General features: G+C 38.7%; 1 protein-coding gene across 1 annotated transcript; it reads left to right on the forward strand.

The window, feature by feature from the left end:
• The first annotated feature begins 2,320 nt into the window (after positions 1-2,320).
• On the forward strand, positions 2,321-49,797 carry LOC121327998 (amine oxidase [flavin-containing]-like). Its single transcript, XM_041272414.1, has 15 exons — positions 2,321-2,444; positions 19,242-19,336; positions 20,583-20,720; positions 34,793-34,897; positions 35,863-35,954; positions 39,065-39,206; positions 44,011-44,160; positions 44,287-44,446; positions 45,192-45,288; positions 45,762-45,815; positions 46,174-46,231; positions 46,607-46,704; positions 46,836-46,947; positions 47,338-47,400; positions 47,848-49,797. The coding sequence occupies exons 1-15, from the start codon at positions 2,396-2,398 to the stop codon at positions 48,001-48,003; spliced, it is 1,569 nt and encodes a 522-aa protein (XP_041128348.1). The 5' UTR covers positions 2,321-2,395; the 3' UTR covers positions 48,004-49,797.
• The last annotated feature ends 22,292 nt before the right edge of the window (positions 49,798-72,089 follow it).

Raw genomic sequence — 72,089 nt, forward strand, 5'->3', positions numbered from 1 at the left:
GTTATCAGGTACAAAAGTTAGCATGAAAACATTTCTAAAAAAAAAAAAAAAAAAACATTCCAACACCTCAAAACTGAGGCCACCGTACAAATTCATTCAAACTCCTGCGCTGCCTTTTTTGTTCTTTATACTTTGCAAAACGTATTAGCGATTTCGGTCCCGCAGACAGGCGCCTCACACAGGGCGAGGAAATCCACACACAAGCGGAGGGCGGACGCAAATCCGGGCCTCTCACATTAAAACATAGCGCCGATACCGCTGAGCAAAACAGCCGGGCTTATTACGTCACCTACCAGCCCTGCTGCTGCCCTCCCCAGTGCACTCTACACACTTCCCCTGCCAGCCTCCAATCCGCCCGTAATTACAATTATTACAAATATGTCCGAAAAGAAAAAAAAGATGTGTCTTTCATTTAAAATAAACCATCTTCTTTAAAATAAACCTCAAAATTTATGGTCAGCTTTCTATAACGAAATAGCCTGCGTGCAATAAGAGAATATTAAAACTAAATGATATGTACATAATATAATTATTACCCAAATGTCACGACAATATGGAAAATGAGTTATTAATGGCCCCACGCCAAATTTTCTGAATTCCTGGAAAATGAAGAACTTTTCAAAATAATCTGGCTTCTCATGCTGTCAACTAAGCTTTCTTTGAGTCTCTGAGTTTGAAAGAGAGTCTTTAATAGTATTTGTTGTATTTATTTCCAGGAGTTTACCTGATGAAAGAGACCTTGTAGTACTGGGATATGGAAATGAGAAGACTAGCAATGACAATGAACCAAATAATCAAATGTACAGTATGATGGCTGCCAGGTGCCTATAAAAAGAGAAGGGATCTCAGTGAATAAGCATGACCCCTCCAAGGATCAGTAGCTTGGCAACATTCACAGCTTAGGTTCACTGGATAAAAACAGGCAGCAAGCTTCTTGGCAGGCATTAAAAAACTCGGTTAAAATAATAATAAAAACATTGTATTTGCAATTTGAAAGATGTGTTTCCAATAAACACTAAGACATGACTTAATTAACTACATAAAAACAGGCTTTCTCGCAGTACTTCTTTGTCTTCACAGAGATATAGCGCTCTTCTTCAACAGCCTGGTTTCCTTGCCTGGATCCTGCTGTACTGAACTCGCTTCAGTTTGTAATCTAGATCCACACTGGTCTGCAGTCCCAATAGACTTGACTTTATTGTCAGTTGAAGCATTGAATTAATTTTCAAATGTGAGCCTGTGAATCCTGGATTAACTACTGGGCCTCTATCCATGTGATCCTTTCTGCAAAGTGGTAGTAAAAGCTAATTCCACCGACACCTGTGCCTGCTAGACCGACTTGCATTGTTTTTTTTTCTGAATTGCACTAAACTGAACGTCCACTGCACTTTGTTCTCCACTAGCCTCAGTAGACTCAACGTCTCAAGAGAATCCACAACAAACTCACAGAACAATCAGATTCATGTACTGCCATCTGTTGAAAGAGTACAGTACGTAACAATGAGACCAAATAAGGGAATTGTAGCCCGAAGGTAAACTGTCAATTGATATGCTGTGCACATAGAGAACAAGCTTAAAAGACTCTTAACAGAAAATGCTTTAACATGTTTTTATCCATTTATGAGAGCATGTGAATTATCAGCATGTCAGTGTATGAAGAAGAGAAATTTGAGGTCTTGAAAGCTTGTGATGAATTACTGTTTAGATAGTCTGATAAAAGGTATCAGACCTCCTTCTCTTTGTGTGTGTGTGTGTGTGTGTGTGTGTGTGTGTGTGTATCCTAAAATTCATGAAAAACCTTTGGCCATAGCTGTATATGATGTAGCAGTCTATCCCAAATCAGCAAAAGTCAGTAACTTTTACGTTAAAATTTAAATAGCAGTACAGCTTGCTCGAGTAAATGCAGTAATATGTGTTACATTTATATGATGGTGTTAATGAGAAATGCTGACTTTGTGTTTACCTTGTCCATTCACTACATAGGCAGACTTCAATAATTAAAATAAATAAACAAACAAATACATAGATATGGATCCGTAGAAGAGATTCTGAAGCGCCATGCTATTATTGTAGTAGCTAAACACATTAGACTCGCTTTTTATATTCGACCTATTGTTCAGGTGCGGTACTAATGAAGTCTTCCACAAGTTTGCACTAGTGTTCGTAGCATCACACCAGGAACCTACAAAGTACAAAGGTTACTTGCAATTGCGCTAGATACTAGAACAGTTAGCAACGCTGGAAGGGAGGCGCTGACAAGTAGCTAGCCACTGTTTAGAGGCGGAGCTCGGTGCTGAGGTAGTCTCCGCTTAAATACAGAAACTTACGGCGTTTCCTCCTGAAACCACTCGACTAAGCGAGCTGTCTCTGAACGAGAGATTGAAGGAAAAACATCATGACAAGCAACAAATTCGACGTAATTGTCATTGGAGGAGGCATCTCAGGTTAGTATAAACCAGTATGAACTGAAGTTTAATATCGACAGCTAACAATAATTGAAATATCTCCATATTCGCCAAGTAACCAAACGCGAGGATATGTTTAAAAAATAACCATGTTAGGTAATTTGTATTTTTAGCATTTAAATTAGCTTTATCTTTATAATGATGGACGTGGTCACAGTGCTTTAAAAAAAAAAGCGGCGTGTTTTCAAATATTTCGACACGGGTACTTATTTGTATTTTATAAGATTTATGAAGTTTACTAATGTTTTTGCAAATCTACCAACTGCTTCTCTGAAGAAGCTGCATAACGTTTCTGTGTTATTCACCGACATATTTGATATAGTACTTTTTTTTTTTTTTTTTTTTTTTTTTAACGATACAGGCTATTAAAAAAAAAAAAGTAAATAAAAAAACACCACTTACATTGAAATAAGCCCTGGGAAATTGCGGTGTTTGTAGAGAGTGTTTACCTTTTTATTTTGTCATGGAGAAGCGTTCGTGCAAGTCTCTGTTCTGTCTGTGTTACACGAGTGTTACAGTTTTGGTATCCGAAAGCTGCGTGTGCTATTTACAGTGCAGAGTAAAGCGATCAACCTGTTGTATAGTTACTGTACTTTATTTTAATTTAAATAAATAAACAAACAGCCCAAAAAAGGAGAAAACTTGTGCTTGAGTGCCATTTTGACAGATGAGGGTAGGTAGGGGTTCGGTGGGCGAGCTTGGGAAATTTCTGTAAGTGTGTACTGTGACTGGTTTTATATCATGAAGACTTCAATCCTGATGTTTGTAGTGACAAGGAATGTATTGCTAGAATTAAAACTAATGCAAGCGCCTAACATTGCCTGCTTTAAACGCATATCATTATGAACCATAATCAAACCCCCAAATCAATATACAGTATATCCTATGTAGTGACTGAAGTTATCCGGTTTTATTTTTGGTAACATGGGGTCGATTGCAGCGTACCAAGGTTAGTCCATTTGATGCGTCTAACTAGAGGATTAAGCAGGTTTAGTCCATTTGATGCGTCTAACTAGAGGATTAAGCAGGTTTAGTCCACTTGCTTAGACTAAAGTTAGTACCCTTGTTAATCGATTGCAGTGTACCAGAAGATAATCACCACAGGTGGATCATCCGCTAAATCGGACTAAACAAGATCCTATTGTAGCCGCACATCAAATCGGATGCGAGATGATACTGTTCAGGAGGCCTAATTTATTACTATAAGGAGGCCTAATATTACTATTAGCACCCTTTTCCCTTTTATCTAATTTATTATGGTTGAGGAACAGTGTTCTGAAGAGATTGGTTCCGTTTTTTTCATTAACATATTGTATAAACTTTAGTAAAGCGCTGTACACTAGGATACTGTGTATTTAAATAATAATAAAGCATGCACGCTTGATGTATTCAATTTAAACTGAAATGTCGGTGTAATGTGTATTAAATATAAACAACACATTTGGAACTTAACGTGCAGTGTCAAGCAGCAATAGGCTACCGGCAAGTTAAAAAGCAAGTATGATCCGTGTGCGGAATGTGCATAAAAAGACAATTATGTTATGATTTTTTTTAAAAAATCGAATGCTAGTAATGACAATGACCACGCAATTTGTAATGGCTTATTATGGGTTAGTCCTCATTATCGATCTAACTTGTTCCGCTTGTTCAGGATTAGCTGTTTGGTACACTACAATCAGGACTAACGTCGTATAGAGCTGCAGGATTTGCTAGTCAGCATTTTTGTCCACACTACGTAGCCGATCTCGAGAATCCGTCCTCGAAACCGTTCTAATTAATCCAGCTCAAAGCGTCCACAATGAAGTACCGTTTCATGTTTAGTCGGGTTTAATGCGCCCACATACTATATTAGAAAAGATCGGTTACTGTTCCTAGCAGCGCAACGAACAGTGGAAATGAATACAATGGTATCCAACCATGCACTGTATTCTATATTAACAGAGGTGCATATTGTAAAAAGAAATAAAACAACTATTTTTGAAAAAGTAAATGCGAAGGCTTGAAGTTTTCGGGTTTTATTTTTAATCAGGTGACATCCCTTTAAACAAGCTGAGCTGATTCTGTATTCATAATTAAACTTAAAAAGCTGTTCATTACAAAATACGCTTTGTTTTTACCTTCATATTTTGCTCATCCCCGATCCTACTTCGAACTCATTTCATTTTTGCAGTCTCCTAATTTAACGTTGTGTTTTTGTTATTTTCCCAACTAGTCTAACAGAGATGTCTAGACATTTTAAGCATAAAAATCAATAGTCTTTCTGTAGTGTACACTGACAGCAAGTCCTTCAGGCGCCTGTATTTCGCCAAGCATACAACAAAGCATTCTGGGATATTGGAGGATACACAAAAATGTAGTTCGGTATTACAGCATCCAAACTTATTTTGAGCCGATTCAGTTTCCTAATTAAACGCTGAAAAAGCTGTTAATTACAAAACAATGTCACTTGTTTTTATTTTCATATCTTGACTGAGCCTGATTTCTGTTTCGCTTATTTTTTTTATTTCAAACAGACATGACAAGTTACCTTAATTGCTTATCGCTGGTCCTAATTGCATTTTATTCTTGCAGTCGCCTAGTTTATCGCTGTGCTTTTGTTATTTTCACTCGTTTAACAGAGCTGTCCTGACAGATTTTCTTTTCTGCATAAAATACCCAGTACAGAGTACAGATAGCAAGCCCATCATTAAAAAATAAATAAAAATAATAATTATAGTTTTTCTCTTTATTAGGATGCAGAGACACCTTAACAACTACTAATTAACATTTAAAGGGATTTGGAAACAAAAAAAACAAAAAACAAAAAAACAAGAAGTTTAAGCCCTAGTTATGTTAATAATTCATGTTGCATTAGGACCGGATAGAGGTCAGGTTAATAGACTATCCTGTACGATAGGACCACGCATTATTTGGCACCCAAAGTGACATAAAAGGTAAAGAATAATGTAATTGTGTAAAATGTTTAGGTTTTACTTTTGAAATGGCCACATTTAGCAGAGTTCACCCCATTCCACTTTGCATTGCATTTACAGGGGCTGCCAAGCAGTCATCAATTAGGGTTCTGTGTTAAATAAAACGTGACTTCAAGTTTCATTAAGTGTCCATTATTTTACCCATGTACCCCACCCTGTAATTTAACAGAGCTAGCTTATAAAGATCATGACAAGAGCTCCCTTTTCTTGCAGGCTGATTGGCTTGATGCAGCCCTGAAGCGCATGGATCAATACATTGTGCCTACAGTCTCTTTCAGTACCGCCACCTATCAAATTCAGTTGTTAAAATGAACAAGGTTGCTGTGTCTGGTGTGTCTGATAGGGCACTGCAGCAATGCGCACCAAGTTTCCAAGGAAACTAGACAATGCGTTTTGAAGGTTTGCAATAAAAGCATTGCATACAGTGATCCATTGTTTCCATCCCTGCTACCATACAGGACTCCGTAACTTTGAATGAGAATCAGGATCCTCAGTAATAATAATTATAATAATAATAATAATACAGCAATAATATAGCACCCTTCACTAGATCATATCATCTCTGCTGCCAAAGATGGCTAAGACACCTGACATTTAGAGCAAGCGAAAACAATAAATACACCATGGGTAATACTACAGGCATTGCTGGACAGCAGGCATGACAGCAAATACAGGCTATACAAAAAAACAACCTACTTTTTGGGATTGATACCAGTATTTCTTTGTCTGTGTCCAAAGTGCGCTCAGTTATTAGGGAAATCCAGACATGTCAGCTGAAAATCGCTTGGAGCGGGATCACTAGTATGGTTGGAACGATATACTGAAGTGACAATAAGATGCATATCCCAATATGCAGGTCACGATACAGTATATATTGCGATACACTTGATGGCCCAGAATGGCTACTTGTGTGATGCATAATAAGATCAAATGATCATTGAACAATGGACTATTTAAAAAAAAAACTAATTAAATGTGATGATGGATTGTATTTATACTGAGTGTAAATCACATGGTGAACTCCAATGAGCTGTGCTGTGTTTTTGTTGTATCACTTGAACAAAGAAGACTACGTGGCGACCTAATTCAAGCATTCAAAATTCTAAAAGGTATTGACAGTGTCGACCCAAGGGACTTTTTCAGCCTGAAAAAAGAAACAAGGACCAGGGGTCACAAATGGAGTTTAGAAAAAGGGGCATTCAGAACAGAAAATAGGAGACACTTTTTTACACAGAGAATTGTGAGGGTCTGGAATCAACTCCCCAATAATGTTGTTGAAGCTGACACCCTGGGATCCTTCAAGAAGCTGCTTGATGAGATTTTGGGATCAACAAGCTACTAACAACCAAACGAGCAAGATGGGCCGAGTGGCCTCCTCTCGTTTGTAAACTTTCTTATGTTCTTATGTTCTTATGATACAAACGATACATACTTCTATTATGATAAGATAGGCGATGTAAAGAAAGTATCACAATTCATAGATACGCAATGAGTTGTTATAACCCTAGTCACCAGCAGTTGTTATGCTTTCAGTTTCACAGCTGCATGCCTGCAGTGTAAAGCATGCCGGTTTCATTGCTATCGATTGGAAAGAATACCTAACTGCTGCATAGCCTACTACATAGCGTGTGGCTGCAATCCGATAAACTCTTGTGTTTAGGTATAGTTGCGATTATGATGACGCTCTGTAGGTGGCTTTGATTCAAAAGGGTGTTTTATGTTTTACATGAAATGCTTAATGAGTTGTACCTACAGTGACTTTTCAGCGACCAACAACCTAACAATAATCATAATGAGGTTCTACACCTTTCTGTATCTTGAACCCATAGACAGTATTGTGGGCTGGTAGTGACTGGTGGGCTCGGATGATAAAAATAACTTTCTAACTGAAAGCGACAACTGTGCAGATAACTGTTCTTGGCCCTCTCATCCAATTGCCTTGCTTTTGTTTCGGCACCCTCCTGGTGCAATTCCAAAGTGATTATAACAATTGTTTAATATACAGTTCCCCTTTGTAAAGAAAATCATTAAAAGTCTGCTGCGGTTGACAGAGTAAAATGTCACCTTGGTTGGAGAAATATCTGTCAGTTTCCTAAAGTATCCCAGAATTAATTATCTGAAAAGCCCTGTAGGGTCCTTTCTTTCTAAACACAGTAATTGGTAAACAGGGCTGACATTGTTTTTTGATTCAGTGATGAGAGCAAATAATGACCATGGCTGCTGAACAGCTCAGTAATCCCTGTGCTGCTTTGTTGCCATCGGTTACTTCTTGGGGAAACCACTGTATTGACTGCAGGTTCATCGGAGAAAGAGACAGAAATATATTTATGAAATGCTTCCAGGCATACTGGACTGTATGTATAACGGTTTTTCATACCGTGGGGTTTGGGGACAAAATTATAACACTGTTATTTGGTTTTTAACTTACCTGTGCATGTATAAACTGGTCTTGTTCCGGTAGTAGCCTCAGTAAGAAGTTGCGAGGGAATAATATACAGCAACATGGAGGTTCATTATACACCAGCTTGCTTTATTAGCATGTATTACGTGAGGTCAAATGGCTTCCAAGTTCCTATTGTATTTCCACAAGTTGTCAAATGCCAAAGCCTCCCCAAATGAAACATCCTTTGCAAATACAACAAATAATACATATTTTGGAGCAGATAACAAAAATAAAACATAACTAGTACTGTAAGTACTGTTCTCCTTTTGAATTTCTCTGAAAATGTTAGAAATTCCCCCTAGTGCCCCAGCTGGTATGCTGCTCAATCTGAATCATTCTACCCTGTGAACTCCAGCTACACAGTACCAGCTGATCAAACAAGCAAATATTAAAATCATCAGCACTATGTGATTCTCTTTACAGACCTGTATAATTGTTATATGTCCTCGTTGGGCCATTTAAAAAACTAAGCGACGCAATCTGCATATTTCCCATATGTTTGTTTTTTTTTTTTTTTCGGGGGGGGGGGGGGTGCTTTTGTTATAATAAGCTACAATTGTGTTTTAATTACCCCATCATTATAAATACCTGATCCAACATGGCATCCATAATTTATAGGAGTAATATACATCCAAATCCACAAACATAAATATATTAAAATATATAAAAATAGTATGTCCTCTTCAAGCTTTCATTGTGATACCATTGTAGAGTTCAGGCATCTGGAATTTGTTTTGAAGGAAATGATGGTGTATGTCTTTGTTGTTCAGAAAAGATAAGACTGTTTTTTACTGCCTTCCTTCCTGGGTTTCAATACGATACACTGAAATAATGGGGAAAATTTAAGTTCTCTCACTGTTCATGTGCATGGCGTTTCTCAAACGGATGCGGAGAGATTCATTTTACATATAATTAAAAACAAAATGTAGTACACAGTACGATATAAATTATGGAAACAACAAATGATTTATAGAACAACTGGGCTAAATATCTTGGTATCCGTGAATAGATCATTGTCTCCTCTTTAAAAAATATATTTAAGATTTTAATCAGCAGTCCGTCTCACAAGTTTGGTTTTACCCTATATATGATCCTTTTACTACCAATGCTGAATAGCTGGGTGGAGCAGTGGTGTTCCCAGTCAATCCTCATTGCTAGTAAGTGGATCGTGTTTGTAGTACCACTGCTCATTCAGATCTTTTTCATATTTTTAAAGAGGATGTGTCATATGGTGACCATCCTTAAACATATGACACACGATCGTATATATTGTAAAACAACTAGTCTGCCAGGATTATTAAACATGACAGGGACATTCATTAATTTGGTTAATTGATTTAGGAAACATATTATATTATAGTATAAAGACTACCTGTGATTGGTATGTATGGCAGTGCTTATTTATTGTACCATGGAATTGCCGCTATTCAGTAAAACTATAATTTTGTTCCAGTGCTGTAAATTCCTATTTGCCTGTCAGCAACAGCTTGATTGTATTCAGGGTATCCATCTCCTCCTCCTCCTGTAACTTGACTCGATATGTAGAGGCCAGAGGGCTGTGGTGATGAGCTCTAGTGTAGTTAGACCTGACACATTGGCATTTAATAAGTTTGAAATTTCTGCTGAGCGACAAATAAAGATGCAAAATTAGCTAGTTTCAGCCTCAATTTCTCAACTCAGGGGTGATAATGTAATTTTCAATTTATTTGAGAAGGAAAAGTAATAACAATTCCCTTATAAGGGTGATAGCTATGGCTTTTAATATTAAACACGCTTAACTCTCATCAGAGATTCCCAAGAAAGAATCAGAGCCCATGTTTAATTTATATTATTAAGAGTCATCCTGAAGTACACTGTTTGGGATTTCCTTGATGTAGAAGCAGAATATATTTCTCTGTGTGTGTGTGTGTGTGTTTGTGTACATTTATAAAAAAAAACATCCCCACCAAGCTGTGTAATCCTGACATGGACAACAGCCTCTGCTGAATTGTGGTGTGGTTGTGACCTCAGCTGGAGGTTGTGATCTCACCTTGCTCTCCAGATTTAAAAAGGCCAAGTGCATTGCCCAACAGGGCCACCTAACGCCCAAACCCTTCTTCTCTTTAACAACTTTGGCTGTCAGCCAGCGAACCTCAGACCTTCCAAATCAACCTTTTTGGTTGAAACACTTTTTCATTCTTCTCTTTTAATGCAGCCTTAGCACATATAATTCATTTGTATAATGGTAATACAACGGATTCACTCTCATCTCACCATCTGTAACCAAAACAAAGTGACAAACAAAGCTCCATAATTCATGCTGGTTAATGTAAACAACTCTAAACTCTGCAGTTTGGACTTCCAAGAATGTTCTGGCATCATACTGTTTATTAATTTGTCAGCAGATCCTATCAGTAATGTGAGCTGCTGCATACCTCTGTGCACAAAACCCAGTGAGTGTGCCCTAGACAGAAAAACTAAAACTAAAACAAAGTTTAAAAAAAAAATAACTTTCTGGGTTTTTTTGGGTTTTTTTTTGCTTTGGGCAATTTGGAAGTCTGGTACTGGAGGTTATAATAATGGAATATTTACTTGATGAAAACCAACAAAAATAGAAGCTGTGACCAGAATAGACCAGTAAAGCTCATTCTTGGATTCTGTATCTAACTGTAACTAACCAGTCCCTCAACCCAAAAGCAGCTAGCTTTGAAGGGTGGAAAATAACATGCATGCTGCTCAGAATTCCCTTTCAGCATGTAGATTGATAAATCAAGCACATTCTGTTTTGAAATGTTAGTCTGTATAAAGTTCTAGTTGGAAGTTAAATGAATTAAAGCCCCATGTTCAAAGTATTGAGCATTTCGGGATGAATAGTGTTCCTTGTCATGAGTAGGCAAAACAAAAGCAATTTAAAAGCAATCTTCTTGCCCAGTTACGTCAAGTGGCTGCATTTTCACAATTGAGGTTGTCATGGAAACTGCCACAAGCCTAAGAGCCTTCTTTTTCGAAGCCCGGTTTGTACTAATAACTTATTCATGTACAGATTTACAGAGGGAGAGAGTAGGAAATATTTGATTACCTATCAGGATAAAACCTTTTTGATGGCATTCAGTGATTTATTTGTGTTTATTTTTTTCTGTACTGACTATAGTATTTGTTAAAACCTTTTATGAACACAGCTCTCACCTTTATTATGCAGCCTTAATGGGGGCAAAGCCTTGTAGACAAAATTAAATAAGTGAAACATTTTACTTTTTGTGGTTCCCAAAATGTACCTATTTGTGGTGCTATTTTTTATAAATTGTCTGCATTACTAGAAAGAAACCCCCGAGTGATCTAGTTGAGAAGTGTTGCCGGTGACTAGCGTTCTAGCTGTTGTCTGGATTTTTTAGCAGCGTTGTAGAATTCAGAGAAAATAAGTTGGGGTAAAAGCAAAACCCACAGCTGTCTGGAGGCTTTTAATGTTAGAACATGAAAGAAAGCTACAGAATCAGGTCAACACAACCCTTCAGGTAATGAGCATAGATATCACAGAAGCAAAAAAGATTCTTGACATAATAGGCATAGTATAGGACGAAGGGTACAATTGATGAGAACAGTACACTGATCCACCGGGTTATGCTTTTTATTTTTTTGAAGATTTGCCTGCTGAGTAGTTATTTGATCCTGCATTGTGGAGTTCAAAGACATCTTGTGCTGGAGTGAGCAGCAGAAGAGCAGGGGACGAGGGATGAGATCAAACACATGTACAATGCCTCTACACTCATCAGTGTGCTCCAATTTACTGCAGTTATTTTGTTCTACATAGAAATGCTAAAATAAACTTTAGCATTAGAAAAGTCAGCCTTAGTGAGTGTTTAAAAGTTGTGGATGATCTTTATTTTTTAAATATGGGTATTATGGGGTTAGAAATTCGGATTCAATAAAAAAAAAAAAAAATTGCCTTGACCCATATGGGTAACGAGCTATATTCAACTAAGTGGATATAGTATCAGAGTAACTATTGGACACACATTTGTTGCCATGGGAACCATGAACTTCAGAACCATAATTGATTTTATTTATTCATACATATTTTTACAAACACAGATTAAAAAAAAAAAAGGTTTTAATAAATGCTAATAATCATTATACATGTATGTGTATATAGTGTGTATAGTAGAAATATTTACAGTCAATCATATGTTAGATTTTTATGTACAACACACAATTCTGAGGTGTGATAATAAATAACTGTAGCAGGCTGGTGTAATCCAATAAAAATGGTGAAGAATGGATGTAATTCTCTTGGAAACTGCCTCCTATGCCAAGTTCATTCTATTAACATGTATAGTTTCTTATGAAGGATGGTAACTGTTAAAAATGATGCAAGAACAAACATGTATAGGGAGAATATAACTGTGTGTGCGTGCGAATCTCCAAATTAACTCTTAATTAATCCATTTCGGAGATGGTCACATTCTGCACGAGTTTTGTGGGATGGGGCTTCAACCTCATCGATGGTGCCAAACAATAAACAAAACATTGTATTTTTAAATAACATAACATATATTCAAATCATACAATAACATCCCCTGTTTAACTAAGCTTAAACAATACATTTTAAATCATACAGTACATTAAATCACCCGCTTTAAATAATCAGAACAATACAGTATTTACAATTATCTGCCTGGCTTTTCCTCTGCTCTGCCACACACACAAAAATGGCCCTAACAGAAAACGTATTACCAATCAGCTGATTTAAACGATGGTGGATATAAATACTAACATGAATTTAAAGACAGGAATATATTAAGGTATTTTAAACAGTGGCATTATATTTGATATATCAGAAATTTATTTTTGAAATAAATACATGTTCCTAGTATTCTTCAGGGTCATTTTGCACACGTTCCATACAAAGACATATCTCTGGGAATGCCCCATATATAGTGATAGCCTGTGTATCATTGGTTGAAAGATGTTTAAAGCTTTAGAAGCTTAAATACATATCATCACTAGACAAGGCCTTGAATCATTCGAACCCTGCATATTGATCTATAACATACTGTACATGACACACAGAATGCAATGATTTTTAAGGAGGGCTTGCTGCTGGGAAAAGGAGATGAAAAAGAGATGTCTTAGCATTTCTAGGAGCGTACCTGCACTTTTTAAAATAAAGGTAAATCAGGCTGGAGAAACAGAAGAGTGGACAGCCCTGTTATTAATAGATTTGCTGTACAGAAGTCTATTTTGCTGTTGTGTTTTACTGCACATTTTTATTCATGTAATTTCTAGTGGACTCAGACATGAATTTCTGCCTTCGAATACATGTCAAGAAATGTTCGATCGAATACTCAGATATTTGTCCCAGAAGCACTATGTTCAAGACCTCTGCAGCATGATTTCATTAAGTGGGTACAGCACAAATACTGTGGTATTTCCCTTTAGTGGTAGAAGAGAAATCGGAAGTCTGGTAAGGCTTAAAGGTGGATAAAAAAAAAAAAAAAGGCCAGATTTATTTTACAATGTATAGGCTACATCCTTTAAAAAGGTTTGGCTGTAGGTCAAATGCATGCATCTGAAAACATTATGTAAGACTAACCACATGATAGATTACATGGCTTGAGGTCATTTTAGCCTGCCAATTATATCTTCCTGCAAGTCTTATGCCAAGTAACAGTTGCACATCCTGACCAAAGATGAGCGAGCGTTTTTGCTGCAGAAGGAACTGCAGAATGCTGGCAAATTTGAGCTGTCGGACTGTCAGCAAACTTACTGATAAGTGCAGACTGATTGTCAGTCTCTGCAATCCTTATCCAGTGCTGAACTGTGCATCCCATTGCTGTGAGCGAGATTACTGCTGTCATTGCCTGGGAGGGATAAACGGCGAGTCTCCTAATCACAAGCTCTGACCATGTGGACTGCTAACCCCTTATCTGGATTTGTAACTGAAACCTGCTAACGGGGATCAGACAGGCAATCCAAGTTTTGTACCACAGCCTGCGCGGACTAAAAGGACGAATCTTCACTTAATCTGCTCAAAAACATGAAATGAACAGTTTGGGGGCACGTACTGTTGGTAATGTTTTGGTTTTTTATAAACTGCTTGGTAATCTGTATCTACCTGGTCATTAGATCGTCGATGGTCAGAATATTTACAAGATACAGCTTAAACAGTACCAATGAGTCTTGACACTAATACTCCTGTATCCCAACCCTGCACCTTTCTGCAACCATTTGCTATAAATAGAAGTGTACACTGTGTAGAAATAACACCAGTTTAACAGAAGGCATGCTATGAAGTTAATATCTGAATCTGAATTGTTTGTCTAACAGGAAAATGTAGTTTTCTTTTTGCTGAACAAAACCTGTATTTCTCCCTAATCTGTGAGTATTTGAATGGTTGATGCAGGTCCTAGATTATTTTATTTTCATGGGCTGGACTTAAGAACATAAGAACATAAGAAAGTTTACAAACGAGAGGAGGCCATTCGGCCCATCTTGCTCGTTTGGTTGTTAGTAGCTTGTTGATCCCAAAATCTCATCAAGCAGCTTCTTGAAGGATCCCAGGGTGTCAGCTTCAACAACATTATTGGGGAGTTGATTCCAGACCCTCACAATTCTCTGTGTAAAAAAGTGTCTCCTATTTTCTGTTCTGAATGCCCCTTTTTCTAAACTCCATTTGTGACCCCTGGACCTTGTTTCTTTTTTCAGGCTGAAAAAGTCCCTTGGGTCGACACTGTCAATACCTTTTAGAATTTTGAATGCTTGAATTAGGTCGCCACGTAGTCTTCTTTGTTCAAGACTGAACAGATTCAATTCTTTTAGCCTGTCTGCATATGACATGCCTTTTAAGCCCGGAATAATTCTGGTCGCTCTTCTTTGCACTCTTTCTAGAGCAGCAATATCTTTTTTATAGCGAGGTGACCAGAACTGAACACAATATTCAAGATGAGGTCTTACTAATGAATTGTACAGTTTTAACATTACTTCCCTTGATTTAAATTCAACACTTTTCACAATGTATCCGAGCATCTTGTTAGCCTTTTTTATAGCTTCCCCACATTGTCTAGATGAAGACATTTCTGAGTCAACAAAAACTCCTAGGTCTTTTTCATAGATTCCTTCTCCAATTTCAATATCTCCCATATGATATTTATAATGTACATTTTTATTTCCTGCGTGCAGTACCTTACACTTTTCTCTATTAAATGTCATTTGCCATGTGTCTGCCCAGTTCTGAATCTTGTCTAGATCATTTTGAATGACCTTTGCTGCTGCAACAGTGTTTGCCACTCCTCCTACTTTTGTGTCGTCTGCAAATTTAACAAGTTTGCTTACTATACCAGAATCTAAATCATTAATGTAGATTAGGAATAGCAGAGGACCTAATACTGATCCCTGTGGTACACCGCTGGTTACCACACTCCATTCTGAGGTTTTTCCTCTAATCAGTACTTTCTGTTTTCTACATGTTAACCACTCCCTAATCCATGTACATGTGTTTCCTTGAATCCCAACTGCGTTCAGTTTGAGAATTAATCTTTTGTGCGGGACTTTGTCAAAAGCTTTCTGGAAATCTAAATAAACCATGTCATATGCTTTGCAATTATCCATTATCGATGTTGCATCCTCAAAAAAATCAAGCAAGTTAGTTAGGCACGATCTCCCTTTCCTAAAACCATGTTGACTGTCTCCCAGTACCCTGTTACCATATAGGTAATTTTCCATTTTGGATCTTATTATAGTTTCCATAAGTTTGCATATAATAGAAGTCAGGCTTACTGGTCTGTAGTTACCTGGTTCAGTTTTGTTTCCCTTTTTGTGGATCGGTATTACGTTTGCAATTTTCCAGTCTGTCGGTACCACCCCTGTGTCAAGAGACTGCTGCATGATCTTGGTTAGCGGTTTGTAAATTACTTCTTTCATTTCTTTGAGTACTACTGGGAGGATCTCATCCGGCCCAGGGGATTTGTTTATTTTAAGAGCTCCTAGTCCCTTTAACACTTCTGCCTCAGTTATGCTAAAGTTAAACTGCCAGGTTGTTAACTGTAGTTGTACTACCCAATCTTCTTGTAGCATGCTTAAATATCTGATAAATTGTATGTATTAGTAATATGGAACTGTGAAGTTATGTTGTTGGACCAACCTTAAAAGCTGGCATACAGGAAAAAGAAGTTGCTGGAAAAGTCCTAATCCCAATACTGTAGAAGGCTTAATTTGATGGAAACTTTTTAGATAAAGTAATATAAAAACTTATCTTTTTAGATAAGTAAATAGAAACGTAAGATGTTAGAAATAACCCATCGTACATCAGTTTGCATTGCTCATTCAATATGTGTGTAAACATTCATTTATTAAATTTGACACTAGCATCTCTGGAATTTCCCCAGGCAAACTGACCTTTTTATTTCAGAGACTGGCTGAGAGCGCAGCGGGGGCAGCAGAATAAATCCCTGCTCGTGCGCTTTCAAACACATTGTGTACAGCTCCATCGCAGGGCTCATCACCATGGTCTCTTTCCTCCCCAGTTCCAAGATGGATAGGTATTTGTGGGCAGCTAATCTGAAAATGATTTTATCTTAATCATGGTGATGGTCTTTGCTAATGCTAAGTGACAGGTGGAATAGTGTGACAGTGTTTGAGACTTAATCCATGATTGGATTATAGTTGGGACAGTTCATGCCTACAGCTAACACTGTCCTTATTGCAACCTCTCTCAAGCTGATCTCTAGCTGATTTACAAATATGCAATCTATTCCAAGGTGTTGTGAGCCACCATGGAAGTGCTGCATGATATTTCAGTGATGGAAGCCTTGTCCAAATAAAATGATGTTCATGCAGTATAGTTACAGTACTTTTTTTGCACTTGAAACCAAAGTCCTACGTGGGTCCAATGTTTACAGCCTGCTTCCAACCCAGACCCGCTACTACAGGACCCGACCCCAACCTGCAACTGCAACACCGTCTTCTTACCCGCGACCCGACCCGCTTTAATAAGACCTGCAACCTGACCCAAACCCGCAAGTGTTTGTCCTTTTACCTACTGCCTGCGTCGACTCTCACATTCACACATAGATATCTCCACAGATTGAGTTTAAACAATAGGCTATACAGCATGGTAGCTTACTTTAATATTACATATTAACTATCTCTACTATAAAATACCTGAGTATTCCTTTCTTGCCACCTATTGAAAGGGAGCTACATCTGTGCTTTCGCTGAGATTACCGGTTTTGTGGCTGTCAACAAGCAATGAATCTAGTCACGTTCATTATTTTCATTCACTATAATCCCTCACTTCTGATTTACCTCTCTATTATCCACTATGATACAAACCCTGCACTAGCTTTTGTTTCACCTAATTTAAATGTGTGGTCCAGTGGTTAAAGAAGTGGGCTTGTAACCAGGAGGTCCCGGGTTCAAGTCCCAGCTTAGCCACTGACTCATTGTGTGACCCTGAGCAAGTCACTTAACCTCCTTGTGCTCCATCTTTCGAGTGAGATGTTCTTGTAGTGACTCTGCAGCTGATGCATAGTTCACACACCCTAGTCTCATATCTTGTAACGCGCGCTGTGATGGTGGTCCACTATGAAAGACGCTATATAAAAATAAACATTAAAAGGATCTTGTGACGTATCAAACAAATGAGAACACTGCCTAGTCAGCTGACTCCTCCCTAATTTCCTCCTGCTTTAGTGCAGGAAATACATGCACCTTCTAACACGTTATTTTGGAAAGGGACAGAAAACGTTTATGGTGATTCAAATTCAGAACCGAGTCTACCTGAAAATTACATTTTTGTTTGACCCACACCCGAACCTTGAAAAAGTTCACATTACAACCTGAACCCCACCCGCTTTTGTGGGTCACCCAACCCGATGCAGAACTCTACTTCAAACATTTCTGTGATGTCACCCTTTGATTTTTTGATTGGTTAATTCTACAAATCTTCTAACTAAAAGTGGATGTGTGGCTTTGAAGAGAAGGGCAGTGGGGGAGAGATATATTGTTGATTAACGAATCCATAGAAAAACTGTTTATTCGTTAGCGAAACCACAGTTGGAACAATTCAGCAGAAAAGTGAATACGATTTTATTACACAACAGTTAGTTAATTTATAGTATTACACATTACACAACACTTGGAAAAGGGCTTGCAATTTCAGTTAAACATTTCATATTGTTTGCTTAAAGTAATGCAATTATACATTAAACAGTGTAAAAAAAAGTTTTCATAATTACAAATGAATTTCCACATAACCCCCCCCCCTTCTAATTATTATGTATCTACTGGACAGATTCGGCAGCAACAGCAATTTCAGCAATTACATGGATGTTAGATTTTGCTTGTGTGTCACTGAACCATTGTTCACACAAGCTTACACTGCCTGCAGGCCTCCTACATATTGCCTGATTTACTTCTTGATAAACGATCGATGGCAATGATATTTAGGTCTTCGTCCGTTTTAGTTTCGGCAAAACCATAATTAACTTTACTCTCCGTTCCCGGTTCACTTTCCTTTTGTTTTTGACATTTTTATTTTACTAATGCTACTTTCAACATCTAAAACACAGTCCTCGCTACTCTCTTCACTTACAGCATGTGTGTCTGTGTAAAGTGGGATTTCAAACTCAAAGGAACTTATCACAACATTCCTACAATATGAGAGACAAACATTATACTAAGTGTAAAATCAAAAACCAAATCCAATTAACTGAATCTCATTATCGAATATGTATGAATTAGGAAGAAAAGTGGCAAAAACAACTCAAGGTTTTGAATTGGTAAGGAAATAATCCAGTGAATTATTTGTACATATTGTACATATCTTTAATTATCCTGTACTTAAACTTTGTTTTATGTGACATTTCCTGACCAGACCACAGAAACTAAACTCTTGCTGACCTCTGTAGTTTTAACTTTTCACGAGCTAATGACTTTCAGATCCTGGTTTTACTCTGAACATGTTATTTTGTGGTTGAAGTTTGTAACCAGACTTAATACTTGAAAATATGAAGAATAAACAATGTAAACCAAGTCTTTGACATCCACAGTCAGCCTACAGAGCTGAACATGTTGAGGTAGTTTGATGTAACGGCTAAATGCAATTAGTTTGCTTTGCATTTTTTAATCCAGGACAGTGCAATTATTTTTTGGTAAGTGGAATGATTTGGTTCTACTGCATAGAGACAAGAGAACACAAAAGGATGCACACCCAGCTGATGTGAATGTAGAAATATGTCTATCGGATAAAGCTCTAAAGTTGGAGCTGTGGCGATGTTTTATTCATTCAAATGTTTAAACTAAGTTAAGGAATCATGTGTACGTTCTTAGCCTCCTATCCATGATGGAATCTGAGAGTTCAAGCAGCTGTTTCTGTCTTCCTGGCAGGTCTGACGGGGGCCAAGCTGCTGGTTGAATCTGGCCTGAATGTACTGGTGCTGGAGGCGCGAGACCGGGTAGGAGGAAGGACCTTCACTGTCAGGGTAAGGCCATCACTAATGCCTGATTTTTGGTCAGGGCGGGAATAATATAAAAAAAACTAAGATGAACTAACACAGATGAAATATACATCACTGCTTTATCAAGTGCATTAATAATTGGTGCTGTTGAATATAACTTGAACACCGGAGGTCTCAAACATAACGCGGTATTTTGAAAATACACAAAAGAAAAAAAGAGTGCTAAGCATTTCATTTAAAAAACATGTTTAACACATTTTAGTTTACAAAAGGAATAATCAATGTGTGATTTATAGGTGATCAGGTTTCTTGAGCTGAACATGGTTTTTATAAGCTTCTCCTAGAAAAAACATCCATACATGGAAATGATAAAACCTGCACACAATATTTAACAAAAACTGTTTCTTCATAATGTGGAGGTATAGGGTTTGACCAAAGTTGAATTTTAAATATACATTGAGCACTGGATAGTAACACCCCACTTTAAAGATTTTCTCTCACATAATGTTGAATACAAGTGAAAACGTCATCAATAAAAAGACATTTCCAATGTGGAAGAAAGCCTAAGCGATCCGTGTTATTTTTGTTCAGTGAGAAGCTTAGCAGCCTCTGAAGGGTTTTGAAGATGGTGGCCTCAGCTGCTGCTTTTTGTTTTTCTCCTGTAAGTTTATCTGCTTCAGTTAGCTGCATAAATCAGCTGTTTTGATTCAAGATTCTGTGAGTGATCGTCCTCTGTGGTGCTGTATATGGAACAGGACAGAAGAAAGTGGTTTCATTCTCGGTATGCAAGTGTCACGTTGTGCAAATGCAGCTTTATTTTCTCTCTTTTGGTCTTCGGCTTTGAATCTTATTAGGATCGGCTTGTGTTTTTCTCTCTTGCCCTCTCTTTTGTACACCATAAAATGAGCACACACTGAATGCATTTAAAAATGAAGGCGGTCCTCAGGGAGGAAGTGCTTTTCATTCAAGCACAAAGTAGTTAACCCTTCAAATGCTTGTGTCATTGTAGATCAGGATATTCTGCATCATTGTTTAATTGATAAGATAAGAGATGTGGGACAAATGGGTTCGGTATGGAATTGGTTACCAAGCCACGTTGTTGATGCTGAATCACTGAGATAGTTTAAGACCCCGCTTGAGGTTTTGGGATCAATCTGCTAAAACAACACATCAGAAAAAAAATGAGTGGTAGTGATTGTGGGTGATGTGTTGGTATCTTGCGAGGTGGATGGCTTCCCTAACCAGCTCTCTCTTACTTTTCTGACACCAGAATAAACACTGCAAGTATGTCGACCTCGGAGGAGCATACGTGGGCCCCACTCAGAACCGCATCCTGCGTATTGCCAAGGAATTGGGCATTGAGACATACAAGATCAACGAGGTGGAGAACCTGGTCCATTACGTGAAGGTGAGAAATAAAAGCTATAACTCCTTGGAATAAAAGACAAAGCAGGCAATGAAATTTAAAGCACAAGTCAGTTATGCTCAAAACCGAAATATTTCTGTATTTACTGCGCACAGACTTCCTAGCCCATCTGGAAGTAATTGAATCTTCAACTGCTCTATGTGTAAATGCTGACTCACGACACCCTTTTTTATTATTTAGTCGTTGCCAATGATTTTTACCCCAGTTTTTCTCCCCAGTTTGGAATCGCCAGTTGTGTTATTATTAATCCCGTTTCATCTCTGCAACCTGGGAAACAGAGGCTGTAACAAGTGTTCCTGCCAAGCCATCATTTTTTGCACTGCAGATCCACAGTGAAGCCACCAGACCCATAGTGCCGGAGGATAACACAGATCTGAATGGCTTCACTGCAGACCCGCAGGTGCCCTATCAGCCACAGGGGGCGCTGGTGCGCAGTGAACCATGGATTGCTCTGCTGACCTAGTCCCTCCCTCGGCCAATTGTGCGCTGCCCCCTGGGAACCCCCAGTCACGGTCGCAATGACATAGAACCTGCGATCTCCAGGCTTTAGGGTGCATCCTGCACTCCGCGCGGAGCACCTTTACTGGATGCGCCACTCGGGAGCCCCCATGACACCTCTAAAAGTATTAAGTGCAGTGTCATGCCACATGACACATGCACATGTCTAAAAATAATGCAAAACGGATGGCCAGTGGTGGTTATGCAGCATGCAAACAGTGTTTGGTACCTAAAAGCCAGTCAATGGAATACATTACTAGCACATCATACTTCTGCATTTAGCTATACCGGTACAGCAATTTCCAATAAGTTCTGGGTTTGTTGTTACTACCGTTGGTATTTCAGTCTTATTTTTTTTGCTTGCGAGTTGTTCAGTTTTATCCAGAAATATTACAATGTCCTATTTTACACAAGGTGCCTTCAAGACCTACTGCCATTAACAATTAATGACTATACAGGATGGCAAAGTCATCGTGTCTTGCCAGCAAGCAAGTTGGAAAAGGGGTTTAAGTTTTACGCCTCTAGCTACCTCTGACTAGGAAGGGGAGTTATGTTTTATGTCAACCAAAATTGAATTAAATGCAACTTAAATAAGCAATAATAAGACAGATAAAGAAATAGTATATATATATATATATATATATATATATATATATATATATATATATATATATATATATATATATAAATGTATTACAACAGCCATGCCTGGATACTACACAGCAGTCCAGCTAAGGTGGGGGTTGCGATTTTAGATTTTTGAATGACAGCCACGAACAGTACACTTGATTTTTTCCAGTTTTAAATGTTGCATCACATCTCTGATCCAGTGAGCATGGCTGGGTGGGGCAGACGGCTTCCAGTTCAACAGAATAAGCTTCCTGACTAACAAGGTGCTAAAAGCAAGGGTATCAGATTGAAGTTTGGACATGGTCACATTTTCTGGCAAAATACCAGAGAGAGATCTCAGGAGAGGGTTTTAAGGGTTTTCATGGGACATCAGTAAAGGTTTGAAAAATAGGACTTGTCACGTCTGCTGCGTTCACAGATTTTTACATACTCTTTTTTTATTTACTCTGCACACACTCTTAACTCAAGGGAGATGTTAGGAGGACAGAGATGTTATAAACTCCTAGTGGTTTATGTTCGAACACTGGGCGAGCTTGTATGTATGTCCATGTAACCCATATTTTAATCAAGAAAAGCACTCAAGACTCATTCATCTGAAGTTTTACGAATCAGAGCAATGCTCCTTCGCTTTATTAAAATGCTTTTAATATTGGAAAGGCAGTTTGCGCACACCACCAAAATCCATAAACATGCAATAACAATTAGCATTTCGTTAGTTGCAAGTTCAGCATTAATACTTCAATTGGCATGATACATCTCCATGTATCAGTGTAGCCACCGGGCCAGCTATACACACGCCAATGACCTAATACACTTATATGTATTTGTGTAGCCACCAGGCCAGCTATACACGCGGTCTAAAAAAGCACCCACTTCTATATTTCAGTTCATTCAATATAACACTCTCTCAAAAACTAAAACATAGTTTCAATACCTTATAGCAATACAACCAATACATGTGAGATATAATAATGTCGATAATATGCTTACCTCCTATTATAAGGAAAAGTAGCGTGAACAAAGGAATCAGAATTGTCTTGTGGAGATCTGCAAATGATGGACCACGTCACTCTGCCAAGCTGAGTCATGATTGTGGTACCTCGTTGTAAAAGACATGAGGTTTTATAGGTTTTTGTCTTCATTGAAATACATGGAGAGACTTAGACACTTCTTATCTTTCTTTGGCACGCATCAGCCTTCGCATTATGTTTTAATTTATGTGTCAGGGTTACTTCTGCACCATGTACAATAGTTCTGGATCTGTACACATTGTTACTATACATTTCTTTCTGTTCACACAGAGACACTTTAGAAGGGATGCCATTCATCCAAAATACAGTAGGGGGCTAAAACTCACTGTTTTTCATATTAGCAGGCACCCAATTACTGTTCTGCCTCACATCATCAGTTGGTAAACACAGTACAACTGAATCTGAATCAGTTGATGAACCATGAGCCTTAGCTACTGAAATTCTCCATACAAAAGTATTCAGTGTTTTACTGACCAGCCTAGCTGATTCAGCGTTATTTGCGACAAACTCCAGAAAAGTTGTAATCTTGGACATGTCCAAAACATGTGGACCAGGGAGGCCGGAGCCTGGTGGCATCAATCATAAGTTTGATCTATCTTAGGGTGGATTTTAGCCAATTTGGTTTTAGACATATCAATAATCTTAAACTGTATTAGGCCATGTCTTGCACAGATAGATGTACTGGAGCAAGAACAGAGTCCAACTCATCATCTGAGAAGCCCAGTCCAAGGTCCTCCTCTCACAGCGTTTTAAATTTAGATAGAGGTAGAGTTCAATGTGAAAATATTACCATAAATCTGAGACATACTTCCTTTAGAATTAGGGCTTGACACTATAATAGAAGCTAGAGGGGATTTAGGATGGATTGTCTGGAAATTAACCATCGTTTTACAAACAAAGTCTCTCACTTGAAAATATCAAAAAAGTATTTTCTCGGCAGACCAAATTATTAGGAGAGCTGTTCAAAGGAAGCAAAGATTCCCTGAATATATAAATCACTCAGATTTTTTATACCATTAGGATCCCAGGTCCAACATGCCGTGTCCGATACTGAAGGAGGGAATCAATGGTTAGCATCAACAGGAGCTAGGTTTGAAGACAACTGCAGGTCAAAATTATTTCTAAACTGAGACCAAATCAGCAGGGAATGGTGAATTACAGGGTTAGTATAGCGTGGGGAGGAGTAAAGAAGTACAGGAAGCGAGTACGGTGCACAGGAAGATTTTTCTGTGGTTACTGTGTGGAGAGGGGTTCAACAGCAGTAGCAAAGAGAAGGGGGGAGAGGGGGCAGCCCTGTCTTGTGCCACGGTTAAGTGAGAAATATTCAGAACGTGTGTCGTTAGTAATGACATGGGGCAAAACATAATATTTTATCCAGGAAATGAAATTGGGGCCAAAGCCAAATCTCTGAAGAGTTTTAAAATCCATTCCACAAGGTCTAAGGCCATCTCAGCATCTAGAGAAACCAGAACCTCTGGCACAGGGCATGCATGAGGAATGTATATGATATTGAAAAGTCCTGCAAATTGGAAAACAAGTGCCTACCTTGAATGAAACCTGTTTTGATCCAGAGATATTATAGAAGTAAGGACCGATTCTAAGCAAGATGCTAGGGCTTTAGCTCATATCTTCAGATCCACATTTAATAGAGAGATAGGGCGATGTGAGGAACAAGAAAGGGGGTCTTTAACTTTTCTTAATTGTAAAGAAATCGCTTCCTGGTATAGCGTTGTGGGGAGAGACTGAGAATTAAATGATAACGTTCTTGTGTCTTCAGTCCTCACCCCTCTCACTAGTCGAGATTTATATACACACACACACACACACACACACACACACACACACACACACACACATACACATACAGACTACTAGCAACAGAATCATGAATTCTTATTCTCAGCCTAACACATCCTTAAAAAATACCCAAGTGAATCTACATTCAACCCATTGTTGGAACCCAGTGCGAAGTATAGACTAACCTACAAAAAAAAAAAAAAATGAGCAGTGTGGTGTGGATCCATAAGTAAATCACAGTAAATGCTTAGATGCAAAGAAAGCTTGACTCACTATACCTTCACCTTGGATAAAGACATCACTAACTAATAATAATAGTATTTCTGTTGAAACTCTAAACTAAAGGCTAAAAAAAAAAAAAAATCCAAGCTACATAACAGGATACTGAGGTGACAAACTAAGCATCAACATAAACAAATAAGTCATTCTTAATGCCTAATTCAATCTTCTACTAAAAGACAGTTGAATTCAAATCTAGATAGGGTACAAGGAACAAAAAAGTCACAACATGCTCAGTCTGGTTGTTGTAAAATCACTCGTTTTCTTCAGCCATTGCGAGTGAATCTGAGACTGGCAGGGTGAAGGAGGCCAGATTTAATTCAAGAATTCCAAAGCAGACACGGTTTCCTCTGAAAGATAAGGGAACAAGTTCACTGCAAAGCCAGAGAATCTTTTCCTTATTGCTGTAGTAATGGACTCATAAATCACTAACCAAGATCATGCAACAGTCTCTTGACACAGGGGTTGTACCGACAGACTGGAAAATTGCAAACGTCGTGGCAAACACGACATATCGATATTGTCAGTTTAAAAGAGAACTAATTGCGTATAAAAGGGGAACAATTAGCTTGTTGAGGAGGGCTCACTGGAGGTTACTTCGGGTGCCGTATGGAGGGTGGCAGTTCCTGTTTGCTATGCAGTCTGGGATGGAAGGCATTGTGTGATGTCATCAGGAAGTTTGTCTAACTAACCTGCTTGATTTTTTTTAGGATGCAACATCGATAATGGATAATTGCAAAGCATATGACATGGTTTATTTAAATTTCTAGAAAGCTTTTGACAAAGTCCTGAATGCAGTAGGAATTTAAGGAAATGCATGTACATGGATTAGGGAGTGGTTAACATGTAGAAAACAAAGTACTGATTAGAGGAGAAACCTTAAAATGGAGCAAGGTAACCAGTGGAGTACAACAGCGATCAGTCCTCTGATATTCCTAATCTACATTAATGACTTAGATTCTGGTATAGTAAGCAAACTTGTTAAACTTGCTGATGACACAAAAATAGGAGGAGTGGCAAACACTGTTGCAGGAGCAAAGGTCATTCAAAATGATCTAGACAAGATTCAGAACTGGGCAGACACATAGCAAATGACATTTAATAGAGAAAAGTGTAAGGTACTGCATGCAGGAAATAAAAATGTGCATTATAAATATCATATGGGAGGCACTGCAATTGGAGAAGGAATCTATGAAAAAGACCTAGGAGTTTTTGTTGACTCAGAAATGTCTTCATCCAGACAATGTGGGGAAGCTATAAAAAAGGCCAATAAGGTGCTCAGATATATTGTGAAAAGTGTTGAATTTAAATCAAGGGAAGTAATGTTAAAACTGTACAATTCATTAGTAAGACCTCATCTTGAATATTGTGTTCAGTTCTGGTCACCTTGCTACAAAAATGATATTGCTGCTCTGAAAAGAGTGCAAAGAAGAGCGACCAGAATTATTCCAGGTTTAAAAGGCATGTCATATGCAGACAGGCTAAAAGAACTGAATCTATTCAGTCTTGAACAAAGAAGACTACGTGGCAAAAATAGGAGGCACCAACTCCACAATAATGTTGTTGAAGCTGACACTCTGGAATCCTTCAAGAAGCTGCTTGATGAGATTCTGGGATCAATAAGCTACTAACAACCAACCGAGCAAGAAGGGCCGAATGGCCTCCTCTCATTTGTAAACTTTCTTATGTTCTTATAAAGGCAAACATTTGTAAATTTATAAAGCATAAAATCTGCGTTTTACAAATCGTATTGCAGTTTTCATATGGTGCTTCTGTTTTAACATTTCAAACATGAAATATAAGTTACATGAAAAACTAGTGTACTACTATAAACATTAAAAATAAAGATAAGCTTACATTGAAATTTAAAAGGTACATAAATATACTACAATAAGACGGTGTTCAAAGGTATGGTAATTAATAATGTACAGCAGACCTGATCATTTCAAACACATAGCACAACAGAAAACACAAACACAATATGTTAACTACTTCTGAATAAATTCCTTCCAAGATCCCGATGTAGATTTTTGTTGAAACTGCAGTTAATGTACAAGCTTGTAGGCAAGGCTATATTGCAAGTACACAGGCCTACAGTATTTATTATGCACTTGCCAGTACCTAAAGCAAAGGTACAAGAAAGGCAGGTGATGAAAAGAATTGGAAAGCCCCAAGCAAACAAACAGTAGTTATGCACACACCTACAACAGATATATATATATATTCATACAGCCTTGACATGACAGTTTACAACCACAACAAAAAAGCTTCTGCTTGAAAGGTGGGGTCTGCAACTGCAACTTGGCTCAAACGGTTTGAGTGTCTGCGTTGCTGTGTCATTAATAATAATCTGTGATAAAATCAGGGATTTGGCGATTTACAGATTATGGTATTTTATTAATAATTGCCACCAATTCCAATCTGATAATCGTTGCATCCATAAAGGCAAGCAATTGGATCAATATATCACATGAAATTGGAGTTCAGCATATGGATTGGCAGAGACAATTAACAAGGCTTAAAGTCCTGTTTTGTCGAAAAGCAAGACAAGTGCTGGACCAATACAAGAAAAATCCTCAGACTAGAAAGAAATAGACCACCCACACAGTAAGGACACAACAATAATTTCAACAATGTTTTTATTGATCTATGCCCTGATTCTGCTCTTGAGAGCAATAGGATACCATACTGCATTACTTCATGGCTTTATAAGAGCTACAGATTGTGCCCTTAATGTGCTCACTAATGGTCAAGAAAGGCTGTGTTTCAAGAAAGTTGAATATACTGTGCCTGTGAGATTCTGATCTCTGCCTGCAGGAATACAGTAATGTCGTTTTCTCTTCTCTTAATGCTCAGCTGTGGAACAATAGGAGCAACTAAGTGACGCCAACCATATCCGTTTCAGAACAGTTTATTGCATTTTGCTTATAGTTTATGGGTAGTCCATTGTTTATTGTTTTACAACAGGTATAGGTCGCCAAATAACTGCAGTAAAACCTGTCATATCTGATTAATTGGTTCCAGAGGTCTATCTGATATATGTGAAAATGTTGTATCTAAGGGGAGTGGTTATACTACATTGTACAGGCCCTATAAATTATTAATTAATTAATAAATTCAGATATAGCAGTGTGTCTAACCAAAATAGGGTATTGCACTTATACTATACAAAGAAAAGCAGTGCAAATTACTGCAGAAAGCCATGGTAAAAACAAAGCACTGTAATACGTTATTTGGCAAAACAGTCTTTCAAAAATACTGTTGCACCGAAAGTTTGTGTTAACCTGAGAAATGGAGTTTAAAAAACAAAAAACAAAAAAAAAAAAAAATAGAAGCACACACACAAAAACAAACTGCAATGTTGTGGAAAAATATAGTTTCAGCTTTTTAATGGTACAGTAATTATATGAATCTCTTCCTGGGTCTGTTTTACGTGAACTTTGTAAAAAACTGCATTCCCAAACCAAATCTCTTTGACTGCCTGTTGGTTTGCAGCAATGCCTCTCTTGTCTTTTCTCGTGCCTGGTTTTTATATTCAATGGAATCCACTCTGTCCAGCTAAGAGCTAAAGGTACTGTTTTAGACCCGTAGTAACACGTGCATTGATCAGTTTCCACCTGTACCGTTCAATTGGTCACACGTGCCAGAGGTCCATTGGTTTAATAGAGGGTATTGTATCAAGAAACTTTTAAAAAGTAAGTGGAAACAGCAAACTGTAACCTTAGAGACCTAAGCCATGTTTTAAAAACACTTTTTTTTAACTTAATTCTTTTTGGGGAAATGGTGATTCTATTGCATAATCAGAATGGATAAATCTGCATTGCTCATGTCCACATACAAGGCAGTTTGAACTAGTCTGAATTTTCTTGGGAACCTGAATGGTTGCCTCAGCTGTTTTCATTATCGGTTTAAACATACTTTAATTAGCACACATTGTACTTGATCTAAATAGAAGTCTACATGGAAATGCATGCAGATATCGTGAAGCGCTGCTGCTCACATTTATGAACGAAACGGACAAATAAACAGGAACAAACAAACAGCAGCATGATTCCAAAATAAAAGCTTAAACAAAACAATCAAACGTAGGCTGGACATTCGCCTTCATGACTTTCACCAATAAAATACAGTTACACTCACCTAACTCCCTTTCCCACACAGAGGATTTCTCCTTCCTTATATACAGATGGCCACTCCCCAGTTAGCACTCAATTACGTAGACAAAATGCTTGATGGCCATTCATGAGCCGACGCAATAACTAACAGCCACATCGGCACAAACGTTTGCGCTAATCAATACTTGGACTGAATGTTCTGTCCAGAGAAGCTTGGATGAAAGAGTCAGTAACAAGCTGTCTCAGAGGCAATGATATGCAGATTGTTTACTTGCACCTGTCACACACAGGTCAACCCTGCTTTATTCAAAGCAGTGTGAAATCGCGTACCCGACCCGCATGACACCGGGTCCTGCCTTGGTAGGTTCTGACCCGGGTAGATCACGCCAGTGTGAAGGACGCTTAAGTAGTTCAGTATGTGTTGCATTTAAGCCAAAAAGTCCCATGTTTCAATCTTGCTGAGGGATAACCATGCTGTGGCTAGTAGCTCTGTAACTCAGCCTGTATCTGTTTACTGCTACTGCAAAACATTGTGAGAATCTGTGTCTTAAGCCTTTCGCTCAGTTTTGTTAAATGTGGATCTTTGTTTATGTCTTGTTATTACGAAGAGTTATAAGGAGTCCCTTCTAATAGCCAGTTACCATAGGACTCTCCAAATGGGTAATAGAACGTACGTCCCCCTCCCTTCTTATCCATCAAAGTTTTTATTATTACGAGCAGTAAATATGTCTTCTATAATTCGTGGAAACCTGCTAGATGAATGTGCAAATTCTTTTACAGGCTTCACCAATCCCATTAATTACATAGTCATTTTAAAATGACACGAGCATGTCCAGCGACGTACTGTCTGTCCAGAATGATTCATTTACAGATTATTCAGGATATCGGCTTCTTGTTATGTTGAAACTGAGCATTCATTAATGAGAAAGGAAAATGAGGAAAACTGTTGAATGTTGTAACTTACATGTGTAGAAAAGTCTTTAAACTACCAGTGTGTTGCTGTTGTGCTGCGGTTTCTTTGTTGCTTTGTAACCGGACCACTGCACTGACTTTGTAATGCCACTGCAACACTAAATACTGCAGGTTAGTCACGTAGCCAATATATAACTAGGTTGTTTTATATGGTCTGCTGCTAAGCCTCAGGTGGGTTAATGCCATGAGGAAACAGATCCCTCTCAACTCCTGCTGTGTGTGTTTTTTATTGTTAGACCCAGCACTGTATAGTGACACTGAAAGCAAGTTTACTGCATGGAGGAAAAGAGAAAGGCAATTCAAAATACCAAACAAGCTGTGTCTAAACCCCATAAATTTTAGATCACCTTATGCTTTCCACAGCAAGGGATAAGAATTCCAAGAACAAAAATTAAACAATTCAGTAGCAGCTCCTGGTTAGAATAAGAGTATTTACACACCACCAGCCTAGCTATGATGCAACGTCACCCGGGGCTTCGGGTATAGATACGTGGGTATAATTAAGTGACAACTACTAGAAGCATTGCTCATTAGAGGACATGACATTTTTCTGAATCTTTGAAACAAATTTTATACTAATGAGGGAGATGGTTGTCTCAAAATACACCTTAAGGTGTCCAGGTTCTAGCTATTTTATGTGTTTGTCTTTCTTTTTTAAGATTTGGGAGTTGAAGAAAAAAGTACTGGGTCAGTAAAGTATATTTAAACCTAAGTGAACAGTTTCAATTGCTGGCTCTGCTGTTTTAATTTAGGTTTTAACATGCTTTAATTACCGCACATTGTATTTTAATGGGCAGGGTTGCATGATACAGGAGACCAGCTCTTTTGCATTGTGTTTTAGACGCTCGCTTTCGGTGCGCAGGGTTGCCAATACGTGCTCAGCCTCTGTCCTGTTACATTTATCTAAATAGAATACTACTTGAAAATACATGCAAATGGGAAAGTGAATTTAACTGATAAGGCTGGCCTGAATTCAGAGAATGACTTAACTAAAGTCAAGCTGTGCATTAGCTTAGCAACAGAGTACCTTAGAACAGTGTCATAACATCCATTTTTAATCGAATCTGAAAACAAAAAATAATAACAAACTAACAAAGATTTATATATATATATATATATATATATATATATATATATATATATATATATATATATATATATACACACACACACACACACATTCTCAGACTGTAATACATATTAAACTGTTCTAGTTTTGCATAATTCTAGTTATTTTTTAAATGTAAAGTCATACAAATATTCTGACACGTGCTTTAAGCATTAATTGTAACATAAGACAAGTAAAAGCTTTCTATTTGAGTTGTTTTTTCACTGGCTTTTATTGTTATTCCAAGAAGGGCAGTTGGTATCAATTCTTGCAAATTACCTGGAAGCTAAAACAGATGAAGCCTTTTTAAAAAACACTTATTTTCTGTTTCTCACCCCCCCTCCTGCTCTCCAGTTCCTAGTCGGCTTTGTCTGCAGTTGCTGTGGCAACAGACCTAATCAAAAGGCTTTTAATACCAATTGAGATAAGGTTGGTAAATTCCTTTTGTAGCCCTGGAAGATGATGTGTCTTCCTCTGATGGTCCAAACCACTTGTCCTTCAGAAAGCTTTTTATTTGTTTTTTGCATCGACAAGTCAAAAGATGAACGTACAGGGTTCCCCGAGTGACTCACCTCGTAGAAGTGCAGCGGCATGGTGTGAGGCTGAGTTATAGGCTGTGTGGTCCATTGGTTAAAGAAACAGGCTTATAACCAGGAGGTCCCCAGTTCAAATCCCAGCTCAGCCACTGACTCATTGTGTCACTTAACCTCCTTGTGCTCTGTCTTTTGGGTGAGATGTTGTTGTAAGCGACTCTACAGTAAAGTTCTTTGTGATGGTGGTCCACTATTAAAGGCGCTATATAAAAATAAACATTATTATTAGTATTATTATATACAGCGTAGGTTCACGTCTTCGCTAGGGACTCCTAAGGGAGCGTCTCAAAGGCTTTGGTGCTCCCGTGGGTTAGGGAGGTAAAATCAGCAGGTACTGTTTCCCCTCAAAGTTCTGCTACGCAGTGAGCTCAGAGCACACACCTGCAGGGCTGGCCTTTGTCCTCCAGAGGTCAGTAGCTCGCTCTCGAGTTCCTGGGTGAAAAAGGAAGCTAGCTTGGTCGTGGGATCGGAGGACGCGCACTGAATCTTCACGATTCCAAATCGTGGGGGGGGATTATAATTTGACACACGTACACAGTGCATGCAGAATGCAGAGTGTTAATTACTAATTCTAAAATATATATATATCTCAGGTTTGGTCAGCCAAGACAGCTCTATTTCTATGCAGTACTAATTATTTCTATATTTTATTATTTTCTTTGGCATCCTTGTATTAAGTGGGTTTCATGTTTTTTGTTTTTTTATTATTCTTTTTGTTTCATATTTGATCTGTTATTAAACTAGGCATAAGCTTATGCTTGTGTGATTTCCATTACATGTAAAGAACCTCATTCCTACACTGTGTATTTTGGTTGGGTAATTGGGTTGTTTTTTTAAGAGAATGTTGACTAAAAACTCAATTGGACAGAACGACTGCAAACAAAGTGACTCAAAAGAAGAATCTGTTTGGACATATTTGCTCTTTCCTTCAATAAAAGTAAGGGCTAAATACAAATAGATGTACAACATCACTCATTAAACTTTAAGTAAGGTCAATTACATTTTACTTTTTTTGTATTCAGTTGTCTGAATAAAGTAATCTTTGTAAATGTGATGATCTGACAAGAAGAAAGTTAAGCAGATTACATATTAAACGTTAGCACTGACATGGGTCTAGTAATATGACTTGCATATTTTCTATTATCTTTTCCCATTTCTATTTGCATTGGGCAGTGAATGTAGAAGACTGCACGTCTCACGGAGTTGTTAAAGCTCATTACTTGGATGTGATGGTTTTACTGCACTTTTTGTATTGGCTTGAAACATCATAAATATAGATTAGCCTGTCATGTGATCTGGCTAACACATTACAGGTTCACCTCATTATTGCAAAAGTCCTGTTTGCAAAAGTTTGTTTGAGTGGGGAATATTGGGTTGGCAGGTAGGGGGTTACATTCCTCCCTGTCAAAACATATGGGGATGATTAATTAGGCTGCAGCCACAGGTGCATAAGAAGGGTGATCACTGGTGTTAGTTTAGAATTAATGTTGGTGATAGAGGCGGAGGTGTGTGTTACCATGCTGTGTTGTTACGTCCTGTGTTCATAAGTTTTTGTAGACCCTTTTGTTTTGGCCCTTGTGCCTGTGTTTTGTACCATCTTATTTGTTTAATAAAAGAGTGCTAATTTGCCGCTTTCTGTGCCTGAGTCTCACTCCCTGACAATACCATCCGAGCCATAATGCTACTCTGTCACACCAGGCAAACGATTGTTCTTTTTTTCTTCTGACAAGTAGTAGTTAGTTGTAGGAAAACTGGTTGAAAATGTAGTTTTTGCAATAAGTTGCTTTGAAGTTCCCTGAAAGTGCCCTGGAAGTTTCCCGGTGTTCCATAGTTCTAAATACGGCGCAGTCATGTCATGTTACAGCAGGCAAGCAGAGTTGTGTACAGTTCAGACACTTCAAATATAAAGCGCATTGTGAAATATGAGATACAGCAGACCTTGACATTTCAACAGAAATAGAACTTAATTTCATTTGCTATTTTATTTTAATGAATTTAAAAGCCTTTTACCAGCTTTCAGGAACTGCTGAATTTCTTTTCAATGGAAAACATTTAAAAGTGATAACACATTACATAGTTTTCAACCAATCAGATGTGCAGTTTTTGTGCTGTTATGTTATCTTGTCAGCTAAAGGAAGGCAATTTTACCAGTGTTAACAGTCACTCAAACCACCTGTCACCAGTGCCATATCCAATTGCCCGGATGCTGCTTCATTAGGGGTTGCATTTGTTTATTTTAGTATGGTTTTTATTTTTATTTTAAATGTCTGTTTATGGAATGCATCTGTTTGTACAGTCCCAGAGGGGAAATGGAGCTCATACAATTACACAATTTCTTATAGCTATAGAGTATCACAGTACATGTTAAGTTTCTGAGTGGGTCCATTTTACTGTAAAAAAAAAAAAAAAAACTGGCCAAAAAACTGGTTTGTCAAGGTGAGGGATGTCTTCGCTAATCCTGGTACTTTAGGCATTATATATAGGCTGTAATTTTAAAGTTAGCTATTAAACTGGTACATTAATTATTTAAGTGTATAACAGTATTTTAAAGAAATGTGGTCAGTTAATGTCTTGGCTAACGTAAGCATACTAGTGTGACAACTGTGTCTTGTAAATAGCTTTTTTTAGATTGTAGATTGCTTTTCTTGTATATATGAGTGCTCATTTTTCTATTAAATGAACGCAGACATGTCCTGCTGCACCTACTGCAGCTCTGAGAATTCTAATTTGCTCCAGCACTTTCACTGCATGTCGGCTCTGAATTGAATATTAACTGCCCTCTGCACTGCTGTTTGCAGCTGCCCGCAGTCAACACCACAGCAGGCAGTCTCCCCCATCAATGCAAACCAACTTGTTTCTGCAGTTAATGTCTAATTTCATTAGCAGGCATGGTGATTGTAGCCTTTATAATGATTTTCAGCTGTTCAATAAGATTGCAAAGCTGGGTTATAATGCATACAATACAGTAACATATGTTAGCAAGCCGTTATTGACAACTTATATTTATTTATTGATCTATTTTGTATTTCAGGGAAAATCTTATCCCTTCAAGGGACCTTTTCCTCCCATGTGGAATCCATTTGTTGTGATGGATTTTAACAACCTCTGGAGAAAGATGGATGAAATGGGAAAGGAGGTACAGTATGTTGTCTTACAGTTATTAGGCAGTTTATATAATTCTATATAAAATCGTGGTGCCTGTGATGAAGCAGCAAGGAAAGAGAGGGGCCGGCTTTCCCACAAACCTGTACCAGTACTCCTCAATCCTGCCATTCAGTCCCAGGGTTCTCTCCCCTCTCCTCTTCTTGGGGCTCCCAGTATTTAGCATTTGCTACATTTTTAATCAGCATTTCACAGAAGCACAACCGAGAGAAATACCTCGAAACCGTGTTTGAGTGATAAATCCATTAAATTCCAGAGCATTTTTTCAGATTCTAAATTTAGATGCAACCCAAGACATGTGTCAGTGCATCTAATACATAACAAGCTGAAGAATCCAAAGGCATTGCATGCTCCGTGTGTTTGCCTTATGCTCATTAAGATGAGACTTGGAGGTACATCTGTAAAAATGTCAAATGGAATAATTTAAACGACCCCCTACTGACTTAATCTGCAGCGCTTTGTAAGATTACAACTATGTAGAGCTGTGAAACAAATTCGAGCAGTTAACTGTGGAAATATATGAATGCACTTTACCCACATCTTGCTACTTTGAAAGTATGTTTAAGGCTGGTTTAGTTTGGTGGCCTGTCTATGGCTCCAGTTATTTCTACCCATTTTGAAATTCCCAATTCAAAACTCCTTGCCTTAGCAGGTCACCTACTGTTGGAAGGCTGTGTTCATGTTTTGCATGATCAGTATGGGTCGCTGAAGCACAAAGCTGTCGACTATTCCCCTCAAGAAGGCCAGTCCCAGATTGTATGACTCATCCTGCAATGACATGGCAGTGCCTTCACTGAATGACCCACAAGAAATCCCCAATATTAAATGGGTCTTTACGATGAAGCCGACTACGCCAAACATAGGGAGGCATTTCCACAATTTGAAATGATCAGTGACGTCATCTTAAAATATTCTAACAAAGACCTGGCTCCTCTGTAGATCCCTAGAGAAGCGCCATGGAAAGCACCACATGCAGAGGAGTGGGATAAAATGACCATGAAGGAACTCTTCAACAAACTCTGCTGGACAAGGTACAGTGCGAGCCCTTGAGTTTTATATTGCAGCAAAACCAGCTTGGCCTTTCTCTCCACATTAAGCCCAGGGTTGCTGCTGAGTGGATTACAGCACATATAAGCTGTCAGGAACTCTTTCAGGACCAGAAGGTTCAGAAGCTGTAACTGCTGGTTCATTTCCACATTGGCAGGTTTGTTACTGTAGGCTCGCCATCTTGTGGTCCAAAAAGGAGATGAAGAAGCTGCTCTTCCTGTTTAGACTAAAGATAACGACTGTATGAATTAAAGCGCTTAACCATCTATGTATATTCCTAGTAGTATATATGAAGTAGTAAATCATTATCTTATTATAACTGCTAAATATATATATTTAATCTTTTTTTGAAAGAAACATGGTAAATACATTTTTTTATGGTTTAATTCACAATTAAACAGTACCTACTCAAAGTTCCATTAGCATTTCTGAAAGGAAAAAAACACCTGTTGATGTTGCACAACTAGAAATAAACTACTTAGGATTTCTGATAACCTGGAAAACTGAAATGTAAGATAGTTAAAGGTAAAAACCCAGCACTTGGCAAAACCCTTTCCCCTAAAAGAAATGCTGATATCTTGCTTGATAAGATAACAAGTCAATCCTGCTGGCATCCATTCAAGTGGACTGTTGGAATATGACACCTACATTGTATTTTTTAACCTGCAGTTTGCTGACGGGACACATCACGCAGTGGTCTTAACGGTTATCGATTTTAGCAGGAAAAACTCTTGCACTGAGTGCAGGTTTGAGAAAGCACTGTAGATTCAGCTCACTTCACCCACCTCATTGGGGCATTCAGCTGAATGTATTGTTATTTGTCCTGGATATGTACGCATGGGTTTAGTGGTGCATCCTCCTTTACATGGGGTCTGTAGGTCGGCAGGAGTAACTCTTCTTTAAATGAGATGCTGCTTGTGGGAGTGAAGTCAAGTGAATGGTAGTCTTTGCCATAAGCAAATGCATTTATTTACACTGCAGCATCCCAGCTATTAACTCTTTGTAAGACAATTGTAAGCTTCTAGCCTTGAAACTCCTCCATGGGCAAACCGGTTACTTTGGATACAAGTTTATTGTTCATTATTGTCCAAAAAATCATGATATTTAAGCATCTCTAGAGAGGAAAATATATCCATGATATAGACCACACATTTTGAGATACTGTGTTATTTTCTCAGTCTTCTCTACCTGGGCGGTTATTTGGATAAGAGCGTCTGTGATCCCACAGCAGCCTACACAACCTGGATACAGTATTTGTCAAATGATTCACTCAATTCTTAGTGGCTCAATTCTGATCTCCACATTGCAATGTTTTAAGAAAGCGCTTTATCCAGCGGCTTAGACAAACTTCTGTGTGCATTGGATCTCAATACCATTAAATAATGTGAATGTTTCATTTTAAACAGGATACAACGCGCTGTAAATACAGATTTATAATGTAGATATGAAATGCGGTAATTAATAGAACACTGACAGAATGAATTTAGGGAGTCACCTATCTGCTGTTCAGTCTGTTTTTTCCCTCAAATAATGTACTTGTCAGTACATTTCAGTGAAACACAGATCTATAATGTTAGGGCCAATGCACACTGGAGAGAAATAAACACATAAATAAGCTTATTGATTTAAATGAACTAATGCACACCGCAGGCAAAGCTTATAGAAAACTGTTTTTGTAACGCTGTGTCATGAAAAATCTAACCTTTTGTTTACATTTGTACATATGTTATCATCACAAAATATATGAAACAGGGGTTACTTAATTCCCCAAAAGCTAAAACCCTCTAATACTTGTTGTTTTCAGCCATGAAGCGGGACAGCTGAAACGTGGACTTCTCTTACATTCTGTACAGACCAGGTTTCTTGCGGGTTCGAGTGGCCATGGCAAAATACTTTTTTTATTACAAATAAACACTAAATGAAATTATACATCAATAATACTTCATTAGTTTAATTGCGTATAAGAAAAACATCTTTTATGACTTGTAAGTAACATAATATTTTAAAATATTGAAAACATTAATGTAAAACTGGGCACTGATATGAATAAGGGTGCACAGTCGAGACCGGGCGCTGTATCGAGCATATACAATAATGTCTTTACAGATGGTACCGAGCTGCATTCTGTGATTCTCTCAGTAAAGTTTCATCAAAGGGGTGGTAAAGTAAAAATACAATAGTTTTATTGGTTTAACCCAAAGCTGTTCACATATGATACAGGGCATCTGCTTTTTGGCAGACTTTTCATTTTAAAGGTATCACGCAAAATTCATAATCAATTGTATTCTGACCCCCATTTTTTTAAATAATTGATTATTACTTGTTTCCTAACATAATCACATTTGTTTTTCGAACTAAAGCTGAAGATAATTATATTAACACCACTGTAATAACAAGGAGGTACTGCTAAAACCAAAGGGCTAAATTATTCTAGGAAGGTCTTCTGCTTTGGAACACGCCCATAAATTGAAAGATCCCTTTGTAACCACATGTTAAAGTTTTTTTTTTTTTTTTTTTTGTGTTTTGTTAGTAAAATTGAGTTGCATTCTCTGTTTCTGATTTTTTTGTTATAGTAATTCCTAAATATTATGGAATATTATAGTGTCATGAATTTGATACTTGTCTTTTAAAAACAAATTAGAACCATCTGCTTATTGAGTGAATTTTAAAGCATGTACCAAATAAATACCTTTTTAAATTAGGATTATTTTTAATAAATATAGCCAGCAGTTCAGTTCCAATAATAAACAGAAAGGGGGATATACACCTGCCCTGACGAATGCCTCTATGTAAGAAAAATCTAGGTATGGTGCCAAAAGCCAATGAGACAGAACTATTGATTCCATTCTAGAGAGTTTTAAAGACACCAATATTTTTTTTTTTTTTTTCTCCAAAGACAAGTCAAGTGCCTTAAATATAAAATGATGCATAACACAGTCAAATGCTTTATAGAAGTCAACTAAGAATGAGACCCCTTTATTCCTCTTGATTTCATTTGCTGCCTGGATCATCCCTCCACAACCCAGGTGTATATCTCTTATTTAAAAGTCCACATTGCTGTATGTTTTATTCATCTACTCTCCTGTCACTGCAGCACCGCCCGGCAGTTTGCCAACGTGTTTGTGAACGTGAACGTCACCTCGGAGCCTCACGAAGTCTCAGCTCTCTGGTTCCTGTGGTACGTCAAGCAGTGCGGAGGAACCACGAGGATATTCTCCACTACCGACGGGGGGCAGGTAAGCAGAGAGAGCGAGAGAGAGAGTCTGTGCTGTCTGAGCCGAGAGGTGACTGTGGTAGAATCACAAATAAAAATGAGTAACATCTGTTCTTCACAGCTCCATTGTTGTCGTTATTGAAAAGTGTGAATAGCGTCATTTAATGTGACAGTGTTTTTAAAACACAAGAATAAACCAAAATATTCTTACCAAATCTTTCTTTTTTTCATTAAAACATGATGTCATTTAATAGTAAGTAGACACAGAATCCTGTGTTTTATTGAAGACTGAAGTTATTTGTCTGTCAATGAAAATTAAAAAACTGGCTCTACACTGCCCCCTACCAACATTTACATACTGTACATACATTGTAGGCTGAGTTATCCAACTATTAAGCAGTGTTACTGCCTGGTTATTAGTGTGGCTTACTATTTCCTCAAAACATAAACTACAAATGAGACAATATAAAAAGTAAATAGCAACTTGTTTTCTGTTTATGTCATGTTGTACAGTGTTCCAATATATTTGTGTTGCTCTCAATTTCCGAATGTTAAACTAGCTCAGTTTGCAGTCTGTCAGCCAGAATTGTTAAAACGCAGTGTGGCAGGCTGGCGAGTGGATAGAGGCCCAGAGACAGACTGCAGTTCAAAAAAAATAACTATTTTATTATAAATAAACAAAAATAAAGTGCACAAGGGCAAAATAACAGATACTCAAACACAAATAAAGCAAAAACAAAACTCACAAAAATAAAGTTTCCAGGCTGGGCAATGCCTTCTCTGGATTTAGAAAATTCAAAAACCACAAAACAAACACCAACCTGCTTCCTCAGCTCCCTCTCCCCAAATGAGAAGCAGAGGCCTCCTTTTATATCAGGTGGCTGGGCGCTGATTGATCGTTAATCAACCTAATCAACTAATCAACCCCAGCCACCTGAACATAATAAACCCAGGCAGGTAGGGGAAGTTAACCCCATCCCTGCCAATTTCTAAAGAGCAGAGCTTTGCTCTGCCACACACCTCCCCCCATGTACAACGTACACCGGCCGCCCCTTCCCCCCCTCCCCCCCCCCCCCCCCCCCCTCCCCCCCAAGAGTCCAATTATGTCCCTTGGGTGGGCTGTTATGGTGGGTGGTGGTGGGCGGGGTTGATGTCGGAGCCCCCAAGCCTTCTTTGGTTGAGGGGGCCCCGAATCTCCAAGGTAGCACGGCGACGGCGGCCCGGCTCCCTCTGGTGGCGGAGGCGGCGGACGGCGGCCCGGCTCCCTCTGGTGGCGGAGGCGGCGACGGCGGCCCGGCTCCCTCTGGTGGCGGAGGCGGCGACGGCGGCCCGGCTCCCTCTGGTGGCGGAGACGGCGACGGCGGCCCGGCTCCCTCTGGTGGCGGAGGCGGCGACGGCGGCCCGGCTCCCTCTGGTGGCGGAGGCGGCGGCGGCGGCCCGGCTCCCTCTGGTGGCGGAGGCGGCCCGGCGGCGGAGGCGGCCGGCTCCCTCTGGTGGCGGAGGCGGCGGCGGCGGCCCGGCTCCCTCTGGTGGCGGAGGCGGCGGCGGCGGCCCGGCTCCCTCTGGTGGCGGAGGCCTCCTTTTATATCAGGTGGCTGGGCGCTGATTGATCGTTAATCAACCTAATCAACTAATCAACCCCAGCCACCTGAACATAATAAACCCAGGCAGGTAGGGGAAGTTAACCCCATCCCTGCCAATTTCTAAAGAGCAGAGCTTTGCTCTGCCACACGCAGCATTACAAAAAATTGACAGGAATAAAACCTATGGAGGTTTGAAAGCCTTTCAGTAAGGTTTGAGAAGTTATCAGATCATTATTGTGCTACAGTGTGACTTGAGAATGAACTGGACTGGCTTCTTTCTGCTTATGTCAGCTGAAAGAATAGGAGGCATCAAACTGTGGGCAAGTGTCTATCTCCACCACCCCGGTTCAAAAAGGGGGATGTAGCCCAGACCGTAACATGTGCTGCATTAACTGCTAAACATGTCAACTATTAAAGCAGCAGAAAGAAGCATATTCAAGGTTGAAAACGTTGCCTGTTAATGAATGGAAGTGCAAGCTGTCAGTGTAGTTATGTATTATTAAAGAAAGTTGTGCAATTGCAAACACGGTTCATGGAAACAGTTAAGTGGCCATCTGCTCTCCAAATCTGCATGACAATGGAGCGGAGTGTGACAGAGCATGTTAATTTGGAGAAGATTGTTAGCTGCTATTACACCAATCCTGCAGTTGTGCCTCCAGATGGACACACTTTGTTGATGTCTAATAATTCAGTTGTGAAAGTTGTTTTAGAACTGACTGTATCATTGACGGAAAATTAACAGGTCCCTTGTTTATCAGTGTGTATTCTTACCCAGGTCACCACTGTTCTCAATGTTTTTAAAGACCTGAATTGATAGATTTATTGGAGCTAAAACAAGTACAGATATAAAAAACATCAGAACATATTCAACTTGCCCTGTGTGCCCAGAGCTCTATTTTAAACACAGTAACCTGACCTGTTTTAATGCATATATTGGATTTGAAGTGCCATTACTATACACTTTACATCCAAACATTTTTGACATGGTTATCTGTCCAGGACCCAAAAAATATAACCCTTTGCTGCCTGGTATCTGGCACCAAGTTGTGTACAGAACATTATTTTATATATTAAAGTGGTCTTAAAGGGGCCGGTGTACATTATCCTGATGTACTCTTTTTAGTTATGCTAAAACATTTCTTAGAAAAGATTCTATATGGATTAATAAAATGTTGATATTAAATGTTCAAACCAAGAAACTAGGAATTTCCAGGGAAGACATCCTGAAGCCTTAAATGCAAAATGATTTGTTTTGATAAAACATATATTTACATAATATTATTAATTTCACAGCACTTTGATTGCAAAGCACTGATGATCTCATCATCTTGTAACCAAGGAAACCTAGGCCAGGATCAACTAATATTGATCTGTTGAGGCACACTCAGTCTTTTATATACATTAAATATATAGTGGGGATTTAAACTGGTTTACATTTATAGTTGAAGGTGTAAAACACATATTACCGCTCTATGTTGTTTAAGTATAAAAGTAAAAAAAAAATTCAACCATTCTGTGCTAAGTGTCTCCTTCCCTATCTAATATGCATATACATGTATAGGACAGACAGGACAGGACAGCTGTAGCGTCAGAGAGGGTCATAATATCATTCTATGTGTGAAAGTAGCAGAATTGAAATATTTAGAGGGGTGTCCTAAGCCATTCTCTGTGTCTACTTGTTTTTTGGTCACAAACTTCCTCACTGACAAAGAATGCTTTAAAAAAGAGTCATAAACTAACTGCTGGACAAGTGTTTTATCTTCCCCCATCGCTGAATGAATCATTTGGCGCCAGCAGTATCTTGCTGAAGGCAAGCCAGGCAGTTTTGGGTGCTTTGACACCTCGGACAGAAAACAGTCCATCTCATAAATCCAGCTGACGGGGAGAAACAGCTGACCAATTGAGAACAAGAGGCCGACTAGGAACTAGAACAACCAAAGAGAAACACCCGGGCACAGCCCAAAATAAACAATCTGACCAATCACAGGGTCGAAGTGAGAATCACAAAAGCACCCGCGTGACTTTCAAAGGACATGCTTCTCATACGTGCTTCCCACACTAAGCAAGGAACAGGGCTCCAGGCAAGAGAAAGAAAGTTTCTGAAGTCATGGGAGCATAATTGCTCGAATTCACGGAAGGCAAGGAAGAACCAATGTTCTGAAGAATGGCTAAAATCAGCTTTGAAGAGAGGCATAGCTCTTTGTCCTACGAGAGACTGAAACAGTAAACAGGACTCTACTTTGATCTGAAAACGGGTCTTGGTTTCCACGTCGCTCCATGAAATGAACGGAAGCATAGCAAGCAGCTGGGCATGTACTAGCCGTACAGAAGAATTGCAACAAGAACGCTTCTACAAACGCATTCTCTGAACTGAGTTGTATCTGCTCAACTGAACTACTTTCAGTTGGAAAACTGCCAACAAGACTATTAGAAATCAAGAAGCTGATCTACAGTAATTAACTGTAGGAAATGCTATCAAGTTAGTGGATAAATTGTTCTAGGAATAGAATATAACTTCCTGTTTTAGAGTGTGTAAGAAATGTATTTTGTTTGTTGAAATGTGAGAGAATTTGATCATTGCCTCATTTTTGAGTTTATTTGAATATATAATCAATTTAAGTTGATAGCATATTAGTTTGGTAGATCATGTCTAAACTAAATAAATTAACATGGTAAAACTAATTTGCTAAATTAGGATCTGGAAAATTGGATTCCATTCTGAATGGGAAGTTGAATTAATTCTTGTGCATTTTGATACAACGAGAAAAGAGTATTGAAAATGCTAACGCAAAGTAGACACTTTGTGTGATCAGCCATAATTAATATTAATATATTAACCATGTATACTAATAATGTTATGGTCATTGTACTCGACTGTGAAGTCAATGAACTGCATACTATTTACTCGTATCTTTATCCAATAGCCTTTCCTTTCAGTAATATTAGATTAGTTGTGCACCCTTTTTTATTCTTAAATAAACTATTGTTTTATATTTATGACACGTTGTGTCAATGTCGGTTATTGTCAAGGGACTCTGAGTTCTACATGATCCAGAACTTAAATATGGTATGTCTCATTTCTTACATTTTGACATCCCTTAGTGGGCGACTAGAGACTAATTTATATTTAAATAAACTGTATATCTAATTCACTACACAGCATTATCAAAATCAGATTGTAGACATTGTATTGATTGGCATGGAGCGTGCTCTCAGAGAAGCCTGTGTGCTTGTTCCCACTAGGAGAGGAAGTTTGTGGGCGGCGCAGGCCAGGTGAGTGAGCGCTTAATGGACCGACTCGGGGATCGAGTGAAGCTGGAGAGGCCGGTGTGCAGCATTGACCAGAGCGGGGACAACGTGGTGGTGGAGACCCTGAACCACGAGAAATATGAGGTGAGAGGGGCAGGCAGGCAACAGCAGTGTCAAACATCACTGCCAGTGAAGTCCTCCAACTACAGTGACTGCACTCTTCCCCGCCTGTGCCCCTTTTGTTTGTAATGTTAATCGTTCTTATTTTAGGCCAAATATGTCATCATTGCCACAGCTCCAGCACTGAACCTGAAGATACACTTTAACCCCCCGATGCCCCCCCTGAGAAACCAGCTGATCCACCGCGTCCCCACTGGCTCTGTCATCAAGTGCATGGTCTACTACAGAGAGGCTTTCTGGAAGAAAAAGGGTGAGTGTTTAGGAGTCTACCACTGGAATCGTAACAGAGATGGTTATAACTGATGCCTTTTAAAATCTTTAAAAGAGGAGCCTCCCTGGCATTATATATAACTGTGACAAAGTGGCTGAGTGGATGCAGGTGCAGGAGTGATGCGGTGCGTGAATGAAACAGACAGAGGTGATTGTAATCCAGTTTGGAAAGGATTTTATTAATTGTTTCTAGGTCTGGTGACCAAACAACAATCTCCCAGCAATAGACAACAATGTGTACTGCACGGGGTAAATAACAACAGGATTTCAGTCCCAAATAATAAACAAAAATATCCGCCCCACAATAGTACAAACACGGTCACCAGTGCTGGGTGCGTGCAGTAGTGCTCGTGGCGGGTGATACAAGTTTATTTAGTGACAGTTGTGAAGTGTTGTTCCGGCTTTGTACTGGCCAAGGTGACAGCTCCAGAAATGTGTTAGCCATCTGGTAATTCACAAACAAGATAAATTACTAACAGACACAAGAACAAAGAAAACACTCACGAAACTCTTACGTTCTCTGGGGTCTCTCACAGTCTGTCTAGGTTCTAATACAAAACCAATGTACTGCATTTACCCAGAAGGAATTCCCATTTTGAATCCTACTCGTAATGTTTACGGGTCCTCTGTACTGGATGTAGATTTACTATAGTCAAATATTGAAACTTTATGCTCACACTCACAGCACTGTTTTTTTTTTTTTTTAAATGTTTCTGGTTTTCCAGGGTACTGTGGCAGCATGGTGATTGAGGAGAAAGAAGCCCCAATTAGCCTGACACTGGATGACACCAAGCCTGACGGCTCTGCCCCTGCTATCATGGGGTAAAACATAAATACAATCATGATCCACAGCTGATAGTTCATATGAGCCTTGACCACTGGCTAGGCAACAAAGGAAAAGTGAAGAAGATAGGAGTAGATAACTGTTTCATTATTCTAATAGCACATGAGGGGAGTGAGATACTATCAGTGGTATGGTAAATTGAAGACTGGTGGCAAATCAGATATCTTGCTGTGGTTGGTCAAAATGTAATGCACTAATGTGTTTGCTGAGAAGTCAAACAACAGCTATATACATTTTGCATATTAAGTATGGTCAATTGAAGTCCTGTGTGTTAAATTCTTTGTAATTCTGTATTTGCATTATTGCAAGACAAAGAGTAATACAATAAAATACAACATGAAGCACATGCAGTAAATTCTGTACATTAGAGGCTAGCCATTCAAAACTAATTGAAGTTTGTTCCAAATGTGAGAATCCTATGTGTGTGTTGAATGAGATTTTCTTTTTTCAGTTTCATTCTCGCTAGCAAGGCCAGAAGGTTGGCAAGTTTGACCAAAGAAGAAAGGTAAATAATAATAATAATAATCATAGTAATAATAATAATAATAATCACATTTTTCTATTCCTAAATTCATCAAGAGTTTTTAATAAGTGCTTGGATTTTATTAAAGAAAAAACAAATACTTTTGATCAACAGCAAAAGAGTATGCTGCTTACACTAACTTGCATTATACCTGTGTACAGTGCATGTGAGACTCATAACTCTGGTCACAAACAGGTCATGACAGATCAAGCACAATATGATAAGCAATAGACATACTACACTGGCCCAAACCACATATACCTTAAAGGCCATTCTCTAGTAATGCCCGGGAACCCTAAGTATACATGTTAATAAACGTTAACCCTTACTTATTATTTAGGCTGATCAGGATTTGTGAAATTTACTCCAGAGTCCTTGGGTCCGAAGAAGCATTGCATGTAAGTTCTGAGTTTTCTGATGCTATTCCAGGATTAGTGACCAAAATCAGATGTCTTGTGACATGTGTACCTGACCGTTGAATATTTATTTGGGCTGAAAACATAATAGTTTTTTGATCATGCACATACTTGCTGAAACATTGTGATGAAGTCGTTATGAATGTTTTTTTTTTTTTTTTAAACAGTCTTTATAGGTGTGCAAATACACTAGATGGTGTACAGGTGTTTTGATTTAATTTTGTCATTTTTGTCATATGTCCGTCAGTTTATGGAAAATTCATAGGATAAATGATGAGTCATTGTTAACCGGTAACACTGTGTGTGTGTGCGTGTGTGTACCCTTCATTAAAACCCTTCTCCATGTGCTCTCTCCAGCCTGTGCACTACGAGGAGAAGAACTGGTGCGAGGAGGAGTACTCTGGAGGCTGCTACACTACATACTTCCCTCCGGGCATCATGACACAGTATGGAAAGTAAGTGAAGCCCGGATTCATGAATACTCTTCTTTAGTGAAATTAGAATTGAGCCCACAGCTTTCTTTTTTTTTAATCTTCGATTTTGTGTTCTATTGTAAATTGTTCATTTTCTCCTCTCTCATTCTTAGAGTCCTTCGGCAGCCGGTGGGCAAGCTATACTTTGCTGGGACTGAGACATCCACTGAATGGAGTGGCTACATGGAGGGGGCAGTGCAGGCTGGGGAGAGAGCAGCCAGGGAGGTGAGGACACTGCACTCTGTTATTACAGCACCTGGGGGGGGATGGGGGGGGGCACTGAAGCAATGCGAAGGTGGGTAGCATGGCAGCTGTCTATGCCAAACATCCCCCCCTGAATCCCCCCCCCCCCCCCCCCACCAAACATACCATGCTTTCTGGCAGCTCTGGAAATCATCTTGTATCTGATAGCTGTACTACTGTAATATCAAGGTCTAATATAGGTTTTGTTTTGTTTTTGTCTAAAGAATTTCATATAAAGAATTGAAATACAGACTGCATTGGTTGTTTGTAAAATGGGCTAAAGACAAATGAAACTACAGTACAACTGAATGCTTCTTGAAGTCAACAATCAAAGTGGTCTCATTGGTTTTCACCCCCCCCCCTCCCTCCCAGATTCTCTGTACTATGGGGCTGATCTCTGAAAGTGACATCTGGAAACCTGAGCCGGAGTCAGTGGTAGGTGTATTTTCTTTGCTTTTATCTTTACTTGTAGAGCTGCATTGTCAAATATTCTATGGATTTGATAGCTTCAGTTAATTCTTCAATTCTGCTAATTAACACAGCCAACCTCTCTGGCAGGCTGTTTTATATTTTTTTTTCCCAAAGTAATGCTCAGTTAGTTGTACATCTAATGGCTTAATTTTAACAGATCAACTTCAACAACAAAAGTAAGATTGTAAAGAAATTGTTCTTGCTGTCACTAAAATGATGTGGCCCTCTGTACCCGAGTAAGGGTTGTAGTTGCAGACTGTACACGAACCAGAGACCAGGCACACCACAAGCTAGTGTGTAGCTACAGCGCTCATCTCGCAGACGGGTCAGAAACAAGAACGGCAATGCATCACACAACAATGCCAGTCAGAAAACCTCAATAGAAATATTATGCATGTTGTTTCCTTTCAGGATGTGCCAGCACGACCCGTCACCTCAACGTTTTGGCAGAGGAACTTGCCGTCCATCCCAAGCTTCTTGAAAGTGATTGGGTGGTCTACGTTCCTGACCTCTGCCACAGCTGTGGGCCTCATGGCTTACAAAAAGGGTCTCCTCACCCGAAGCTAAGTCAAAAAGACTTGGTTAGAGGCTTCCACAAAATGTCTTTACCGTATGCCTTTTCTTTTTCTGTCACTCTCACTGTGTCCCTATTTTCTCCCAGGGAAATGTAAAGTAAGTGTCATTGTTTTGTCAAGTAATACTACTTTGACTAAAGACTTTTACTTAGGAAGAACAAATTGATTCATACTTTTTTTACAGTTTGACATTGTAACCCCATGGGGGTTCGTACATGGTGATTTTTGTTTATTGTAGATGTGAGAGTAAGCACTGCAGCTGCTTTCATATTTATACAAATATACAATGTTATCACTTTTTAATTAATTTATAGTGATTTTAATTGTATGGGGCCTCATTTTCACATCACAAATGTATTGTTCCAAGCTATCTTTCTGTCTAGGACTGTGTACCCAACAGTAGCTTGAATTAGACAGCGTTTCTCAGCTGTGGCTCTTTCAGACCCTTCCAAGCAGGGACCATGTTCATACTTCATTGGACGCATAGGCTCATTTTAAACAATGAAATGCCTTAATGGAACTTGGCTCTGGATTGTTTAATTCAATAATTAAAGAGATGATTGGAACATTGGACTGGAGTGAAAGAGCCACAAGTGAGTGCCACCGAATTAGACCATTATGAATATATTCCTTGAACACTCAAGATGCTTTCTGAAGTTTACACTCTGTTAATCTGCAGCTTAACATCATTGTCTGTCGTTACGTAATTAAGTTGAGTAATTAGGCCTCATTACATTTCTCATAAAAATACTAAATGTCTCCTAAAAGTCTTTACAGCACCAAGTAACTTTGCAGAAAGATAACCCTAGAATAAGTCATTTTAATTGCTTCAGTGTCTTCGACTAAAAAAAAAAAATATACAAAAAGTTTCCTGGGCTGCTGCTTTGAGTGGGGTCCTTCCTAGACCTGCATAGTAAAGGGTTAGAACAGGGGTGTTCGATTCTGGTCCTGGTTTTTGTTCTAACTCTACCCTAAATTACTTAAATCGATCAATTAAGTGCTTATTAGAAGCTTAGTTGCTCCAATTAATTAATTTAGGGTACAGCTGGAACAAAAACCAGGAGGGACACCGGCCCTCCAATACCAGGATTGCACACCCCTGGGTGAAAGTCTCGCAAGCTCATCACTAGCCAAAGGCTATTCATTATAAGTTTGGGCTTTTAAAGGGAATGGGTAGTCTCTCCTACAAGATTATGTTTTCATGAACTTGATCAGTAATAATAATACTTGCATAGTTTCTTACTCATTCTTTACTTTCTAAAATCATGGGAATGTAGCTTTTTCTCTTTTATAAATACAATTAAAGGTGTATTGACAAAGGGGAAAAAAATCATCCAGGAATGATGTAAAATACAGTTTTTTTAATAGAATATATAGGAATAGTTTTTTGTTTTGCTTTTAATTATTTTTTAAAATCATCAGAAAATATCCCACAGATACAATTCATCTTCCCCAATAACAGCAGCAGTGTGCGCACATTGCTGTAAAAATGCAAAACGCCAGTAACAGAGTTGCAGCATCTCCTGTTTTATGGGGTATAACCAAACCACCTATAGAATGACTCCAAAGTCATGCTTGCATTAAGAACAAAGTAGCACCATGTGCAATGGCAGCTTTTTACACACTTGGCAGCTACCCATCTACCATTTTACTCCCATAACACAGGAACCGCAAAACTAGTGTACGACGTGAAGTTTGGGTAACAGCCATTTATCATTATTATTATTATTATTATTAATTTGGCTGATACCTTTATCCAAGGTAACTTACAGGTGTTACAGAGCAGTAAAGGGTTACAATGCAATGTTAATATTTAAAAAACAGAGTAGTTTACAGTAAGTGCAAATAATCCTACTAAAAACAATATGAAATATGGATGCGACAAGTTAGGATTACAAGAAGTTGTATCTACAATGACATAGTAGCTGAGGATCCAGTAATGTGGTGCAGAGGTCAGGCAAATCCAGTGCATAGTAGGAGTGGTAGAACAAGAGATATAAAAATGCAGTCTAAACAGGTAGGTCTTGAGGAGACGGTGGAAGGCAGTGAGAGACAGAGCAGTCCTTAAGTTCTCCAGTAGCTGGTTCCACCACAGGGGCTATGGAAAGAGAAGGAGCGGGCATGGGAGGATGTAGAGTGGAGGGAAGGCATGACCGGCCTGTAGAGGAGGAACATATGGCATATCTGCTAAATGCGAGCAGAAATAGGTAGGCGGTGGAGGGTGCGAAGCAGAGTGGTAGCGAAGTTGGGAGAATACATATGCATTAAAGATGTCATCTCATTTGGCTTGGGGGGTGGAGCTTTATGTGAAATATTCTAACCAAGACTTAAGTCTACTTAAAATGTTTCTTCACAAAATTGTTTTCAGGAAGAATTTGCCCTTTCAGACAGACATAAACTGTAAGGTAAAAGCATAAAGGCAGTACCACAAACTTCACTTTGTGCATTTGTTCGTGCTTTCACGTACGCAGTGGGAAACAGTAGTAAAGTTATTACTGCGTACGGCAACTGACACGTAACACAAAGGTCGACGTGTAGTAAATAGAATATATATGTGGATGCTAAATAGATTCTGTGTCACTGTTCCAAAAATATAGTGAGTTTTGTCTGTGTGAGCGTATGCCTTACTGGAATTGTGGTGGTGTTATTTCCCAAGTGCCTCTGTGATTGTGACTGTATCAGTTTATTCTCCGTCGCCTTTCTTTTCTCTTGTTAAGATGTGTCACTAGCACAGGGGTTAAGAAATACCTCCAATCGGTGGTCTGCCAGCACCTCATGCCCGTCTTCGGCAATGTTTTAAATTGATTCTTGGCGGCTCTTCTTCCTGGTCCCGCCTCTTTGCACAGTGGGGGAACTATTGGCGAGTTCACAGCTTTGGATAATCCAAGGATTTATATAATTTTCTTACTCCTGTGCAGTTGGTCATTCAAGCAGCACCAAGCACATACAGAGGCAAAGTTGCAGTTTTAAGCTGTCATCACCACTACATTTGGTGAAAATAAAACACAGAGCACGTGCAAGGCAATGACAAACTATGACAAATTAGATGGTCGGATTAAACAACTGAATCTGTGAATTCGCCAGCCTCTACCACTCCCATGTGCTTAAGTTAAGTTTGTTGGCCCTGTCCACACCCTCCTTTTTAACATCATCTTGTAAAAAGGTAAACATGGATCCTAGAGAAGCAGTTAGTAAACATCACTGGAAAGCTGCAACTCACTGAAGGATTTACTTAACCCCTGTAGTGTTTTTGGAAGTTTTAAAACAGTCAACTGTGAATTTTTGGAAGTACCAATAAAGAAAAACGAATGCATTAATGGATAAATGTTCTGTTCCGTTCCTATGCTGTATCGTGCCAGTGAAATATCAAATTTGCAGTAGCCTCTGTACCATGTGCTATAAATCCATGGCACTCATTTGTATCATCATGCTTTATTAGTTTTTATTTTTTTATATATTAGTTGTCCCACTACTTTAAAATGCTGACCAAGCATCTTGACGTCAGAGCTGCTGTGTGTATGTGTTGTTAAATTGTCTTTGGTTGGATGCTAGTGCTGTAGAACATATTACTAGTGCTTTTGGAGATCCTGTATAATTTGTTTTAAGAGCTGTTAATAAAATAATATGGGGGAAAAAAAATTAAATCTTAGCCCATTTTAAATCTTTCGATACAGATTCAACTGTTATTTCAAGGTTTGCTCTGGAAAGGTTAGTTTCCACACCCAGGTAATTACACATGGGTAAACCAGAGCTGTAGTCTGGTTGGTTCTAAACTAAGTACAGGCATAGGACAAAGTTTTATTACACTATTCTTAATGCTATTGCCAACTAGATAAATATTTGAATAAATCTTAGCAATGACATAACTCACAGCTCAACTGATATATGACATGCATTTTGAGTACAAATCTTTAACTCAAGCTTTCCCCTCTCAGATTTCACTTCTTTTAACAATTCCAAGTTCAATTCTGAGGTAACACGTACCCTGCATAATGTTACTAGGATCTATATAGGTACAGCATTGTTTTTCCACACTTCACAGATAATACAATAACCACTACTTCTGGAAATACCATATTCGTGTCAGTGTTGGTCCATAGCTGGTTATTCCCACTGCAGACTGGTAAAATTGCTAAAATAATGTTTATAACAGATCCTGGTGAGCCAATAAACCAGCCAACATGGTAGTGTGGTGTGTGCAAAATTTAACTGTTGTACAGTGAGATTTTTTGTTTCTATTAATGCATAATTCTTAAGGGATATACAGAGATGGAGAGATATAATATGGAAATAGAGTGCACACACACGCAATGCCCCAGTTGTAAATTATTCAGCACCTGTAATTAACTCGCTCATTAGAGTAGAGGTGAGGGAGATTTTATAACCAGGTGTGTGCTATACTGAGGGTGGGGGAGAGGAGGTTAATTGGCAGAAAGGCTGTCTGAAGCCAAGAGGAAAATACTGCAAATAAAAAAAAAAAAAAAAAAAAAGAAAAAAGAAAATAAAAGCCCTGTATTAAATGAAGCTGCCAGGGGGTGCTACACATCGTACTGTATATACAGTAGCGTACAGCACTGTCACCTGAATTTTTACAAAGAATCTGTGCAGTGGAAATAATGTTTAATGGAAATAAGTAAATGTCACCTCTTCACTCACTGAAGCACCCTTGTTTCAAACAATAAAGTATACAAATGCAGAAGATCAGTCAGTACAGCGAATGGAGGCCAATCATTTCAGCCCAAACCACTTGCTACTAGCAGCTTATGGTTTTTCAAGGGTGTGGATGCCAAATAATTTTTTTTTTTTTTGTTTATTAAAACTGTATGCAAAACAGTACTTACAATAACACATTGGTAAAAAAAAAAAAACAACAACATGTTTTTTTAAAACAAATTTCAAAAGTGGAGAATGTGATCTAACAATGAAAAAAGTACTAATCCTTTCACATACATTTACACTGTACGAAGACGGCGACACATGCACGAGAAAGTTAATGGTATATCCACTGTACACTTCTGCACGTTAATGTAATGATATTCCTCTAAATTACCTGTGTTAGGTGTTGATCAGACCTGTACATATTATATAATATATATACTAATATATATATATATATATATATATATATATATATATATATATATATATATATTAGAGAGAAGAGAGACTAGGTTTTGCAAAGCAATTTCAGTGAAGTCGCAATCTAGGGCCTTGTTTTACAACAAATATGATCCACAATGTAGCTGGACAGTTTCTCCCACACCTGTTCTATAAGCATGTTTGATTATATCAGCTTGTTTTTATTTTATTTTTTAAGTGAGTGGGCAAAAGATATGATTACAGGAAACAAGACAAACATTTTTGAAAATAAATCTCTTTAAAATGCGACATCTATCAGATTAAATGAATACAGGACAAGCAGAAATTCCTAGGTTCTCTTTAGTATATTTGTTTTAGTGGAATGCTGTATGCCACACAGACCTGACTAATAAACAGAGAACCTCTGTTCCACCTCCTGAGAATATGGTATTTCAGGGACTTGTTTGGAAAATGTAGGTTGACACAGCTGGTTACCAAAGCAACCCAAATGTCAACAAAACCCTGTGGGTAAAAACATATGTCTCAACATCATTTCTGTAGGAAGATACTTTTCTTTTGAAGTCAGTTAAGTTGACACACAGTAATTTCCATTTGTAAGCAAAAAAAAAAAAAAAAAAACAAGACAAACAACAACAATACATCTAAAACACAATAACATTAAATAAAACAGGTTAAAGAGACATGAGACATGGCAAGCAGTGCATTATAATACGATGCTGAAGGGAAACAACCACTCATTGTTACCATAGCCACTGAACTAGTGAGTTTCAAAGAGGAAATTATAAAATACAGGATTCTACATCTACAATGTCTAACAGATGCTGTTCAGTATAGCCACAGCTCACTCTTGGGAAAACATTAAAATGATGGTTGACAGCTTTCTGCGATTTCTTCACAGCAACAGCCACTCTGTATAAGTTTGTATTTTCGTATAAAAATACATACACTCTGAAGTAAAATTATATATATAATTTCCAAAACATGAGAGTTAAACTTCATGCCGATTTGAACTCGGCTCTTGCCAAGATAAGCACCAACTAAGACGTAGCTTTGCAGTAAACTAATGTGATCCATCTGCTTGTCCATCCATTTGAATGGTTTTCCATCTGATGATGTAGATATGTCCAGGGATCAGCTCATTTTGTCTCCCCAGCACATCAGCACACACAACGGCTGCAATGCTGGCTCTGGGGATCAACCCAGTGCGGTCTCCCCAGTGCATCGGCATGACAACTGTCTGGACTGAGCTGAGTATGATACTTCCCTGGGGTCTTCAAGTGGGCACCTTCCATCCTTGGTGTTTCGTCAACCAGCCCACAACACCTCAAGAGGGCTCGACAGTGATTCTGGCATCCCAGCATCACCCCCCCCCCTCCATCCCCCACTCAGTTTAGCCCAGCTTACTTACCTGTACATTGCCGTTGCTTTCTTTCTATTGTGCTTGATTGCGTGTACGGTAGAAACAGTTCCGTCATAGCTTTACATCTAACATTGCTGACAATTCTACTGTTTATTTCTAGGGCTGATTGTTATACTAGATACATTCCCCCTGTATGCCATGCAGGTGGCAGTAGCGAGCAGCAAATAATGCCCAGCCCCAACAGTCCACTCAAATGTTTTCCCAAATCAGTTTAAATCATATTTAATAAAGCTTCATTTTTAATTTCTTAATCCTGCAGTAGCAACATACCTCTGACTAGGTGGCACTGTAGACTCAGGTCATCAGTGGTTTTTTCTTTTTCTTTTTTAAAAGCACGTGCTTAGTCACCGTCTTCTCAATGTGTAAATGAGCTGAAAAACCAGTGGTATGTGGTTTACATAAGGTGTTTTAACATCAGGCATGAAGAGGAATGTCACGCCAGATTTTAAAAAATGCACCAAAGCTAAATTTCCCATCTTCACCTTTTAATTGCCTTCTTTATGGAGCATTTATCAAGGTCATGACACCACCGTAGTACAGATGACAGGAAGCAATACACTGTATTGTAAGTTACTGGTTCATATTGAAATGGAACTAAAATAAATGTATAAAACACAGTGTTCATCTACAAACAAAGATAGACCTATTTTAACGGTCCAAACAGCTGCAGAGCTCAATAACGGCACCCTTCAAAAAATAAACCTGCTCCATCGCAGCGACATTTTGACAGCATTAATTAAATATAGCCACTACTGCCAAATGGCTATAATTTGTAATGATGTGCAACAGAATACGACAGTTACACACACTTTAATTAAAATCTATGTTTCCTTGCTTTTCTGATTTCATGCAAGATAAAGCAGAGATAATGTGGTCTTCTCTATTACACGTGTACAGACATTCACAACAATAAAATGTTGAAGACAAACATGGTATTTTTTTTTACAAACAAGTAATTGACTATTTGTCCCAGGGCTATTCTTTATCAAAACACCTTGCTGCTCTATAGTATTGTTTCCCATGAAAAGGATTACTCAAATATACAGTGTAGAGTGAAGTTGCATTATAGAGCTGTACAATGATTTAATAGCTACTGTAGACCAAAGGGCAGCAATGGGAAGAGTGGGAGTAAGCTCCAGAGCCACATTAAGGAAGCAAACAAACAATTATGCAGCAAGGTCTCTGTGAAGCTGTAAATATAATTGCTTCATCTGCTCTGAACTGATCACGTTTCTCACAGCATGAAAACGCCACCATGGCTGAATATTCAAAGTCAGAGGCATCAGGAACATGATAAAGAAGACCACCATAGCCTCCACCCACTGTATGCACCAGAAAAACAGCATACATGGTTTAAACATTTAAAAAACGATGCATTATTAGGCCATTTGAAAGCCACCCAGATTTTTGTCGAACAGGGATTGTGTTCCAGATAGTCCACTGCAGTACAAGTGCACATTAAGATGAGCCAGTAGACAGGTGGTTAGTGTCTTTGTGTGCCTTCTCTAAACATTGCTCATCTCATCCGGGTATTGAATAAACCCCATCCTGAGGTTTGTTGGAGAATAACATCAGAGGCTCAAGTGCAGCAGCTTCCCTTCTTTTAGGTTCCAGTTCCTGTTTTGCATATTCTATCAGTGCTTGTCTTCATCATGCACTGCAGGAGTTCCCACTTCCAGAGCTCATCTCCGTCACTACGCCCCTCAGGGCTGAAGCTCTCTCTAATTCTGCACTTACTCACCGGCTGACTGCGCACAGTCGTTCAATAGCATGGAGCTCAAAATCAGCAGCACTCTTAAACGGGACACATCCGCGCTGTGCAAAATCTTTACAATGTGTGGACCATACATTCTAGGTTGACGGTAAAATGCCCCAGTGTAATATCCTTGAAGGGCACATTTCTTGGACCTTGGTATCTGCTGGCTGCTGTGTTTTTTCATATAGAAACAAAATGTAAAATAAACACAACTGAACAAAAATGTAATTTCGAGTCATCTGTTACTATCAATAATTGGCTTAATATTTTTAAATACAGTAGAGAGTCAATTATCCAAGCTAATTGGGACCGATACTGATTCCCGTTGTCGACTGGTACGGATAATCGAACAAGTATTACTAACAATTATTGTACCATTAATAATATATAGAATAAAGTTACTAAGTACACAAGTACTTAGTAACACAAGTACTTAGTAACACAAGTACCTACTGATGATATACAGCTAGTGACCTTTTCTATCACATTAACCATACAAAATTACAAAGCTTTACAAATCATTAAATTAATGCAGTTCAGTAAAACCTTAACACAAACCTTAACTCGGCAATTAAATTTGATGGCGGGCCAAATGACCTGCGGGCAGCTGTAGAGCAGGCCACTTGTAACACCTCCCCACTAGGGTGACCAGATTTTCAAAGCTCAAAACCAGGACACATTGTTAAATAACTGATAAGACTAATTAAACCATTTAAATATAGGCTGTTTTAATAACACATTCAATCATTCAAAATACATTTACATTTTGGCATTTTTCTTTCTTTTTTTTTTAACTGCATCAGGCTCTTTTTATTGACAATGTTGATGTGGTTTAATGTCTTCAATTACTCTAGTACCTTGTTTTCTTATTTTATTTTCACTGCTGGTGCCATAAACTAAAAGTGGGACTTTTTAAAGATTTTGAGCAAAATGTCGGGATACCGGGATCTTTGATGAAAAACCGGGACTGTCCCGGCTAAATTGGGACGTCTGGTCATGGTCCCGTCACCCCCCGAAAATCACGGAACAAGGCATACCAGCTCGTCAATAAAAAAAAAAAAAACACTGGTCAAGCCGGTTGAAAACAAACCAAAAAATAAGTAACAATTGTGATAGTGTGTTTTTGTAACCTCCAAATAAATATTAGCAAAATAATATAGCATCTGTGTTGTATCAATTAAGAGACCAATTAGTTTCGTTTAACATTCCGATATGTTGCAAGTGAAATGTAACTCAAAATGACTCCTAATGATGACAGACTTTGTTGTACAGCTGAAAGACCATTTCAGTTCTCGCTTTGACAACTTCAGCATTCCCACATATGTATAGTTTCTGTCCGTGATCCGTTTTCAGTCAACCCCGATGCAAACAAGTGCTTTCTGCAATTGACGAAGCAGAACTAGAACTAGTAGTATATTTGCAAGCATCATTGTTGCTGAAAACTGAATTCATTAACAAAGCAAATCTGGAATCATTCTGGTCTGCCTGTATATGTCCAGACAACTACAGCTGGCTCTGTTTGTGCTCTTCATGTTTGGATCTACTTACACGTGAAAAGCTGATATTTCACAATGAATGCAATATTAAAAACAGATGCATGAAACAGGCTGGCACAAGAATCTTTGGAGGACTGCCTGCATATCGCCGTCACGTCCATCACACCTGGTGTTCTGATCGCAGAAGGAAATTTGTCATAACGCAATGAAGCATCTAAAATAAAAATGAATGCTACTATTGAATTTTGTTTGATGTTATTCTGTGTTCCTGTATCATATGACTATTCCAGTACCATAGCAAGGCATGAATGTATCATCACAGTCTGCAAGTACTTTACTTTGGAATCGATATTGCAAAACACTTAATTTTCTGCTTACTCGCAAGAAATATATGAAGGTCATATGGAGAATCCCCATGACAGCCCCCTTGCGGTAATATTACAATGAAATTCCGCTCTCGCTCAGCCCTACACAGCCCTGAGAGGAGGCATCCACCACCATTTGCCGACCACTGCTGTAATTAAACCAAACTATGAAAATCAGCAGTATAACTTTTACACATTAGAGAACTTCAGGAATCATTAAGCTTCAACATTTCAGTAAAATGTTTCTTTGATACTTGCTGTTAGGACATTGTAATAACGTTTAACATTTAAAATTAATAAAATAAAAGTTGTGGTCTGAATAATTGTGTAACTTTCATTTGCCCTAGTCTGCTGGTTCTTCTTTTGGCAGCTAACTCTGGTAGCCGTTTTAGCAGCAGCAGCTGTGTGCAAAAATACACCACACATAATTCATCACGTGATTACAGCGGCGTTCGGTTGATTGGACAGTACGGTTGATCAAAGACCGGATAATTGACTCTTTGCTGTATATGGTGGTGATTCCCATAGGTTTACTGAATTTTAGGAGAAGCCATTTAGTGTAGAATGAAGATAAATACAGGAAAACAGCAAATAGCTGCTGTCATTTCCATTCCAAAAAAGGTACCTGAAAACATCACAGGCATCCAGCACTCTTCAAAAGTACTCAAAGTGGTGAAGGTAATAAAATACAACAGACTTACTATTATCTTACTGCGCTGGATAGTACTGTACTGTTGAGCACTTTGAGAAGTGAGGTATTCTGTAATCCATCGCAGTTTAACATTAGTAAAACTCAAACTGTAAACGACCTCCAAAACCCAAATGGATTAGATACCGATAGTATACATTCACACTTGGGCCTGATCTCTGCGCGATTTATAAACCCCAAGGCTGTACTAGTAACAAGACTAGCAACAAGTTCAGTCAGTATTAAATTATTTGGGGATCCTCTCAATGCAATGACTCCTCATTTCCAAGTTATAGCAACGCCTTGTTGCAACCTGACAATTATTGAAGTATAGCAATTTATTATAATAATAATAATAATAATAATAATAATAATATCTTGATTTTTATATAGCACAAAGCATTTTACAGAGGTAGGCTGTGAACAGTTAATTATATACAGAGTCACTTACAATAGGACATTGATTTAACATCTCATCCACAGGATGGAGCACAAGGAGGTTAAGTGACTTGCTCAGGGTCACACAGCGAGTCAGCCAGTAGCAGAGGTAGGATTCAAACCAGTGACCTTCTGGTTACAAGCCCTGGACTTTAACCACTGGACCACACTGCTTCAACCACTGCCTTATCTGTTTTCATCCCCTACAGGGAATGTATATTCCCAGCTACAGGCATATTGTATGGGATCACATGTCCATCACATAAATCTAGGGAATCAATTGTGATTAACTTTTTCTTCTGCAGCACGTTATTAAGTGCATGTCTGTCTACCCTTTTGATTTTTTTTTTTTTTTTTTTTTTTTTTATATAACCATAGAAAAACTGAAAGCCATTAAAATACTTGTCCATTATTAAAGTAAAAACTCTTTGTAATTGTCTGGGATGCTGTATTCTGCACCAGTTACTTAGTGAAGTGTAGTGAGACTATATGTGTGCAATGGAGTATGAAAATGTAGGGATGTGTCAGTGTGTGGAAATGTGATCAAATGAGTGTGAATGGGCGAGTGTAGGCATACGAAAGGGCCGTCATGCAGAAATATTAGACAGGTTAAAAAACATTATTCCATGTTGATTATGAATGCTTAAATTGAAGCACAAATCAATTTGTAAGAGAACACTTTGCACCTATATTGATGAACACACTCACTCCCCCCCTTCCCAGCCCTACTGGGGAAGAAAATAAAAACCTAGTCAACTGAATGAATCAGGAAATAAATATTAGTAAGGAGACAGGGTTACAAGATGAGGATCTTTCAGTGTCAACAGCCTTCTGTGACAAACAGCATTTCATGTGTTTAAATCACAAATTAGGCATTTCATTCTCAAAGCAGAAAACTGAAACGTTAAGGGTCCACTTTTATAGAACTCCTGCTTTCATATACCAGGATTTACATCTTTATTATTTTTTCACTGTTCCACACACCACAAGCACAAGAATGTGATGAGTTTGTAGAGCAAATAAAGTCACTATTTGGCAGTGACTGAAGTGCAATTGCAGGTTGAGACAGACAGCCTACCCACAAAACAAAACAAAAGCTGTATTAAAAAAGATCAACAGAACTCTGACCTGGCTAGCACAGCAATGGAAGCTCTCCGTTAACAACATCACATGTAATGAAGTCTCTCTGTTAGCTAAATGAGTTGTTATATTAAAAGAGCCAGTATCACATGCGTATGAGTTATATTGCACAACCACCTAGATAATAAAAGCTGAATAATAGTGACAATGGCATCTATGTGGTGTATTCCTTTGGTCTCGGAGTCTATAAAGGTTAACTAGCGATACTGGCTCTATAAATAAAGGGCATGTCAGGCTGCAGGCAGGGGGTCCTCCTCTTTTGGCACAGTGGACCCAATTTATGTTCTGTTTGCACCAGTGCAAAGCTTGCCTACAAACTAATAATTATTAGGGTTAGGTAGAAGCAGTTACTGCTTTGATAAACAAATTGCATTAGGGACTATTGGTAAATAATGTGTTTATTATTATACCGATAGTGTTCTTTAAACAGATTAGTTTGCTAAAAAACTTGGTGTTACATTTTCAAAAGCTGTGTTTTATCCTGAATCTTTTATTTATTTATTTATTCCATAGGACTCCCTCTCAGTTCTCATTTCATACCCCATGCCTGGATTTGAACTAACGGCACTCTAGAGACGAGGAATAAAACATTGTAGGGCATGGATCCACCACAGCGACTCTACAGCAACATTATTTTTATAATCGGTTTCTTGAGCTGGTGCCAGAAGATAGTAGCCTGTGAATTATTACCAGGTAACCCAACACTAGGCTCCTCTACGAGAAGTGTGACCCTGTTCTCTTTCAAATCTGTGCAGGGGTGAACTATATACTGAATGAATGCATCAATTACTTTAAGACCATGAACTAAATGGCAGGGATGTTTAGGACAGTACTACATCCTGCCTGACTAAATGTATACTGGCATCCCCTCTTCCAAATACAAAGTAGAGGTTGACATCACGGCCCTTTAGCGCTGTGTTGTTCTCGATGAGCTCAATCCAAATTACTTTCTTTCCCTCCATCTCCTCCTCCTCCTCCTCCTCCTCCTCCTCCTCCTCCTCCTCCTCCTCCTCCTCCTTTTCTTCTCTGGTGTCTGCTGACGTGTCATGCTCCAGGGCTGCCTGCTGTGAGCTGAACAAGTCCCAGCAGGCTGTCAGCAGGAATCAGCAGCTTTACAGTGCAAACCAGCACAGAGCTCTGGCACAGGCCTTCAAACAAGTGCTCACTTCATTTAATTAGGACATACTAAACAAAACAAAAACAAGCCCACTGTGTTGTGATGTCTTTATAACATTAAGGCTGAAAGCAGCAGCAGCAGCCGCAGCATTTCCCCAGGATAAACAATAGAAGAGGGATTTGTGAATTTCACTGTAAATAGGCTGTTTCTAACCCTTTAACAAGGTCAAGCCCATTGAACAACACTAATGTGCTGTCTGTTACCATGTGGTCACAATACCAACAAAGATTAATAACACCTTTACTCATCAGATGTATCTGTATCATTAAAACAAGTAGCCCCAGTGCCATTTACTGTGGCACTGGAAAAGTTAAATAAGACCCGAAGTATCTCTGTCTATTGCACTAAAGAGCAACTTGGTATGAGTATGAAACACTAAAGTTAAATTAGACTCAAATTTACCATTGTATTCTTTTTGATCTGGAGACTTTAAAATTCTGATATTTGAAGCACCCCATGTGGTCTCAACAGTACGCTCAGGATCATGACTAACCTCCAAGTACACCCGAGTGTAACCATTAACATGTCCCCTGCAACACCCTGCCTCGAATGTGCATCTGGAACACCTCAGTGTAACCAATAACATGTTCCCTGCAACACCCTGCCTCCAAAGGATGAAAAATCATCTGTAAATTTGTGATATTTCTTACATCCACTGGGCGCAGAGTGTTAATGGTTACTATGTAGATGTAATGGTTAGACATGACTGAGAGATACACTAAGCCCACAAAAGTCACCAGAAAATCATACACAGCAAACATAAACAACAAGAACAATACACTCATATAATTCTCAATAATTTTCCCATTAGTGCAATTATCAGAGTGAAGGCAGAACTGAAGATATACACACACACATCATAATTTACTTCCAGCCACAGCATGAATTAGGGCCTCAATTGTCTCTCTTGTCTTCTTGAATAGGAACCCCCACAACTGCAGAAACCATGTACTCCTGGAGAGGCGATACCCAGGGGGCAACCCACACCCTAAAAAGGTGGAACCCAGAGATAGACACCACTGGCACCTCCAGTCTTTGTTCTTAAATAATAAAGTGAAACAATAGAAAACACAGATCGGGTGCTATACACCAGGTAATACTGTACCTATTAAACCTGTAATGGAATGGCACCCCAGGTCCCGGGTTGCCAACGTCAGGTAAAGCCATCTTAAACAATATCTTTAAACAACATCTCTACACATCTCAGAATGTATCATTTTATAGATATAGGTGTATTTTGGTTTTAAAAAGGTTGGTCTCTACTGCACAAGGAAGTTTCTTTGCAGTCTTTGCCTGTCTCCAATGTCTCCTCTGTCTCCTGATTTGAAATCTCTTGGTCTGGATGTCTCTCCTCCCTCAGTAGATCTTTTTGCTGGGCCAGTAACTGACTTTCCTGTAATCATGGAAACAAAGGACATCAGCAGCAGGACTCCCGCTATTGTATGCCCCAACAGTCTTTATATGAGTAAAGTTCTTTCTAATCTACCCTAATAGAATTTCTCTCTCTCTCTCTCTCTCTCTCTCTCTCTCTCTCTCTCTTCTCTCTCTCTCTCTCTCTCTCTCGCACGCACGCACGCACGCACGCACGCACGCACGCACGCACCTCTTACCACCAAACTAACAGCTGCAGAACTTAAAATCGAGACATATTCCCAAAAAAGGCTGATGATATAGCTGTAACTAATGATAATCACACAAACTCTGAGCAAGCAGCAAGTCAAATATTCATATTTCCTTTCGGCGTCTGGCTTAGTGTCTTTAAAGGAGACAGCGGTCTTAATAATATAAAACATTATAAAAATTGATCACAGCTGGAAGTAAACTGAGCAATAATTATCAATAAATACTAGTAAAATGTGCAATTGAGGAAACAATATTTATTGTCTCAAATAAAAAAGGGGTTTGAAAATTAGAATTGAACTGCATTGTTTTCAAAAAATAAAACAAAAACAGTGGTTGGAAAAAACGGATGGAAGCAGAATAAATGAACATCGTGATGGATGTTCCCTTGTGATGGATGTTCTGGACATGTACAATTGTTGAACAGTCCGTGTAGTATTGAGTCTGACTCGAAACTTGTTGTTGGAGGCAGGGCATCATTCAAGCAGGCAGGGAGTGGATTGGCTGGTGCGGAAAGAACTGAAAAAGGGTTGGAAGTTTGACTCTTATCCATTACTTCCTTTTCCCAGCATGTATCTTTCCATGCTCTGTTGAGTCGTTTGTCATTTTTGAGTCATTTTTGCATTGAGGGTCCAGGTTTCAGCACTGGCAGCACACATTGGTTGAAGACTTTCCTCTTGAGGCATAAGGGTAGTTTCCCTTTCAGAACTATGCTTAATCTTCCAAAGGCACTCCAGCCCATTTTTACTCTTCTGTTGATTTCGCACATTAGGTTCTCCGTTGCTCCGACTGTCCTAAGCTATTGACTACTTCAAGCTTGATTCCATTGACTTCAATTGCCTGTGGAGTGGTATATTTATTGAACATGACTTGAACCTTCTTCAGGTTCATTTTCAAACCCGCTTTGATGCTAGACACATGTAGTTCTTGTATTCTTGTTTATAATTCTTCTGGACACGTTGTAAATATGAGGATGTCATCAACAAATCGTAGGCGATTCAAGTAGGTCTTCATTCAAGTAGGTCTGATCTTCAGCCCCTTACAAACTTGAAAAAGCACAGTTTGTGAGTTTGACTGGTGATTTTTGAACTCCTGTTGCACAGTTACTAGGGTGGTCACAGGGCACTGGATTGATGAACAGTGGAGATTTCGAAGTGCAGCATGTAATAGAACGTCACACTTCAGACCAGTGCGCAGCAGAGTTTCAGGAAGTTGTTTCAGAGTGGAATCTGGTTGGCAGAATTGAAGCGACAGTACTGACAATGCGTGAAATGCTGCTTTAGGCATGAGTAAAACTCAACTTGAAAGTGTTTTCTGTGCTGCGCACACTTTGCCACTTAGCATTAAGAAAGCATTGCAAATTGCTTCTATTGACAATCTTCCGTCACGGTGCCGTAAAATTGTAAAGTTCAAAGCACAGCCCAGCCAGCAACGTTGAACTAACTATGTGCAAAAGCAACAGAGCTCGGACTTAACAATAAGAAACTGGAACAGGACGTTCCTACGCAGTGGAACAGTACATTGAAGATGGTCAGCAGTCTACTCGTGGTGAGATGCAGTGCACAGCAACAACCATAAAGCAACTTACTACAATTGAATGGGAGCAACTAACAATTAAAAAACATGCCTAAACACTGCTTAGAAGTAACAGAATTGCTTGGAGGGAGTGAATATGTGACATGTGTTGTAATCCATGCAGTATCTCATTTACGAGTACAGATGGCAATTTCAAACAATGATCCTGCTTTCATTGCTCAATTCAAACATACTCTTATAGATGACTGTGGCAAAGTGGTTGGTAAGGGGAACAGATGTAGCGGTGATGCGGTGCAGGAGTGATGAACAGACAACAGTGATTCAGTGAACAAGTGTTTATTTGTGCTGTTAACAGGTCTGGCGACCGTCAAATAATAAATCCCCGGCAGTACACAACGATGTGTAAAGCACGGGGATGGTGAAGAACACCGTACAGTCTCACACAAAAACAAAGGCACGGTCACCAGTCCTGGGTGATATTCAAACATGCAGGTGCTCTGTGCAGTGGTGCTCCTGATAGTGCTTTACGGGGCGACAGCTCCGGAGGTGTGCGTTAACTGTCTAGTGGTGCGAAAAAAAAAGACAGACAATTATCAACAAACAAAGACAACACACAACACGTAATATACTCTGAGAGCTCCTCTCTCAGTCCTTCTCTCCTCACGTTACCCAGACGAAGGAAAAGATCAGCGTTACCCTGGCCCCTATATGTAATCCTGCATGATATCTAGGTAAACGGTTGCAGCTGCCTTATTACTTGCAGCTGCCTCTCGTTTACCTTTCAAACCAATACGGTCTTACAACAGAGTCTCGCTTCTTTCCAGGCTGACCCACTTCCCTGACCCGGAAACGAACTGTCAGGCCAGCCCTTCCGGATACTTCTCCTCTCGTTCTTTAGCGTCCTCACAGGTCGGGAGGAAGTTTCATCAACTCATATTTCCGTCACAATGACTTATATGAAAGAATGCGCAACTTGCCACGATCGAGAAATACGAATGTCTAAGCCGCTTGACCCTTGATCCAAGACACTCCAATGCATTTCTATGGAAAAACAGGAAGGTGTATGGGAGAGAGTGCTGAATTTTAGACGCGACTTAAGATTTGGGTACAAGGCTTCAATAGATTGCACCAAGCTCACAGCAGAAACAAAAACTTTGTTTTCAAGCCTCTCCAGGTGCACAGGAGGACTGCAGTGATTAAAGAGCGTCCCTGGCAATAGAATTAGCTGTGTACAGATCACTGTCTGAACTTGATGATGACGTCGCCGATCCACTTGAATGGTGGAAACTGTACTGCTTACAAGTGCCACGACTTTCAAAACTTGCCATGTGACTCCACCACGTTCCAGCCACCTCTGTGCCGTGTGAAAGGGCACTCAGCACTGCGAGAATTGTGGTTAACAAACTGCACTCATCTCTGAACCCAGAAAATGTCAACACCCTGCTTTGTTTGCAGAATTGCTTGAAGGACAGACCCAAAACGTCGTTGACTGGCCCTGGACCATCACATTAAAATGCAGGCATGTGTAATAGTTTTTGTTGTAATGGTATATGGTATATTATAACAATTGATGTTACTAACACAAAGTCAACATGACACTATAAAACAAGAACAACTATACAATACGTTAGCCAATGTCCAAGTAGATTAAGTTAGTTTAATTGACCACAATTATTGCCATTTACTATTTAATATGCACCACAAAAGAGGGGTCTCAAGAAACATTATCAATGTTAACTTAAGCCATATGAGAACATAGTCTTGGAAACCACTCATTGAATGTGTCACCAAAGTCAGAACTTCTATTGATTTCTTGTAAACATAGACAGCATCTACTAAATATTTTCAATGAAAGAAAACAAATAATTGCTAACAATGGAACAATGCTAGTGATTTCTTTCAAGAATCTGGCAGAAGTATAAACTTATTGGGTTTATTGTTCACAAACTTGACCACAACACTGTGTGACACAACACTAGACAACACACCAAGTAAACAAGTGCACTACATGTATCAACTTGTCAGTTAAAAGACTGGTTAGGCCTTAAATCAGGGCTGTTGAGCTTCACATAATGTTGCTTCTGAAGTATTCCATTTAAAGTTTCTAACGGGTTTGAAAACACTGCAACAGCAGTCTTAGAAAGAAGCAACCACAGTCTCAATGCAGGAAAATTCATGTTGAGTTTAAACATATCACACGACATGCACAGAAACCAGGACCAGAAGACACGGTTGGAAATTAAATGGATATAGAAACAGGGGCTCCAGAACCTTGGTAATCAGTATGGCTCTCTAGCTGCAGTAAAATGATTGGACACCTCTGGCCTCAATCTTTCTCAACTTGCTGCTAAATAAATAAATTATTTGTTCTACCTCTAACTTTGATTATGATACAACTTTGAGCTGTCCGTGTATTTAAAAAGTTTAAATTAAAAAAAAAAAAGAATAAATAAATAAATAAATATAATAAAATTTCACTTCTTGTCTGTAGTCTTTCCGGAGCACTTGTGAATCTAGTTTGATGTTAGGCTTACCAGAAACATATTTAAATAAAATGTTGTTTTCAAAAGCAGCTGCAAGGACACGTCTGACTGATTTCATAATCAGCCTTGCTTCTTTCACACAAAATCCCCTGTTGACAGATATTATATTAAATGTTTTATGCATTAGTATGCCATAAATTCTGGTTAAAGTTATAGTTCCTCATATGCTTAAATACAGCCTAAGACAAATCAGTTGAAGCCTTTCACAAATACAAGTGGCACCACACTTGCCGCTATTCTCACTAAGAACAAACATATTTCAGGTTTTTTTGGATGATGATGATGATAAGCAAGAGACTTTTTGTTTTTTTGTATATATAATTTTTTTAAACCTGTTATCTTCCCTTGACAAAATAGTACAATACACAGCAAAACAAAACCACAAAAAATGGGGGTACCCATGTTAACTTCTGGGAATTGTCATTTTACGCATGTACGATGATGCATGAAAAATATGTGCTGTAACACAGTACGGATTAATATAAAGGAATAACACAGTTTATAATCTTCCAGATTAGAGGTACAGCAGATGTGAGAATCTGGCAAATGTTGAAAAGGAACTATGTGCATGCCATTTACTCGCCATGTCCTGAACTCTTGTGGTGTTACTCTTGTGGCTGCCATTGTTGATAGCTCCAAGAAAGCAATAAAAGGCATTTAGGTTTACAAATACCAATTTCAATCAAACACTTGTAAAAGAACAGCCTCTGTGTGAGCAAGGTGATGGAATCTCAGCCTAACAAAATAATAACATAAATCTTACCATCCATAGACTGTAGGTCTCGCATATGCTGTTTTGAACGAAACAAATGTTAAAAACATGAAATCTGTTACTACACTATATACAGTGCCTATACAAAAGTCTACACCCCCTTTCAAAATGTTCATCTTTTTCTTGCCTGCCTGGAATTAAAATGCATTAAAACTGTTTTTTTTTTCATTTCTCTACACATCCTACCCCACAACTTCCAAGTGAAAAAAATATTCTAGAAATTTGAAAAATGAATTAAAAATAAAAACTGAAATAGTTTGGTTGGATAAGTGTCCAACCCACTTGTAATAGCAATCCTAAATTAGCTCAGGTGTAACCAATCGCCTTCAAAATTACACTCCATGTTGTGGCCTCCACCGGTGTTAAATTGTAGTGATTCACATAATTTCAGGATAAATTCAACAGTTCCTGTAGGTTCCCTCTGCTGGGTAGTGCATTTCAAAGCAAAGATCCAACCATGCGCACCAAGGAGCTTACAAAAGAACTCTGGGACAAAGTTGTTGAAAGGCACAGATCAGGATATGAGTATAACAAAAATATCAAAGGCCTTGAATATGCGATTATTAAGATATGGAAGGTGTATGGCACCACAAAGACCCTGCCTAGATCAGGCCGAGCAAGAAGGAGACTGATCAGAGAGGCGACCAAGAGGCCAATGGCAACCTTGCAAGAGCTACAGACTTTTATGGCCAAGACTGGTCAAAGTGTGCATGTGACAACAATATCCCAAGCACTCCACAAATCTGGCCTGTATTTTACTCAAGAAAGCCTACCTTGAATCCCGTTTGAAGTATGAAAAAAAAACCAACACTCAGGAGATTCTGTAGCCATATTGCAAAAAGTTTTGTGGTCTGACAAAACTAAAATGGAACTTTCAGTTCCTACAGTAGATCATTTTACCATTGCAGTGTCTTCGGTGTCAAAAGCATGTTACCAGCTTCAATGCTCCAGTCAATGGGGCAAGAATCTAGTTTCACTTTCCAGACGAAATGACAAAGTACCAAGAAATCAAGGCTTCTAAACCTAGTGCAGTGCCAGATATGTGGGGGCCTATATAACAAATGAAAGGAGGCGCACAATAGACAAGATTAATTTAAGTACTTAGTTTAGAAAAAAACACTAAGAACGAATTCTTAATACAGAAATGTGTCAAACAGATCTCGCTGTGAAGGACCAAAGCAGTAATTGTCAGTGTTATACAGCTGGAATAATAAATCAGCTCAAGTATGTGGTTAATTGATTTGATTAGCAGGGTGTTCAAGGTTCTCCAGCTAGCAAATCATTTACATCTCAGCTAATGTCTTAACATAAACCAAGGGCTGGAATTGTGAAATTACTTGTTTTACTGAAAATGTACAGGAGCATATGGGAAATACAGCATTTAACCCTTTGAAAACCCTTTGCTTGTTGCACCTGTTTTTATAGTGCTTGTGATGTCAGCACGGGGCGTGATAGCGCTAGCTTTTTTCTGTACTTTTGCAAATATTTTACTGGAAACTAAATTCCACATGTGCTGGGGGGATAAGTCAACATTATGCTTTTTGCTTAGAGTACAGTATGATTCAGAATATAATGGCTGATAGAATTAGCTGAAACATGTGTCTACTTAAAACTGTCAGTCAAATTAATCCTACTGCATTTGTTAATTGGGTGGCTGTGTCCTAATAACAGATCCAATTTACAGCACTTCACATGCAGTTCACATGCAAGCCATGGCCACCATTAGATGATACAGGACAGTCACACTCAGCATACCCGAGTGTTAAACTGACCTGCAGCCTCAATTAACGACGAATGACATGCAAAGTTTCAATCCAGCCTGGGCAAATGATTCGATGAAGCTATTGGATTCAATACCCTCAACAGCAAAGGAATGCTCAGAACAACCTATCACAATTTCGTGTGGGAGGCAGTAGTGTGTAAGGGTCGTCTGGAGCAAACCCTGACTTGTCCAGCTCAATACACCCCCATTAACCTAACATGTTCTCGGGTAAAACGATTTACTGCATGATCTAACGGCACAACACATTCCAGAATGTTCAGTGTCAGGTTTGCTCCCCCTGTGCATGCCCATTATCTGCTAACTATAAAGAGCACCCATATGGGGGCACAGGTCACTCAAATGGGCAACAGTAATATACTACAGGTACCGGTCCTAGCAGAAAAATGGGGGAAAAAAGTTCACACAATGTGCATTTCAGCAAATAAGTTTGCAGGGTCAACCCACAATACAACTAGCTAGCCTCAAATCTTTTATAAGGTACAGCCGAGCATTCCTTATTGCTTAGCTGATCAGTGTCTACTTCCTGAAACGTTTTGATCGGTTTAGAGTTAGAATACAGACAAGCAGGATTTGATGGCAGTGTTACAGCACAAATCTAGTTTAAGATAAGGTTTTTAATGACACAGCAAAAAAAAAAAAACAATTCTGCTGAACAAAAGTTAAGAGTTCTTATCAACAGAGGCTAGCTGCAGTAATCATGACAGGAACCACACATCAAATGCATCTTCCCCACATTGTTAAATTAATTACGCAGAAAGAATAAATAAAATAAGGCCCTGAAGCCCTATGTTAATTCTTCTCTCTGTCATGACAGAAGTCATTAAACAACTCTAAAGAAAAAAAGTCAAAAGACTTTCAAAAGAGCACAAATTAACCCTCAGAACTGTATTTTGTTCAAATTCGTTTAAACATTCTGAGACTCACTGAGGCCAAATTTTATTTTTCCCCCAGAAGTGTCACTTTAGATAAATCATGAATAAAAATGTCCCTGGAAGGAACATTACACAAAGTAAAATCACATTAAAACTACCAGCATGCACATATATCCCTACAGTATATTCCAAATTAAAAATGTGTCTTATTCAATAGGTATAGTAACACACTCTTGTCCACATTTTCTGAATGTATTATTTATTTGTTTTTACCAGGCAAGCCCAAATTTCCCATGAATGAGAAGTGGATTGCCAAGCCCTTTTTGTCATTCTGAACATGCTCAGTCCACACAACAGACTACAGTATATTCTGAGCCACATTTACTATCTATGTTTCTCTGTATGTATTGAGCAGCATTGCTCTAGGCTGTTGTTTTTACTTTCCAGAATTGGCTTAATGCACATTTCAAGGAAGCAATCACATTTATACAAACTGCTAATTCTACATGAGATTGGAAGGGAGGTTACTGAGCAGCGAGGGCAAAAAACAAAAACAAAACTCATTCAGGGTTTTATAGTAGAATTGCAATACCGTATCACAAATTGTTCTACTCCTTTTTCATTTTATATTAGATACTTTATAAGAAATAAATCTCGTATTAGTTGACAATTAGGCACAGAGATAATGAAATGCATGTAAAGCATTTTGGAGTTTACTCCACATCGTTGAAGCTATATTTCACATAATATTTTTTCATTTTTTTCCAGCACATCAAAAACCATTCCAATATGGAGCCTCGTTAAATGGTAAATTGACTATACCAATATAGGTAGTAAATATATGCTTGAAGGCATATGTGTGACAAGAAACAATGGGAAGAAGATGACTGTTTCAGACACTCTGCCAGTTATATCAAGGGTACACAGATATCAATAAGGTTGACAGAAGATAGAAAAAGGATGCAGCAAAAAAGCACAGCCTTACTTTATGGGCAATAAGTACAGCAAATGGAGTAGAAACAGAGGCCATTCATGCGTGATGTACACACTCTTCTATTGCAATGCAGTTAAAAACAACATCTTACTGTATATAAAATACCGACAGGGTACAGATGGGAAAATGTATAACCCTAAACCTTTATTTTTCACTTGTTTTAATTAGTGTGTGTGTGTGTGGGGGGGGGGGGGGGGGTATTTGAAAAAAGGGGGTGGATATGTTGCCACTGTTCTATCACACACGTACACATTGTAATGAGTTGTGAAGTACAGCAGAATGCCTGGTTTAGGGAGGGAGTCCAATCGAAACAGCAGCTTGTGTTGTATTAAGAATTAATCACTGGCAACTGTTGAGGAGACAGGAGAAAACAACCCA

Source organism: Polyodon spathula, chromosome 15 (genome assembly GCF_017654505.1).
Source record: "Polyodon spathula isolate WHYD16114869_AA chromosome 15, ASM1765450v1, whole genome shotgun sequence".
NCBI classification, from domain to species: Eukaryota; Metazoa; Chordata; class Actinopteri; order Acipenseriformes; family Polyodontidae; genus Polyodon; species Polyodon spathula.

Excerpts from the sequence above, each read along its gene's own strand:
- LOC121327998 (XM_041272414.1), top strand. The coding sequence starts at position 2,396 with ATGACAAGCAACAAATTCGACGTAATTGTCATTGGAGGAGGCATCTCA. Across the intron at positions 39,207-44,010 it reads CCACTACCGACGGGGGGCAG|GAGAGGAAGTTTGTGGGCGG; the intron begins GTAAGCAGAGAG and ends TGTTCCCACTAG. Across the intron at positions 46,705-46,835 it reads ATCATGACACAGTATGGAAA|AGTCCTTCGGCAGCCGGTGG; the intron begins GTAAGTGAAGCC and ends TCTCATTCTTAG.